The 72089-nt window shown below is 33.3% G+C and overlaps 4 protein-coding genes across 4 annotated transcripts; 3 read left to right on the top strand and 1 right to left on the bottom strand.

The window, feature by feature from the left end:
- Nucleotides 1-8507: 8507 nt before the first annotated feature.
- Nucleotides 8508-9107, bottom strand: LOC119689109. The gene has a single exon (XM_038103855.1). It carries the CDS (start codon nucleotides 9105-9107, stop codon nucleotides 8508-8510), a length of 600 nt encoding a protein of 199 aa, XP_037959783.1.
- A 4800-nt stretch (nucleotides 9108-13907) lies between these two features.
- LOC119689101 (gamma-gliadin-like) lies at nucleotides 13908-14402 on the top strand. Its single transcript, XM_038103843.1, has one exon. It carries the CDS (start codon nucleotides 13908-13910, stop codon nucleotides 14400-14402), a length of 495 nt encoding a protein of 164 aa, XP_037959771.1.
- A 21632-nt stretch (nucleotides 14403-36034) lies between these two features.
- Nucleotides 36035-50432, top strand: LOC119689082. Its single transcript, XM_038103826.1, has 2 exons — nucleotides 36035-36277; nucleotides 48734-50432. The coding sequence occupies exons 1-2, from the start codon at nucleotides 36035-36037 to the stop codon at nucleotides 50306-50308; spliced, it is 1818 nt and encodes a 605-aa protein (XP_037959754.1). The 3' UTR covers nucleotides 50309-50432.
- A 5648-nt stretch (nucleotides 50433-56080) lies between these two features.
- Nucleotides 56081-56662, top strand: LOC119689053 (serum response factor homolog A-like). The gene is made up of 2 exons (XM_038103797.1): nucleotides 56081-56513; nucleotides 56592-56662. The coding sequence occupies exons 1-2, from the start codon at nucleotides 56081-56083 to the stop codon at nucleotides 56660-56662; spliced, it is 504 nt and encodes a 167-aa protein (XP_037959725.1).
- The last annotated feature ends 15427 nt before the right edge of the window (nucleotides 56663-72089 follow it).

The raw sequence follows: 72089 nt of genomic DNA, 5'->3' as shown, positions 1-72089 counted from the left end.
GCATCACTTACATCCGCCACGACACTTGACTTAATCGCTGCCATCACTGTATAGAACGAGTGACCTCCGGTCGCTCCTGCCAAAACGGCGGCACCTTTACTGCCATGCGGTTTACACCACTCTCACAGCCAGCTCTTACACTATCAGAAGACATCACTACACCTTCGGCTGTAACCGACATCACCGCTCTGAAATTTGATTTTTCACTCGGGAATTTATTTTAGATCACGTCGGAGTCACCAATTTAGCAAAGGACTCCACACTTTGCTAATCAACAAAAACACGAATAATTAACAATGATAGCAAACTTTATTCAAATTTTCTAAGAGCAAAAGCGGAAACGAAGCGGAAAAAACTAAAAATATTAAATGACCTAAATATGTGACATCATGTATTAAGAAGTTACACTTTCCGGGATTTAATTTGAGATTGGTACTGCTTAGTCGTTGGAATACTTTTTTCAAGTTAATGTGATGTTTTAGGCTGTTACCAAATATTATGGTAACAACGTCAACGTATAAAAATGCTTCAGTTTCCAATCCTGTTAATGCTAATGTCAGAATTCTCTGGAAACGTTTTTTCAAAATGCTGTTTAGGTCTTGAATTGACATCTATTGGTATCTGGTGAAAAAACTGGTCATATCCAGAGTGGAGAAATATCTAGCTCTACCTAATTTATCTAATACGTCCTCTAAGCGGGTTATGGGAAACTTGTCGTTAACGATTTTCTCGTTAAGTTTTCTGTAGTCTATTACTAAACGCCAATTTTTACTTTCGCTAGTTGATTCTTTAGGTACCAAAAGTATAGGTAAATTGTATGGACTTCTTGATGGTTGTATTATGTCATCTTCAAGTAATCTTTTTACTTGAGATTTGATGTCGTCGTTATAACAATGAGGTAACCTAAGGTTTTTTATATAAGTTGGGATGTTATCCGCGGTTGATATTTTTTCTGTATAGAAATTATTTGTAGAAAGATGTTCTTCATCTAAATGAAAAATATGTTGGTATTTGCGCAATAACGTTCCAGTGTCCTCATCATTACTTAATTGCAATTCATCTAAAATTTCGTGTAGTCTATTATTGTTAATATTACTGTTATTCGTTTGCAAGATGTTATAATATTGCAAGGGTTGCGACTTCAGTAGTAAGTTGTTTATGCTGACATTGTGATCATTAGTATTCACAATTCTTATGTGACAATTGCGTTTTGCAGTGACTATTGTATTGGTCATGAAGACACCTTTACTGATTTCTTCATTGAATAGTAAAGTATCTTTATCAAACTGTACAGCTATGGGTAGCACACGTTCAATTTTTGCTTCAATAGTTATGGGTTTGCACACTATTGGGGTTTCTGCTAGTTTATTGCATGATTGTATGGTTAACATAAAGTGAAAGAATAATAATCTATGACCCCCATAAATGTTGTTAGAAAGTCTCTTCCCAAAATACCGTCTACATCGATTGGAAAATCTTGTTACTGCGAAAGTTTCAGTTATCCATATTCCTTCAAAAAGTAAAGTTAACTTTGATGTTCTTAGGGATAGTACATGTTCACTCGTTATACCTGTAAGTTTATATGTATTGTGAGAGTTATAGTCAATGTTAAGGTTTTTATAATAGACACTTCGGCAGCAGTATCTATTAATAATCTTATATTAGTGTTTAATTCAGAACAGAAAATTGAAATATAGTTAGACAGGGTTTGATTTAAAATTTTTACAGTATTTCATTTCGAACCAGTGGAGGGTTCTCCATTTCCACCTCTGGTTGCTCGTAATTTTTCTGGGCGTCCATCGCACGTGCGTATCTACGATTTGTATTACTATAATAATTATTTTGGTATTGGTTTCTTTGCATGTTATTATGGTTTTCTTGGCCATTATTTCGAATTCTTTGGCGGATTGTTATTATTATTATACTGATATCTTTGAATATTTCTAAAAAGATTATTGTTGTTATTTTAATTGTTATATCTACCCAGAGAATTTGAATTATTTCTTCTCTGATAGTTATTTTGTGACAGTGTGTTGCCACGGTAATTTTGGTCGGAGAACACTAAGTTTTCTGCCATTTTTCAAGCTTCTTGGAAAGATTTCTGTTGCGATGCTTGGATCGTTTGTGAGTATAGGGCATTTAGGACTTTTTTGTACGCTAAGAGAGCGAAAAAAAAAAAAAAAAAAAAAAAAATCTGGCGTTCACTAGATGTTGCGTTTACCTTCCGTTTTAGTAACCGTTTTAGTTTACCTTTCGTTTTAGTTAGTTGCATTGTTTAGATTGGTTAATAGTCGTGCTATCTTGTCGCTGAAATCCGTAATGATCTGGGTGTGACCTTATTTCATCAACTAATCTTTTCTTTAAATATATATGCTTCAGTTAAGGCTTCTATTAATTGTTCTAATGAGCCTGGGAAGCCTACGGGCGAAATCCTAACTCGAACAAAGTGGTGCAGCTTGCAATCTACTATGTATTCAATGAAATTTTGTTTATTTCCAGTCTGTACTTTATTGTTGTAAATCCTGAGTCGTCGGAGGAATCCGCTTAGTAAAAAAACGGAGGAAAAACTCTTTCGACGTCTTCTAATACTTTATCAAAAGAAAGTATATTAGTGGCCATGTTTATGTTTTTCGTCGACAATATTGTATCCTGAGAGTCTGTTCTATTGGTTGTATTTCGTTCCATCCCTTCAGTTTCCTGTGTTTTAATGTTGTTCGTCACAACGGACATTTGAGTTATGTAATTTTTGGTCAAGGAATATTTTTCTAAAAATATATCTTTTAATGCTGGTATTTGTTCGTAGTCTGATTGCGAGTAAATAGCATTTACTGCATTCTTTAGGTAATCTAATCTATCTGACTTCGTCTGCAATGTCTAGGTTGTACATCCCCTAACACTAGCCCTTTTAGCATTCTTCAGAATAATCAAAACTTCACTAATGTATGAACTAATTTTGAAACAAAAACATGTACAAATAATTTTTCGGCACAACATAAAAAAAATTATTCCTTTGTTTATTTAAGTTTTATATATATAATAATTGAAATATGTATGCATGTTATCGCACGCTCTCACTTTGTAGGGTTAAGTATAAAAAATAAAGTTATTTTGTAAGAGAAAATATAGAGAATAAGTTAGAATTTAAATTATGATCTGAGCAAGCTTTGAGTGAAAAGCTTTATTTGTAAGCTCAGATTATTCGAATATAAAAGTAGGAGCATTGCTCACTTAGATTAGATTCATGTACGGTTATGATACGATTAAATGTAAATGCTATTGATTAAATAAAATATTTTTTAAAATATAACCGGACTTATAATCTCATTAATTGGCGCCCGAGCAGGGACCTTGGAAAAAAAGTGTTATACGGAAAGTGATCGGAAGTGATTTGAATAAAACATTTGGTGAACTATAAAAGTGTATTATAAAGTTGGTGAAAATTTAAAAGTAACCAAGATGTATTTAATCATAAAAAGCCAAATTCAATAATAAAGAATAATAAAGAGCTGAAGAAAAGGATTCCTGGACAGCATAGAACCCAACCATCAACAATCAAGTATCCTCATCATCAGGAGAAATGTGAGTTAGGTTTAAAAAAAACATAATAATTTTTGTATGAATAAAATCAAATTAAATTATTGTTATTATTTTTGAATTGCCATCGTGAAGAAAAAACGAACATAAAATTATGTTAAAAAAAAAAATCTTATTAAGAATATTAAATATTATATAATTGAATTTAAAATTAAAAAACGAACATAAAATTATATTAAAAAATTTTTTACTAAAAATATTATATATTATATTATTGAATTATTATTATTTTTTTCAAATATATTGAAATTAAAACTATATTGAAATTATATTGTTAATCACCCTTAAATCTGGAAGAACTAACAGGGAAATTTTCAAACATGACTACAAACGAGAACACTACTTTCACCTCAGACTTAGTAACACGTCTTATAGCTGCTAATACAGCATCTTTAAAACTAGAAATTGACGGTCTCAAGAGACAAATACAGACATAAGTCGATGTCAATACCGTAACGGAATTTAAAACTGAAACAATAGACGAGACTATACGCTGTGACGAAACTTTAGATGTAATCAAAAGTCTCCCTCAATTTAACGGTAAAGACGGCTCTTACGTGAGCTGACGCGAAGCCGCAAATAATTCTCTTAGCCTATACACCCGCGGTAGTAGAAAATACTTCGCCGCTTTAACCATTCTTCGGAATAAAATAACTGATGACGCTAATGACGTATTGACCAACCACGGTACGGTTTTGAATTTTGATGCAATAATCAGTAGATTAGACTTCGCTTACGCAGATAAGCGACCAATACATATAATGATATTTGTGAAAACTTGCGTGTTATGACGTATTGTGGCGGCGCTCTGCTTTTTTTCCTTTTTAAATCTGTATTAAAAGTTTATTATATCAACTGTTGTGCTCAAAATTTTTTACAATTCAAATACTTGCCGACAATGGTGGAAAGTTACACCAACGGGTGTGATTTCTTGTGTTTTTATACATTTAAATTGATTAATTTGAATCAAATACACTAAATCTTTTGTTTTTTTTTTTTGCAAAATAATAATTGCAATTGTTTTGTTTTGATTTAAAATCAGCTGATAGAGACAGCAATAATTACTATAAGGCGCGAACTAAAAAGCGCGCGAACTAGTGTTGATAAACGTTTTCAAAATTTATAAATAACTGTAATAATAAGTAATATTATATTTGATTAAGAATAATAAATACTTTTTGATTTATAATGAAAGAGTGCAATAAGTGCCGTTCTACTATACGTGGAGAGTCTGGTTTAGTTTGTGAAGGTGTATGTGGTAAAGCATATCACATTGCAACTAAATGTTCTGGTGTGGAGCAATCACATATTAATAGCCTTAATAATAAAATGATTCATTTTATTTGTGATGATTGCTTACAATATATACACAATGTTGACTTTTCTCTTAGAGAAATTAATGATAGTGTGACCAAAAATAATAATTGTCTTAATGAATATAAAAATGAATTTAAAAAAGCCTTGTGTGTTTCAGTCACACTCCAGAAGAAAGTGTTTCTTTATTTAACTACTTATATAAAATATTTACATTTTTGGTTTCAACTGTTCATACGTTCAACGAGGTGTTCGTACGCAATGCTCAAGTTGATTATTTACATTTTTGTTTCAATTGTTCATACGTTCGAACGAGGTGTTCGAACGCTATGTTAAAGTTGATTATGCTGTAAGTCCGACACGTAGGCGCCACAGTACTCCGCCTCTAGTAAATTTAAAGTGCGAAGCGAACTCTTTTGCCGGAACGAAGTCGTGTTGCTTCAAAATCGCTGTCATCTAAATTGAGTATGCATGCTGGTTTCAATCTGTCTGTTGATATAAACCTCTCCTTACCGTCGATTAATATTTTAAATATCTTCTTCGCTCTTTCTAGCACTTTATATGGTCCATTGTAGGGGTTCTGTAGTGGCTTTTTAACCGCGTCACATCTAACGAATACAAATGCACACTTGTGTAATTCCGGATGGACGAATTCCGTTTGCTTCGCGTTGTGCGTGGTAACGGCTGGTTGTAAATTGCTCACGTTGTTTCTGAATTTTTGCATCCATTCTGTCGTTGAAGGTGTGTTGTTATCAGTCTGAAATAAATCTCCAGGCAGTTTAATTGTAGTTCCGTAAACCATCTCTGCAATTGAAACGTTCTCCTTTTGAAGTATTTTGCATCTTAGACCCAGCAACACTAATGGTAGTGCTTCAACCCAATTACTTGTTTCATGACATTTTAAAGCGGTTTTAAATGTTCTATGCCATCTTTCAATTAGTCCATTGGATTGTGGATGATACGGAGTCGTATGAATCACTTTAATACCCAAGCGCTTGGTTAATTCTCGGAAAAGTTGCGATTCAAATTGCCTACCTTGGTCTGAAACTATTTGTTTTGGTACTCCAAATCGTGAAATCCATGTCTGCATAAAGGCATTGGCCACTGATTCTGCTGTTATGTCTTCTATGGGCAATGCTTCTGGCCATTTGGTAAATCTGTCAATACAAGTGAAAACATATCTGTATCCTTGAGACTCTGGTAACGGACCCACGATATCTATATGTACATTGCTAAAGCGTTGCGTTGAAAGTTGAAAATTGCTGACTGCTGTTTTGGTATGTCGGTTAATTTTAGCCTTTTGACATGCATTGTCTTGTCCAATCTGCCACATCTTTTTTTAATGACTGCCACACATACCGTTGCTTTATTAAATTGATTGTTGCCTTCACCCCAGGATGCGCTAGTGAGTGGATTGCGTCGAAAATTTTTTTCCTAAATGAAGAAGTGATGTATGGCCTTATTTGTGACGTTGAGGTATCACAATATAATGCACAATCCATATCCGGTAGGGTAATTGCTTTCAATATTAGACCAGAATCTGAAGATTTTCTAAGACGTTGCAATTCTTCATCAGTTTGTTGTTCATCATATAGTTCTTTATAATTGATAGGTGTTGGCAATGATATGGTCGTCACTCTTGATAGTGTATCTGCTATTATATCATTTTTCCCTTGTATATGCTGGATATCAGTGGTATACTGTGAAATAAAATCCAACTGTCTTAACTGTCTGGGTGTCGCCTTCTGTGGTTTTTGTTTAAACGCAAAAATTAAAGGTTTGTGGTCAGTAAAAATTGTAAACTGTTGACCTTCTAAAAAATACAGGAAGTGTTTAATTGCTGCGTAAATAGCTAGCAATTCTCTATCGTATGCACTGTACTTGATTTGTGCGCTTGTTAGTTTTTTAGAAAAAAATCCTAACGGTTTCCACTCGCCTTTAATTTTTTGTTGCAGTACAGCTCCCAGCGCAAAATCTGATGCATCAACTGTCAATGAGGTAATTGCATTATGTTTTGGATAGCACAGGAGTGTTGCATTGGCCAATGATTCTTTACATGCATTAAATGCTTGCTGCCGTTCTTCCGTCCATGCGATGACTGTTTTATCTCTCTTCACATTACCTGTTGGTATGCTGTGCAATATTGCTTGAGGTTCTACCGCTTTTGGAATGAATCGTCTATAGAAATTCAGCATACCCAAAAACCTTTTCAAATCACTTGCTGTTTTTGGTAATTGATAGTCCAATATAGCAGTAACTCTAGCAGGAAGTGGTTGAATGCCATTGGAGGATACCCAGTATCCTAGAAATTCGACTTCACCAACCGCAAACGAACATTTTTCACTATTAATAGTTAATCCAAAGTTGCGTAGACGCTGCAGTACTTCTTTTAAGTGCTGAATATGTTCAGTTACATTTTCTGATGCAATAAGTATATCATCGATGTAGACATAAACGCATTCTAAACCTTGCATTACTTGATTCATAAATCTTTGGAAGGTAGGTGCAGCATTGCATAACCCAAATGTCATTCTTGCGAATTCAAAATTTCCGAATGGTGTTGTAACAGCAGTTTTTTTTATATCTTCCTTAGCTACGGGAATGTGATGATATGCCTTTGTTATATCTAATTTGGTAAATATTGCCATCAAGAAAAGATCCAAAATCATGAATGTGTGGCACTACATATCTGTCGGGAATCGTTCTAGCATTAAGATTGCGATAATCACCACAGACTCTCCATTCACCATTAGCTTTGTTGACCATGTGAATTGGACTGCACCAACTACTATTGGAAGGGCGACATATTCCCAGCTTCATCATTTCATCGAATTCTCCTTTACAAATCTTCAATTTTTCTGGAGACAAACGACGTGGTTTACAAAACACTGATGTCCCAGGAGTTGTTTCAATATGATGTTCGATATCGTGTTTGGTTTTGGCATGAAAGTTTAATTTTGTTAAATCTGCAAACTCTTTTACCACTAATTTTATTTCTGATGTAGTGATAGACGTAACCGAAATGTTATTTTTATTACCTTGTCCACTACACAATGATTTAGTCACGGGATCCATCAATCGATTATTTTTAATATCGATTAGTAAACCAAAATGGGAAATGAAATCTGAACCAATAATGGGCTTTGTAACTTCTGCTACCACAAAATCCCATGCCAGTTGTCTTTTTAACCCAAAGCTGATGACCAATCTTTTGCTGCCATATGTTTTAATTGGTGTCTGATTCGCTGCATATAACGTTAATGCCTTAGGAGTGTCTAGTTTTTCCGCTTTTGACGCCGGGAAAACTGATACGTCCGCTCCTGTGTCGATTAGGAACCTGATTTTTGTTTTTTTATCGCAAATAAACAGGCGACTAATTTCTGGGCAAAGCTCATCCGTCACCAAAGATGAGGAGCCCTTTAATTTTTTGATTGCTCACTGTTTACGAAGGTACACGGTTGTACGCATTTCTTCGCTGCTTTCCCAAATTTGAAGTGATACCAACAAAATGGTTTGCTCCTGCTTGCAGAACGTGACTGTTTGTTGTATCTTCCACCACGTGATTGAGATCTGGATCTTGCCAACGATGACACTTGTTGCTATAATTCTTCTATTCTTTTTTCTAGTGATTGCATATCCAATGTTGGTTGTGTGGTATATGCATTCATTTCAGTCACATCCGTTGTATCACATATTTTATCTGCCATAACTGATAATTTATCTAAGTTATCTTCACTAACAGATAAAATTGCTTTGACTTGTAACGGTAGACGTTGCATCCACAGTTGTTTTAACAACTCTTCTGAAACCTTACCTTGGGATAGTGTTCGCATTTCATTTAATATTTCCGTTGGTTTTTTGTCACCGCCTTCTACGTTACTAAAAAGTCTCCTCAAGCGTTTCTCTTCGGAGTCAGAAAATGAGCTGATTAATCTCTCTTTCAGAATACTGTACACGTTTGATGTTGGAGTGTTGATAATAATGTCACTTATTTTCGATAAAACACTGCTTTCCATGGCTGCTACCACTGTATGAAACTTCGTTGAGTCTTGCGTTACTCCTGCAATCACAAATTGCGATTCAATTTGTTTAAACCATAAGGCAGGATCCGCTCGCCAGAATGGAGGTATCTTCACCGCTACTCTTGCAATTTCTGCATTTTGCTGCGCCTCACTAGCTAACTGTGCGCCGTCTTCCATAGTTTAATTTCAACTAAGTTGCTATTCGATTAAGTAGCGTAGCCGTGAAAACGACTTTTTATTATCTCTTACTATTTGAAACTATCTCTTAGTTAGTTGTTAGAACAACTGTTTGTTCAACCTCGGGGTCACCACTTGTGTGTTTCAGTCACACTCCAGAAGAAAGTGTTTCTTTATTTAACTACTTATATAAAATATTTACATTTTTGGTTTCAACTGTTCATACGTTCAACGAGGTGTTCGTACGCAATGCTCAAGTTGATTATTTACATTTTTGTTTCAATTGTTCATACGTTCGAACGAGGTGTTCGAACGCTATGTTAAAGTTGATTATGCTGTAAGTCCGACACGTAGACGCCACAGCCTTAAACGTTAACGAAAATGAAATTAAATGTTTATTAAAAGCTATAGAGGCAAAATATGCTGATAGGATTAAATCACTTGTTGAGGTCCAAAAATCATATGAAAACAAATTTAATGGGCTTGAGCAAAAAATTACATTGTTATCTGATGTTATTAAAAAACAGAATGATGAACTAGCTATTAATACATCTAAGAATATAAACATGATTGAAAATAAAGATACTTTTGCTGCTAAGCTAAAAATGGGTATCAATGCTAATGTACCAATTACTGTGAAACCCATTAATAAACAACAGAGTGAAGAGACAAAAAAAGACTTAAAGAATAAAATTAACCCAACTCAGCTAAATGTTAAAGTGAACGGATTTCAGACTAGGCATGATGGCAGAGTAACTATTAAGTGCATTAACTCTAAAGAACGTGAAGTCCTTGCTAATGATATTAAGAAAAAACTAAGTGATCAATACGTCATTGAAACTCCTACATTGCGTAATCCCAAAGTGCTTATCTCAGGAATGAGTGAACAGTTAGATGGCGACAGTTTACTTCTCGCAATAAAAAATCAAAATAGTATCTCGCTCCAACACCTAAAAGTTTTAAAAGTATACGAATCTTATAAAAAAAAGAATACATTTAACGCCATAATTGAATTAGACGGTAAAGCTTTCAAACAAGTTATGAAAGATCGTAGAATTAATATCAGGTGGGATAGGTGCATCGTTTATGAGCATTTAAATGTTATGAGATGTTATAAATGCTGGGGCTTTAATCATAAAGCAAGTGTATGCAAAGAAATTGACAATGTATGTGCTAAATGTAGTGAGACTGGGCATACTCATAAGGAGTGCAAAAATGTTTTTATTAAATGTGTTAATTGTGTTAAGGCAAAAAAACTCTTAACCTTCGTGAGCTGAGTACGGATCATGATTGCAGAGATATTATGTGTAAGACGTTACAGCGGAGAGTTAAACTAGAAGCAGAAAATACTAATTATTAATCATGGAAGATAAAACTTTAATTAATATTTTTTGTAAACAACAACGTGGTATTAATATAGTTCATTTTAATGCGAGAAGTCTTTCTGGCTTAAAATTAGATCATGTAAGAGCTGTTTTCGAAGACAGCAAAGTAGATGTTATCTGCATTTCTGAGACTTGGTTTGACTTCCATCTTGATAGTTCATACCTATCTATAAACGACTTTGTTTTATTTAGACATGATAGGAAACATAAATTGGGTGGCGGCGTTGCTATTTATTGTAAATCATATTTAAGAAGTCAATTGATCTGTATATCGGAAGAAAGTGAAATTGAATTTTTATGTGTAGGTATTTATTTAGGTAGTCATAAAATTCTTGTTTCTTGTGCTTATAACCCCAGCAAAAGGTACTGTAGTGGTCCTCTTTTTGAAGCCCTCCTTCCTATTGCTGTCAATTTTGATTTTATTGCCATATTTGGCGATTTTAATATTGATATTCTTTTGAGCAATGCTAAAGTGTCTGCACTGAATGACCTTATAACTATGGTTGGTCTAAGCATTGTGAATAATACCGTGCCTACTAGATATAGTAATAATGTACGCCCAAGTCTCCTCGACTTAGTGATCGTATCTGATCTGACTAAAGTGTTGTTATTTGATCAGATTTCGTTTGTTTCCGATCATGATTTATTATTTACTACCTTAGATTATTGTGTAACGAGAAATGTCAATCCCTCTCAATTTTCTTTCTGGGATTTTAAATCAGCTGATACTCAGTTATTATGTAGTGATCTTAGCACTGTTGACTGGAGTAATTGCTGGTTTGGTGCTTCAGTTGATGACAAATTGACAGTCTTAAACAATATAATTATTAATTATTTGCATCAGTATATTCCGTATCGTACTATACATGTTAAGAATTCTTCATGTCCATGGTTCAGTACTGACATCAAACGTATGATAAACAAGAGAAATAGGAAGTATGCAGTGTGGAAAAGATATCCGAATGTTTTTAACTGGACGCGGTTTAAAGCAGCTCGAAATTTGACTCGAATGGCTATTTATCTTGCTAAATCTAGGTTCATTAAATCTAAACTAGATACCTCATTACCTACAAAATCACTTTGGAGCAACATCAAAGCTCTAGGGGTGGTTAATAGCTCAAGAAATGTATGTAGCATTGATCCTAACATTTTAAATGATTTCTTTGTTCCTATAGGAGATAGATTGAACGTTGCTCCGGTCTTCCCTGAACTTGAGAGTGTTCCCTCCAAACGCAGTTTTGACTTTATATGTGTTAGTGAAGAAACTGTCTTTAATAATGTCATGAAAATTAAGTCAAACGCTATTGGAATAGATGAAATTCCACATAAATTTATTAAACTTATACTGCCGTTTATTATTACTCCTTTGACGCACATTATTAACCACTGTTTCACTACATCATGTTTTCCTACTGTTTGGAAAAAAGCCAAGATTATTCCAATTGAAAAAAAGGCTAATGCATCCTCATGTTCCGATTATCGCCCAATCAGTATTCTCCCTTCACTCTCTAAAGTGTGTGAGAACATTATGGCTGATCAAATACGTACTCATCTTAACTGCTTTAAACTTCTCTCTCCTCTCCAGTCTGGGTTTAAAAAAGGTCATAGTTGCACGACGGCAATGCTTAAGGTCCTCGAAGATATTCGATGTAGCTATGATCAAAACTTAGTAACATTTTTATGTCGCCTTGACTTTACCAAAGCTTTTGACTGTGTTGACCATTCTCTATTATGTAAAAAGCTTTTTCATTCCTTTTATTTTTCTAGGTCGGCCTCAGAATTTATTTATAGCTACTTAACTGGAAGGGAACAGGCTGTATTCGTAGAGAATGCTTTTTCTAATTTCAAACCTTTATTTACTGGGGTACCTCAAGGCTCTGTACTAGGACCTCTTTTATTTTCAATTTATATTGATGATATTTTTTCAATATGTAAGTATGCTAAATTGCATGCGTATGCAGATGATATTCTAATGTATCTATCTTGTCGGATTTCTGATATTAATGACCTCGTGCAAATGACTACTGCAGATTTATCATATATAGTGGTATGGGCTAAGCAAAATAATATGTTCCTTAATATAAACAAGTCTTCAATTCTACCAATTGCTAGGCTAAATATTAATGTTGATTTCTTGCCATCTGAAACACTTGGCAACACAATTATTAAATATACTAATTCGGCAAAATGTCTGGGTTTTCATTTGAACACTAATCTGCATGCTGGCGAACATGTTAACCAAGTTATTAGAAAATCTTTTGCATGTTTAAGAGGTCTGAACCTTTCTGTGAAGTATACACCGGTTGACATGCGTGTTTTGTTGGTAAAACAACTAATTATTCCTATTGTTATGTACTCCACTTTAGTGTACTCAAAACTTGATGTTGAATCCCTCAATAAGTTACGAAGCTTAGTAAACTGCTGCACGCGATATGCTTTTGGTCTTAGACGCTTTGATCACTTAGGTATTTATAGAAATGTGATTCTAGGGTGTGATATTGAACAATATATGCAGTTTCGAGTATGCTTATTTTTGTTCAAACTTTTATCCACTACTACGCCGAAGTATCTTTTTGATTGCTTGCAGCTAACTAGATCTAACAGATCTTGTCTTTTCATCATTCCCAGATTTAGTTTTGCCTCCACTACTAAGTTTTTCTTTATTCAGTCTGTTAGAATATGGAATGCTCTTTCAAGCACAACCAGAAATGCAGTTAACCCGAGTGTTTTTAAGAAACTGTTAAAAAACGAACTGTGTTAACGTCACGTTTATTTGTCTTTATTTATTTTTTTTTGTTTTTTATTCATTGTTTTGGTTGTTTTTTGCTGCTATATAATTAAGTTTATTGTAATTTGTTTGTTATTAACTTAAATTCTGTTATTTAAATATTTCATGCTGTTTTCTTTTTTGTTTCGCTGTTAATCAGTAACTATAATTTTAATACTTTTTACATATGTTATTACTATATTCTCTGAAAACTTTAATTACTTCTTTTATTTTATTTTATTGTATTTTTTATTTTTATTTTAATTCTTTAAATTAGCTTTAAGATACTGCAATAAAAAGGGTTGTTCCTTAATGCATTTAAATAAATAAATAAATAAAATATAATCGAACAAGAAATAAGTGTCCTAAGACAAGGCTCAATGACAATTTTGGACTACTATAACGAAGTAAACAAAAAACTAACAATGCTAATAAACAAAACTATAATGACATACGGTAATAGTAACTCTCTAACCGCAGAATTAAATAAAAAGCATCGTGAGAACGCTACACGAATATTTATAACAGGATTAAATCCTCCCTTATCTAACGTCTTATTTTCACTGTCTCCAGAAGACCTTCCTAATGCTTTAGCAAAAGCCCAAGAGTTGGAATCAAACCAACTACGTACGTACTAGCTTCGCAATTATGTTTAGTAAAAATGCGAACTCAACCCAAGTAAATAGACATCAAAATAATCTGCGTTATCCACAACGCCCTCAAATCCCAACTAATAACAATAAAAGTTATTTCCCGAAACCAGAACCAATGGAAGTAGATCCATCGATGAAAAATAATCAGGGACCAAGACCACAGTATCAACAACCAATACCACGGTATCAACAACCGAGATATCAAAGCAATTTCTATAACCCGAATCCTATACGTACCCCATTTAACCAAAACTCATGGAAGCCAACTTTTAATCATCGCCAGGGATTCCCTAACTTCGTTCCCAATCCACAACCTAATCAAATAAGTCAGCCACAGAAACGCCCATTAGAGAGTGTACAGCAAAGTGCACAACCTGTAGTAAAAAATCAACGTATAAATAACATTCAAGAGAGTGCTTTTTTAGGCCATGGCCCGGCCTCCCCTACATCTTCAGAACTAAACCTGGAGGCCAACGAGTCCGTATACTGATAGATACAGGAGCAACTAACTGCTATTGCCGACCAGGCATATTAGCAAATAAACAAGAATTAGCAATTTATAAACGAGTAAAAACAATAAACGGATACACTATAATAAAATATTACTATGAAGCAGAAATTTTCGGAATTAAGACAAGATTTTATGAAATATCGAATTTAGAATGCGATATATTGATAGGAATTAATGTATTAAGCCGAGCTAACGTAACTATAGATTTTAAAAAACAAGTCCTGAGATATAAGGGACTTATGGAAAAATTTATAATGGATTCGAACGATACAGAGAAAGCTCCACACTCTGTGAATAATACATACATAAAACGTAATAAAAAATTGAGTAATAATAATCAAAAAAATTGCAATGTTAACGATAAAATAAATACTAAAAGCAAAAACGCTGCAAAGCAGCAACCGGAAAAAAAATCATCCAAAAAAAGCAAGCGAAGCTAAATTAAACAATATTGATGACGATGACTCAATCAAAAGCCTGAGACTAAATATCAAACGGCAAATTGAGAAAGGTCATGGCAATATCGATATGAATTTACCCTTTAGAACTGATGTTAAAGCGGAAATTAGAACTACTGTTGAAACTCCCATATGGAGTAAACAGTACCCTTATCCCTTGTCAGTAAATTCTTTTGTTAACAAAGAAATAAATAAAATGCTTCAAGAAGGTATAATCAGGGCTAGTAAGAGCCCATATAATTCACCCATATGGGTTGTACCAAAAAAGGGTACAAATACAGATGGTACCCCTAAACTGCGCATGGTAATCGATTTTAAAAAAATCAACGAAAAAACGATCTCGGATAGATATCCTATCCCAGACACTAATGTAATTTTATCTAATTTGGGAAAGTCGAAGTGCTTTTCAACGATCGATTTAAAATCTGGATTTCATCAGATATTGATGAAAGACGAAGATATCGAAAAAACTGCATTTTCCGTTAACAATGGAAAATACGAATATATACGAATGCCATTTGGTCTGAAGAATGCTCCAAGCATATTCCAGAGAGCTATGGACGATATATTAAGAGAATATATCGGAAAAATCTGTCATTTATATATTGACGATATCATAGTTTACTCACAGAGCATTGAACAACAAAAAGAAGATTTATTGAAAATAATACAACGTTTAAAAGAAGCAAATATGAAAATTTCGTTGCAAAAATCAAAGTTTTTTCAAAAAGAAGTTGAGTTTTTAGGCTATATTGTTGCCCATAATATTATAAAAACAGATCCAAATAAAGTAGTTACTATTAATGAATACCCTTTACCACATACTCTTAGACAGCTTAGAAGTTTCTTAGGTATGACAGGCTTTTATAGAAAGTCCATAAAGGATTATGCTTTTGTTACAAAGCCACTTACGAAATATTTAGCCGGAGAGAATGGCAGAGTATCTACATTTAGCTCGAAAAAAATAGAAATAAAACTAGACGAAGAAGCAATTAAAGCCTTCGAAAAACTAAAAAAATTATTAGTAAATCAAATGGAACTAATACAATCTAATTACGATTCAAAATTCGTGTTAACTACTGACGCGTCGAACGTGGCAATTGGTGGAGTACTTACCCAAAACGGCAAGCCCATCACCTTTATATCTAAAACATTGAATCAAACAGAGCAAAATTATGCTACAAACGAAAAAGAATTATATGCAATAGTGTGGGCACTAAAATCATTACGAAACTACTTATACGGGGTCTCAGATTTAGAAATTCATACTGATCATCAACCCTTAACATTCGCCGTATCTACGCGAAATCCTAACGCCAAGATAAAGAGATGGATTGCATTCGTTGAAGAATTCGCACCAAAAATTATCTACAAACCAGGAACCACAAATGCAGTGGCAGACGCCCTTTCATGGCAGTACTTAAATCATCTTCCAGAAAATTCTTCAATCACCTCTATACAACACTCTGCAGAAAGTAGTGATAACACTACGATAAAAGAAACGACCAAACCACTCAATCAATTTAAGCAGCAGATCCTATCATCAAAACCTAGATACACGATACTTGAACAAATTACAAATTTCGATAAAACACGATATATTATAGAATATGATACAGTCGAAAATCTTTTATTCTGAAGGAATACCTTCAACCCAAAGTTGTGACTGCAATCCATTGCACACCTGAAGATCTTTACGAAATTAAGAACCACTTAATCGATACATTCACTCACATAAAATTCACGTACACTAAAAATTTTCCAATAGATGTACTAAATACAGATAATCAAAAAGCAATAGTAGAACAAACACACATAGGTGCACACAGAAGTTTTAGGGAAAATTTAAAACAAATCTTTACTATATATTATTGACTCAAAATGACCCAACATTTTAAAGAATTAGTAAGACATTGTGGGATTTGTAATAGAAATAAATATGATAGAAAGCCACAATAGGTACCAATTGGTGGAGCACCAATTCCCAAGAAGAAGGGAGAGTTAATCCATCTCGACATCTTCTTCGCGCAAAAACTTAAAAACTTAAATTAAATGTATCGATGCTTATTCAAAATATCTGTTCATTAAACAAATTGAAGACAAAACAAAACTCGATGAAAATGTTTTAAAACTTTTACAGTCATTCTCAGAGGCAAAACAAATTACCTTAGATGACGAACCAGGGTCCTCGACACTTCAGTTTAAGTCATTAATGGAACGAATGGGTATTAAAATTTATTATTGTGACCCACAGCATAGTTCAACGAACTGACAGATAGAAAGAGTTCATTCAACGGCAATCGAAATAACAAGATGCTTAAGACATGAATTTAGTATTGTAAACGATTTAGAAGTTATATTTAGAACCGTTCAACAATATAACAAAACAATTAATACGGTTACTAACTACAGACCGCAAGACATATTATATACTAAAATAGGCCACCTTGATATACCAGAAAAATTAGCTAAAACACAAGAAACTATATTAAAAAGAAATGACAAATTAAAAAGTTTGAAAACGTACAAACCTAACGAAACAATTTATGAAAAGGAAGAAGGTAAAAGAAACAAGTTAGATGTGAAATATAAAAAACAGAAAGTAAAAGAAGATCTAGGGAAGAAAGTTAAAATCCATTACAGAAACAGAATAGTATACAAAGATGATATACGAACTCAACTTTATTTCCTGTTTATAGACAATGGACCGATTAATCATTGCACTTATCACCTTATGCGGAATCGCGAAAACAGAAATAATTGACTACACGAGAGAAGATTACGTACTAGTAGACAACGGCGATGCAGTAATTTACGAAAAGTTTGGTGACATTTTTCATATAACAAATTTAACATACGTTAAGGAAATAGTGGAAGCAACTAGAAATGAAATTAACGAAAACATCGTTGTTAGATTAAAAACTCAAAATAATAAATCTGTGACACAGATTGACAATTTAGACATACAATTAGAGCTACATCTGATAGACACGATATTATCACAATTACAAAAGACTAACCATAGAAGAAAAAGAGAAATTAACGAACTAGGCACACTTTGGAAATGGATAGCAGGGTCCCCAGATCATGATGATCTGGTAACTATTAATAACAAATTAAACGAACTGGCAGAAAACAGCAACAAACAATTAACAATCAACTCAGAAATATTTAAAGCTCTATTCAGTATGGAAAAAATTATTCAAAATTTAGAAAATAGTTCGCGCAAGACAAAAGTAACGAAACAAACAAACAGACTAATACTAATTGAATTACAGAACCTATTACAAACAGTTACGCTAGCCAAAGCAGGTATATTAAACACAGCGATACTAGATTTAAAAGAAATCCAAGACATAATCAAGCATGAGAATACCAGAGTCACCTTAACAGATTTAATGGACGTATCCAAATTCAAAATTTTACAAAACCCAGATTTAATAGTAATACATATTACATATCCTATTATCAAAACAAATTGTAAACTATATGAAAGTAGAGCTATAAGTAAAAAAGATGGCAAATTATTAATTGAAAAAGAAGTCGTAAGATGTAATAATATATTTCCAAATGTTCAAATTTGTAAAATAGAATTAAGTAATAATTTTTGTAAACTATCCTTAAATGAGAGCTGCTTAACAACCCTACTAAATCACCGTAAAGCATCATGCACTAAAATAAAAGAAAAGAATAGAAATTTAGAACTAATAAAAGATGGTGCAATCCTAGTCTCAGGCAATCACGAAGTTGATGAACACACCCTAGAAGGAGTGTACCTAGTTACCTTTGAGACCAATGTAACAATAGACAATATTACATATATAAACCAAAAAACCGTAATTAATAACTATCTGAAGATGAACCATCCAAATAATTTCGAGATAATAAAGTATATAGAAAGTCTTAATGAAGAACTTCAACTTGAAAACATAAACTTAATTACAACATCAAAACAACACTTCAAGGAACATCCTATTACCTCATCAACTCTACTCTTAGCAACAATTTTTATTATCGCATACGGCAGCCATAAACTAAGCAGACGCATAAAACAATCTAGACGTAAACAAAATTCTTCAAAGCCTAGACATAAACAGCCTGACGAAATCATTGCAGAAATGAATCATCAAATAAACGAAATTTGTGAACAACTTCAAAAACAACAGAGTTGTGAGACATCCCCTGTATAAGAGCAGTTATTTCAATTTATTTAAAGAAACGGGACGTTTCTCTTTAAGAAAGAGGGGTGTTATCGCACGCTCTCACTTTGTAGGGTTAAGTATAAAACATAAAGTTATTTTGTAAGAGAAAATATAGAGAATAAGTTAGAATTTAAATTATGATCTGAGCAAGCTTTGAGTGAAAAGCTTTATTTGTAAGCTAGATTATTTGAATATAAAAGTAGGAGCATTGCTCACTTAGATTAGATTCATGTACGGTTTGATACGATTAAATGTAAATGCTATTGATTAAATAAAATATTTTTTAAAATATAACCGGACTTATAATTTCATTAATTTGCATTGTAAATTGTAATTGTTGTTGTTTATTTAAGATTTATATGTAATAATAGACCAACCTTCTCAAGAAACTCTTATAATAATCCTTCCAATTTCACGCGTAACAAAACTTTTTCACAAAATTACTAGCATCCTATGGGAATCTAAAATCCTATACAACCATCCTCAATCCTCAATTAACTATTAAATCATAGCCAATTCAGAACTATTAATAACTCCAGCACTAATAGAGCAAATCGCAATGATTTTAGCGGTAACCCGCAACGAGTCTTCAATACACAGACAGGAATGCACACCAACCAGCCTGAAAACGTGCAATGTGATGAAGATAGTGTGGCCTCTGATTGCTCGAATATGAATAAACCGTCTTTAGATCACTCAGAACAAATACCATAGATAATATTAATTTTTTAGATTAAGTGTTTCCTTCCTACCATATTATAAATTTGAAATGAGAAACGTTAAAAAACTTAAGCTTCTTGTAGACACAAGTTCCAATAAAAATTATGTTATCGGCAGTCTAACATAATATGTAAGCCGCAAAAGAATGAATCATCTTTCTTTGTTAAATCTATAGCAGGTAAATCTGTAATCACTCATCGTGCTCATATTGATATTTTTAATTGTGGAATCGGAAAACAGAAATTTTATATTCTTGCCAATTTGACCCCTTTTGACGGTATAATTGGTAATGATTCATTAAAAAGACTCGAAGCAGTCACCTATACTCAACAAAATTATTTTACCTTACATAAAAAGTTTAGTTTCCCTCTTAAACAATTACATTTTGATTCAGTTAATTACCCAGAGTCTCGATTAAATCATTTGACGGAAGAAGAAAACCAACAGATTAAAAACATTTTGCAACTCCTGGCCAACTTTGTTTTAGGATCCAAATGCAAAGCTCACATTTGCTACTACTGTAAAGGGCGAGATTAATACAAAACATGATAATTCGATTTACTCTAAATAATATTCCTATGCCATGGCTCTAAAATTTGAAGTCGATCAACAGATCAAACAGCTTCTACAAGATGGTGTAAATCGACTCTCAAGATCGCTGTACAATTCTCCAGTTTGGATTGTTCGAAAGAAGTCAAATACGCCGGCACAACTAGAATACCGCATGGTTATTGACTTCAGGAAACTGAACGAAGTGACTATACCTAATAGGTACCTAATTCCAGAGATTACGGATATTCTAGTTAATCTGGGTAGCAATAAATATTTCTCGACGTTAGACCTGAAAAGTGGTTTCCATCAAATACCTTTAAGAGAACGTGACATTGAAAAGACTGCTTTCTCCGTTAATTACGGTGAATATGAGTTCACAAGGCTCCCATTTGGATTAAGGAATACCCCTGCTATTTTTCAAAGAGCCCGTGACGATATTCTTTGGGAACATATAGGCACTAAATGTTTTGTTTATATCGATGACATTCTAATTTTTGGTAGAACGAAGTAAGAGCATTTAGAAAATCTTAAAATGGTATTTAGTATGCTTGAAAAAGGACAACCTTAAGGTTTAGGTAAATAAATGTGAGTTCATGAAAAAGGAGTTAAATTTCTTAGACTTTATTGTCGGAGAAAAGGGGATCTATCCAGCCCTAATCCAGACCTCAACCTAATTCGGTACATGATTTAAGATCATTTTTGGGCGCAACTGGTCATTACAGACATTTTATAAAGAATTATGCACAAATGGCAAAGCCATTGACAACGATTTTGAGAGGATAAATTGGCAGAATACCGAAAAACTTGTTAAAGAAAACAGCTATTCAGCAAAGTGAAGAACAATCAGAGAGTTTCAAGCAATTGAAATCGCGTTTAATTAATCAGATGATGTTGTGTTGAATTTCCCTGATTTTAATAAACCATATGAATTGATAACTGATGCTTCAAACTATGCATTAGGCGATGTTTTGTCACAAAACGATAGGCCTATCGCGTATTTATCAAGAACTCTAGAAAAACCCGAGGAAGGTTATGCTACAAACGAAAAGGAAATGTTAGCAATTATTTGGGCATTAAATTCATTGAGATGTTTTCTGTATGGATCGAAAATGTTTAGAATATTTACCGAACACCAGCCGTTGACTTTTGCCTTAAGCAATAAGAATACTAACGCTAAAATGAAAAGACGGAAAGCACAACTGGAGGAGTATAACTATGAGTTGATCTATAAACCAGGAAGTACGAATGCAGTTGCAGATTTTTTATTTCGTCCGTCGATGGCAAGCTTTCATTCTTTAACGATTGCCGTTCACAATACTAACAGTTCCTCAGATAGTAAAATATCTTCAATTGAAACACCGATAAACGCTTTTAGAACTCAGTTGTTCATTAATGTAGGAGATTCATTTTATCAGTTTAAGAAGACTTTCCCTGGAACCGTAAGCACACTATTTTAGAACCTCATTTTACAAAAAATAATTTCAAGCACATTTTAAAAAGTTTTCTCAGCTCTTTGGGCATAAACTGTATTAAAACAACAGAACCACTTATGTCGCAAATTCGGTTAATTTATTCTAAACATCTTAAAGATTATAATATTAGGTTTTCACAAATTGTAGTATCAGATGTAATAACTAAAGAAGAACAGGAACAAATCATCATAGAGACCTATAATAGAGCTCATAGAAATGGTTGTGAAAATAGAAAGAAAATCCTAGAAAAATATTATTTTCCTTCCATGTCAAGGAAAATAAGAGACTTGATAAAAAAGGTGTGATATGCAGGGAAAATAAACATGATAGGCGTCCTGATAATCAAGTTTTAAGTGCCACTCTAATGCCAACACATCCTGGTCATACCCTCCATATCGATATATTTGCAACTAATAAAAGGAAGATCCTTACCGCAATCGACAAGTTTACAAAGTTCGCCGTTGTTAGGATGTTAGATGGGAAGAGCACTGAAAATATTAGAAAACCGCTGAGAGAAATTCTTTTTTATTTGGGAATCTCGAAATTTGTTGTTTTCGATAACGAAAAGTCTTTTAATTCGCAGTCAATCCGGTTCATGATGGAAAATGACTTAGATATCTTCACCACCCCTCCTTACAGAAGTGAAATAAATGGACAAGTAGAGAGATTCCATTCAACTCTTTCTCAAATCATGAGATGCTTAAAATATGAAAATTCAAATAAAAATTTTACAGATATAGTCGAGACTGCTGTGAATGAATAAAACCACTCTACTCATTTTGTAACATATAAGAGACCTGTGGATTTATTTTTTGGAAGAATAGCTAATTTTGAATATTGGTAATTATTATAATTATATAATTAGTTAACTTTATAAATTAAAATGTAATCTATCAATATTTTATTGAACTTATAATAAAGCGCATAGCGCTGCCAAAAAGTATAATATTGATAGTTATTATAATAATATTGGCATAAAATGCGGTAATTATTCTTTTCCTTTATTCCTTATTCCCTACGTAATTATTTATTATAGAGTGCACGGCGCTCTAAATAAAATTTAATAGTATGTTTTACAAGTTTTTTCTGAGCCGATGATTTATGAGAGAAGAGAAGAAAAAAGAAGAATAACGGTGATAAATAAATTTTATTTAATGGTAAACAATGTTTTACAACTAAATCAAATATTGATTAAATAAATAATTATAAAAGTTATAAATAAAAATAAATCATATTTAATTCTTTACTAAATGAAAAAATGTAGGGAAATATGTTGTAAAAAAAAAATTATAAGTAAAAAGAATTACAAAAAAATTATAAGTTAATTATTTGAAATTAAGTTGAAATTGTAAATAATAAATACTTTGTAATCAATAGATTAACTAATAACTAAATCATATTTAATTCTTTACTAAATGAAAAATTGTAGAGAAATATGTTGTAAAAAAAAAATGATAAGTTAAAAGACCTACAAAAAAAAAAAATTATAAGTTAATTATTTGAAATTAAATTGAAATTGTAAATATTAAGTACATTAGGGGTATTCAGGCAACTGATTAGTTGCTTAGTTGATTCAAAAACTACATATAAAAAAAATTTATCGTTTTGATGTTAATCAGTTGCTTGAACGACCCAAAATGCGTAACATGATTAGTTTGTGTGTGCAAATGCGTTGGCAGCACTCGTATCAATAGCAAAAGCGAAACATATGTTAACAGTGAAATATTCAAATATTATCATATTATCATATAATTTTATATTATTTAAAATGCCAAGATAAAGTGAAAAAAATAAATTAATAAATACTTTAGAAAAAACAACTATTGAGGAATTAAATAAATTCTGTTGAAGAAGGCGGTAATTCCCTATTTAAATTTGTACATATATTTAAATAAAAAGTGTTGGAATTTATCAAATGTAGAAAACACCTTTTCAATAAAACGCGTTGTTTTCTTTTTGAGTGAATAGTCACAACTGTCGTTATTTATTAAATTAAATTATATAAGACTAAATAAAAGCTTATTAAAACTTGACAAAAAATATCTATATATGTGTAATGTTATTAACATTGTGGTAGGATTTAACTTCAACATTCCTCCTCAATGTTTATAACATAAAACAATATACTTCATTTTACTACAATATAAAATACTAACTTTGTAATGAACCTTTTTATCAGCCGAGGTTTTGCTCGCCGGATCCCAGAGTCGTTACAAGAATATTTCTTATAACCCTGAATCTTTCGAAAAATAATTTTAAAGCCGGTTAATTGTTCTTTTAATTTCTTTATTTATTTTTTTTCCCCAAATTAATTTTTACAATATTTATAACTTATTTGCTAACAATATATATTATAATTGCAAATATTAAGAATTATTATAATTCCTGAAATAATAAAAAATTCTAACCAATAGTGGATTTGGAACCAACACTACCGACAAGGCTGCGTTGTTAAAGAGTCAGTGTTACCGACTGGGCTACACTGGTGGACTTGGAACCAACGCTACCGACAAGGCTGCGTTGCTAAGAAACAGTGTTACCGATTGGGCTACACTGATGAACTTGGAACCAACGCTACCGACAAGGCTGCGTTGCTTAGGAACAGTGTTACCGATAGGGCTACACTGGTGGACTTGCAACCCACGCTACCGATAAGGCTGCGTTGCTAAGGAACAGTGTTACCGATTGGGCTACACTGGTGGACTAGGAAAAATGTTAATAAATATTTTTAGTTACCTGATTGTACACTTGCTCTGGTTCTGCCAAGTGTTCTGCTTCGTGGCCTGTCATTGAGTGTCTTTCTGTTGAATAATTCCTCTTTTTATATATATTCCAGAAAACGGGACTTCTAATTTCTGAGTGCACATCGTACAGCTTTCTTCTGAGTTGTTATTGCCGATTCTAAATGTCTGCGGCTGGTATGTTTACTGTTGCTGCATATTTGTTAAAATTTGACAAAATAGTTACACTCAAACAAAAAAAGAAGTGTTATTACTTAATTTATATTTTAAAAGGAATTGCATTCTTCTTTTTTTTAACTTTTATTAAATTAATACTAACTTAATGATACTGATTTTACATGCTAACTTAATAATTTTAATAACTATTATTTTTTAATTATTTTAACTTAATAATTTTAAACTTATTAATACCTTAATTTTTATTACTACCTTATACTAACATTTTATTTTATGTTCATCTTAACTAATAAACAAATTATTTTTAACTAAAAATACCTTAATTCTATTGTTATATATATTTTTTTTGTATTTTTATTGTTATTTTTTCTAGTTTTACCTTAATCATAATAGTTATGCATAGTGCATTATATATTTTGTTTTTGTTTGTGACGAGATGGAAAAACTCGTCACAACTTATAATATGTACACAATTTCATCCATTCAATAATTTTTATTAATATCATTCAGGATTCATTATTTTAATTCAAGAGCCATAGTTAATTTACAGTGATTAGTTTTTTGTAAGTTTTTGGTAAAGATGTCTGCCAACATTATATCAGTTGGACAGTACTGTAAATCAATCTCTTTATTACTATATGCCTCACGAACAAATTGATGTTTTATATCTATGTGCTTACTGCGAGCATGATATACAGGATTTTTGATTAAATTCATAGCACCCATACTGTCACTATTTATTATAATTGTTCCAATATCACTAAGTCCTATTAGTTCTGACCAAAGTTTTCTTAAATATATAGCTTCTTTGGCTGCAGCAGAAATCGCCATATACTCGGCTTCTGTGCTGCTCAGAGCCACTGTAGTCTGTTTTTTGCTTTCCCAACTGAATACACTTCCTGCCAAGATAAACGCATAGCCCGTATACGATTTTCAGTTGCATCGCCTCCCCAATCTGCATCTACATACGCTTTAATTGCTGCACCACTCTTATTGTAATGCAGTTTCATGTCGATGGTTTGCTAAGATATCGTAGAATATGCTTTGCTGCCGTTAAATGCTCAGAGTGGGGGTTACAATTTCTCTGGGCTAGCTTGCATACTGAGTGCAATATATCAGGTCTTGTATTAATAGCAATATACATTAGTGAGCCAATTAATGACTGGTATTCCGTTATATCAACTTTATTACAACTTTCATTTATGCAATATACCTGAAAGTTTGCTTCAAGAGGGGTAGAAACTGGGCGACACACACTCATACGATTTTTCTTTAAGAGCTGCAATACAAGTTGTTTTTGACTAATAGTCAAAGCACCAGTTGGGTTCTTACGCTCCACTACCATACCCAGAAAATGATTTATAGGACCCTTGTTTACTGTCTGAAAAACATTAGAGATTTTCTTTATTGTTCCGTCCAACTCACCTAGGTCTGTACACACAAGTAACAAATCATCCACATACACTGCGATGATATTCAAACATTTATTGTTATTTTTTGTGTATACACATGGTTCGCTTCGGCATAAGACAAATCCTATTTTCTCCAATTATTCATTCAATCTGGAATGCCACATTCGGCCTGACTGTTTAAGTCCATATAAAGATTTTTTGAGCTGAAGCACTTTATTATCGTCTTTCTCGAATAATTTCGGTTGCTCCATAAAAATTGTTTCTGCGAGGTTACCATTCAAATATGCTGATGAAACATCAAGGTGATGGACATGAAGTTCATATTCTACTGCTATAGCTAAAATCATTCTTATGGTTCCGTATCTCACTACCGGTGAAAATATTTCAGTATAATTAACATCGTATTTTTGACTACAGCCCTTAGCGACCAATCGTGCTTTGTACCTCTCGATGTTTCCAGTTACATCGAATTTCACTGCAAAAACCCATTTACAGCCGATAGCTTTTTGCCCTGTTGGTAGCTTCACCGCGTCCCATGTATGATTTTTTACCAATATATCATACTCCTCCTGCATAGCGCGTCTCCAGTAAGCGGAATGTTCGCTCTGTAGAGCTTCGAAGACTGTTTCTGAGACTACTATATCAGTTGGCGTCTTGACTGGAGCTACTAAGTTTACAATATCACATTGTGGCCTTGGTCTTAAATTATAACCAGCTCTTGTACCAGTATAGTCTTCGAATTCTGGAATATCAGGTATATCATCTTCCTGTGGTGTGTGCATTTGACTAGTTTCTTTGTTGGCAGTACCGTTCTCCTCACTGTTTTTGACATTTTCAGTTAAAATTTCAAATTCACTATCTGGAATATAGCGGTCAAGATTACTTGCACTTAATAAAGGTAGGAGATCAATATTGCTATTATCGTTTAAATTTTCAACGAAATACACATCGCGACTTACAACAAGCCTTTTATTTATTTTGTCATATAGTCGATATGCTTTCGATTTTTCTGCATAGCCAACCATAATCATTTCTTTGCCCTTTGGTCGAAGTTTCTTTTTCTCAGTTTTATCAAGAGCTTTTCCCACCAAACTTCATATGGAGTCAAGTTCTTTATTGTTCTTGCTGGTGATCGGTTTCTTATATATGCTGCAGTGTTAATTGCTTCACCCCAGAACTTCTCGTCGACATCTGCGTTTAAGATCATACTTCGTGCCATCTCTACTAAAGTTAACTCATTCAGCAACGCCATTCTGTTGTGGAGTATGAGGCACAGTCAATTGTCTAAGAATACCATTTTCATTCAAATAATTATTAAATTCATTATTTACGTATTCAGTGGCATTATCACTACGTAACATTTTAATTTTTTTACCTGTTTGGCATTCAACCATGCTTTTAAATGATTTGAAAACATTTAAAACCTCTGATTTTTACTTTATAAAGTAAACAAAAATATACCGCGAGTTGTCGTCTACAAAAGTAACAAAGTATCTGGATCCTCCGAATTAACATTTATTGGTCCATAAACATCACTATGGACTAAGTCTAAGATATTTTTTGTTTTACTTTGAGACGATTAAAACGGTTTAATGTTGCATTTGCATTTAAGACACACTGTGCAGTTTATATGTTTTTGATCTGAATCAATTTTAAACCCAGCACTAGTTGTTTATTTTTTAATTCGATTAAACTATTAATGTTTAAGTGTCCGTACCGTCTATGCCACAGAACTAAATCATCATTTTCATTATTATTAAAAAACAATTGCGGATTTAAATCGATTGTTTTGTTTAATATTTCACACAAAAATAATTGTTTTATTTGCTTTGCTTTTAACACAGTTTCACCGTTTTGATCATCAATATACGCGTTATTTTTATCGAATGTCACTTTATAACCATTGTTTGCTGCCTTGCTTACAGAAACAAAATTACATTGCAATACCGGAACATACAACACATTTTTTAATATAAGTACACCCATGTGACTCTTTATTCTCACGTTACCACGTCCTATAGCTTTGAAAAATTTATTACCTGCAAGCATTATTTTATCACTGCACTGCTCAAAATCTTCAAACATTTCACGATGCGCGCACAAATGAGAAGTTGCGCCACTACCCAAGGACCAAGCTTTTTTATCAAGTACCGTGTTTTGACTAACAAAAACAGAAAAAAAAGATTTTGAATACTCTCCGGGATTTTTTAAGTTCTCTTAACAGAAGTTTCTCTTGATCTGCAGCCAAATGGCCTTTCTTCCCACATTTGTAACATTTAAAGTTACTCTTTTTTCTAATTTTTTTATCTCCTTTACCTCCGCTATATCTTTTGGTGTGCTCGTTGTTGGAATATTTATGGCCTGATTTAGCAACTAATGCTTGTACAATACCATCTGGTTCGACTGTTTCGTTATGTTACTGCGCTCACTTTCCTCAAATAATTTTGTTTTTAAAGCACTAAGCTTTGGGAGCTGATCTCTTGTTTCTAACGCAACAACAAAGTTTTCATAACTTTTTGGTAAATTTGCTTAAATTATTATTACAAGCAACTCTTCTTGCAATTCAAGGCCAATTTCTGAAAGTTGTTCAATGACCTTTTCGAAGCTCACAATATACTGCTGCATGGAATCACCCTCACTTATGCGCATATATAGCATTTTCTTAAACAAAGATACCTTTCTTATCGGTCCAGTGGGCTGATGAATTTCTCTTAATGCAGTCGAAGCAGATTTTGCAGTATCACATTTTTTTATATGTCCAATTTCTGAAGCTTTTATTGACAACGTTATTACCGCCAATGCCTTTTCATCGTTCAGATTCCACTTTTCACATATATCCACATCTTTTCCATCCTTGGTCATTTCAGGCATTTTTTCACTTACGACACACCAGAGCCCTTGGTGAATGAGGACACTCCTCATCTGGACACTCCATGAGTCGTAATTATTTTCAAGTTTATCAATATTATATATAGAATTCATATTACTTGAATTAAGCCTGTTAAGCCTGGGCACGTAACCTGTTGGAATTTATCAAATGTAGAACACACCTTTTCAATAAAACGCGTTGTTTTCTTTTTGAGTGTATAATCACAACTGTCGTTATTTATTAAATTAAATTATATAAGGCTAAATAAAAGCTTATTAAAGCTTGACAAAAAATATCTTTATATGTGTAATGTTATTAACATTGTGGTAGGATTTAACTTCAACAAAAAGTTACGTGTTTTCTATGTTAATAGGAATACTGGAAGAGAAAGTTGACGTTATAGAAGGTTTCTTGGTTATGCTGTATGCTGTCCCACTAGGGTGGCTCACGTTATAAAGGGTAAATGAGCGCACCCCCTAGGAATATGCCATTGACTAAAAAAATGATATTCCCAAAGTTTTGGAGCAATAGGATAAAAAATGACGTTGCGCCACTCGAGTAAAGTTGGGTTTTTAGTATAAAAAACAGAAATTTTTCAATTCAAGCTCATTTTTTATCTTTGTTACTTGTTTCAACAGTTATTAATATACACTCATTTGATAGATAGTTAAAATATCTTTATTGATATTTGATGAGCAAAATCGGTTAAAAATTATGCGCAAAACACAATAATTAGTTGAGCGACTGTGCTCTGTTTTCTATTTCATACCTTTTAGCTGGCATGCACAATTACGTAAAAGGCATATGCTACGATTTAGTTAATTATTTACAAAAAATTATAATTTCAAGAAAACCCTTTTTTCAGTAATTAATATATTGTGATTATTATGTTTTATAACATAAATCTGACTATGTGAAGGATAATTTTTATGATAATGTTCGACTACTTGCAAAAAATATTGTTTTTCCTCTTCATATTTTGTCAAAATCGAATTATAGTCCATCATAAGCCTAATTCCTCTTTCTATACGATCATTTATCATATGAAGTCTGGCACAGAATTCAAGTGCATCTCTATAATCTTGCGTTTCCATCAATGGCAAAGGATCGAAACTGATAAAACTATTAGATAGATAAAAACGATCAAAAAAATTTGTTATCTCTTCGGTCACGAAATCAATAAGGTTCTTTGAGGAAAATAACTTCATTAGTGGGTTCCCACTCTTTATCTAACCAGAGATAGCTGGGAGCTTGGATCTGTAACCGGTAACTCTACAGTTACTATCTACGCAGATGGCTCAAAGATGCAAGACGGTACGGGAGCAGGTATCTTCTCGAAAGATATGCACATAATATAGTGCTACCGAATCCCTGCTACTTACAACGTCTTTCACGGTGAGATATATGCTATCGAAAAAGAGGTCAATATTATACATCAAAGTACAATTCGTCCTTTGAATATCACGATTTTTGTAGATAGGCCGCATTGAAAGCAATTGAATCTAAATTCCAACATAATATTAAATTGTCGCGATTCACTGATGAATCAGTTTAGGATAATAGAGGAAATCAATACGGTGACTATCAATTTATAGACTAACCGCGAAGACTGTAAGGTTGCTAAAATCTTATGGCCTAAGTTGGACAAAAATAAAACGAAAAGCCTTTTAGGCTTCAGCAAGCCTGCAGTTCGTGTGCTTTCTGGAGTACTAAAGGGGCACTGTGTCATTGCGCCTATGCTCTAACGATGGCGAGTTCCAACAAATGGATTATGCAGGAGTTGCCAAGATGAAGAGGAGGTAAATCTATCAACCACTTCCTGTGTCTCTGTCCAGGACTTCAAACAAGGCTACTTTAATGTCTTGGGGATCCTTATTTTACTGGCTTGGAAGAGATAACGAAAGCAAACTTATAGGATCTCCTCAACTTCATCTGGAAAACGAAATGGTTTAACAAGGATAACAAAGGTTAGCAGCTCGCATCTCCTCGCAAAATTTTTTAAGGGCATCCAATGGGCAATATAAGTCTCCGAGTAGAAGTGCTGACAACTATCAGCACGTGCCTTCCGAACATAACCTAACCTAGTGTGGGTTAAAATTTTCACACATATGCTCGCCATAAAAATGTATATATCTCGTACAAATCATCCGAGTTATATGTAAATTGATCTCTTAAAATAAACATTTTTAGTAAGTACATGATTTTTGCCATCCATCGAGAATCTAAGATGGCTAGGAGTGACTAGGAGTGATAAATTGAATCGTTCTGTCTGCGTTATCCCAATTTTGTTGAACTGTGACTACAGATTCAACTTTCATTTTGAGACAAATTTCTTCATCGAAATTATTCCAATTAAAATCATTGGAATTTTTAGTCGTTCTTGCTTCGTTTGCTAAAAGGATATTAATTTCAGACATACTTCCTGTACGACCATTTTCTCTTTGCTTACGAAAAATTTCTTGTTTTGACTACATTTTCAATTCTACTTAAATATCTATATAATTTATTAAGTAGAAATGTATTAGTTTTATTTTTTATTTATGTTTCTTCCGTTTCATGTAAACATTTGCGATTGCATTGTGCATGCCAGCTATAAAAGGTATGAAATAGAAAACAGAGCACAGTCGCTCAACTAATTATTGTGTTTTGCGCATAATTTTTAACCGATTTTGCTCATCAATATCTTATTAAAAAAATATTTTAATTATCTATCAAATGAGTATATATTAATAATTGTTGAAATAAGTAACAAAGATAAAAAATGAGCTTGAATTGAAAAATTTCTGTTTTTTATACTAAAAAACCAACTTTGCTCGAGTAGCGCAACGTCATTTTTTATCCTATTGCTCCAAAACTTTGGGAATATCATTTTTTTAGTCAATGGCATATTCCTAGGGGGTGCGCTTATTAAAAATCGCATTTTAGTTTTTCTGAGCCACCCTACTGTCCCACATATAATGCATTCTGTGCCGAAGTGTGATACATTTTTAACAGATGCTTTGTTGCAAATGGATGAGTTTCGGTTTAAGCGCTATATGCGCGTTAATTGGGCAACATTCGGAAAAATACTTAATTCTGTTAAGAATGATGAAGTATTCAATGGTGCTCCCGCAAGTCAACAGTTTCCTGTAAAAATACAACTGATGATAGTATTGTATAGGCTTGGCTCAAGCGGGGAAAGTGCTTCAATTGGAAAAGTGGCTGCACTCTTTGGTGTAGGTGATGGTGGCATAATAGAAAATATTACAAGAACAGTATTTGATATCATTCTTAAAGTGAAAGACTGTTATTTATATTGGCCCAGTAGCGAGGAACGTAACCAAATTGTTTCCGAAACAATGCATGAACTGCCAATTGCATCGGTTACGTGGACTACATAGAGATAAAATTAGCTGAAAAGCCTACTAAAGAAGCGTACTCCAGAAGCGTACATTTCGCGGAAGCAAATTTACAGCTATAAAGTACAAGTAATTTGCGACAAACAAAAAAAAATTCGACGTATGGTGGTAGGCTGGCCAGGATGCGTTCACGACAGCAGAATATTTATTTTTATGTAAATCTTATATATATTTTATATTTCTATATTACATAAATTTAGTATTTAAAACTAATAACTAAAACTATTATTTAAAACTATATATATAACATATATATAACTAAAATTTAAAATGAAATCATATAAAAATATCATTTTCCTAAATATTGAATATTTGTTGTTGTTATTTTCATCAATATCCAACGTTACTTTTACAATTTCTGATTTTTGTATTTCAAATCAATTTCGTATTTTTTGAGTTCAAGCTTAAGTTTTAATTTTTCCAGCTCCAATTCTTTTTGAGCTTCTAATTCCATTTTTTTTCATTTGAAGAGCTTGTGCTCTGTCTAATTCGGCGTTTTCCTTCATAATATTAAGTTTCTGTTCCTCCATTTCGATTCTGCGTTGTTGTAACGCAATAATGAAGGATGTATAATCGCGTTGTGCGTAACTAGATCTTTTTCGATTCATTCCACGCATTCTAGATGATGTTGGTGAAGTTGGAGAATCTTTCACTGCACTGGACGAATCGGTTTCATTTCGGACATTTGTGGGCATAGCAATAGCTTCTACTTCTGGTGGGTTTATAAGACACTCCACAAAAGCATCAGATTCAACAATGTTGACGTTCACATTGCTACTGTTACTTTTGGCCATTATTTTTAAGTAAAATAATTGTGCAGTTGCTTTCTACCACATCTCCCCACTTAAACGCTTCAGAGTAACGGATGCGTTTGGATACTGATGCTTTATCCTAAAAAAACAATTATTGCATTTAATATTTGAATCATTATATTATAATATACTTTGAACTACTTATTTGACTTTCCATTTTATTTATTTTTATATTTATTATTACTTTATAAGAAATTTTTTAAATTTAATATGATATTATAAAACACATGTGTTTGCAAAATTGTTTACACACAATTCAAACAGCTGAGAGAGACAGCTAACAAATTTCTATACAAAAGTCCATTTTAATTTATTATTACATGTTCAAATTTACTCAATTCTTTTGTTACATATTGAATGGAATATTCAATTTTATACTTTATATTTTATGTTTTATATATATGTTATATTTTATCCCTTTAAAAATTATAGTTTTACTAAATTTTATTTATTAATTTATGTTATTATTTTTGAATTTTCTTTTTGAGACACCCTATACTCCTAGCGACGACTCTTGGTACTGGCAGCACTATTAATCAAATTTGTACTAATCTGAGAATCTCCGAAATAGTTAATTCTCTGTTTAGTTTCATTTTTGTATGCAAATTTTTGTTGTAATCATCTAATAAGCAACTAATCAGTTGCCTGAATACCCCTATTGTAATCAATAGATTATTTACAATGAAATCATATTTAATACATTATTAAATGGAAATTGAAGATTACTTGTAATCAATTAATTAATTATTAGCTATATCATATTTGCATTCATATCATATTTAAATCATATTTTAAATTCTACATCATATTTACTTAAAATTATACCTATAAAGAATATACAAATAAAATTATAAAAAAATTGATTATTTAAGATTAAAATTTAAATTTACGAATGAATTTTTATCCAAACAATTTCGTAACTTAATTTTGTAATTATATAATTTAGTCACTTAATTATTGAAAATTAAAATTTAAATTTATGAATGAATTTTTGTACTTAAGTAACTTTATATTTTATAATAATAATTATAACTGAATATCTAAAATCTTGTAGTTAATAAATTAATTATTTAAAATTATAATTAAATTTTATGAATGAATTGTAATCAAATTTTATATTTAAGTCTAAGTATATTACGAATTTATGTAATTTATTTAATTCAGTAAAAGATGGTAGCTGTAGGTGGGAGTGTTGGGTTCTTTTTTGTGGAGTGGAGCACGGATGCGGTGAGTGGAACTAAGTACAGGGGCCCAAACGAGGACGTTTGAAATTAGTAAGGGAGGAGTTAACACACGCGTCTTCCAAATCCGGCCCTGTGCTTAGTTTCATTAACGAAGCAATCATGCGATATTATTCAAACGCATGATTCCTACCAAACAGGACATCAACTTGTTTGTCTGGAATAGTCCCGTTTAGCTTCGGTAGCTCTCAACTTCGCAAAAGTACATTTTTATAAATTATAAAAATGTAATGGTTAGCTTATTTAAATTGGAACATATGTGTCTTAAGGAATACTATTGATATCCCATTACACTGTGTTTAATTTTTTTTTAAAGAATAATTGTTAAGTTTTTATATTAGAACTTTATTGATGTTTTTTTTGGTTAAAATTAATTAGAAAACAAAAATTAATTTCAGCAAAAGTGAAATAAGTTATGCGAAATTTAAGAAAAATTTTGTGGATATCCGTAGACTTTTTCTGCTAGGTTTACGTTCATTTACATTTTGTAACAAACAAAAATTTTGTTTTGTAATTATATAGAATTTTAAACTAACAATACAGCTATTTCGAGTATCTTCAAATGTTCATTATTAATGATTTTAGTAATATTCGTTGTTTTGAACAATCCGTATATAATAAACATTTAGAATTCTGTATGGGTATTTTGTAAAAACAAAATTGACTTGGTACGTTTTGTACCAAATATGCGTACATGTTTTATCGTCTACATTAAGCTGTAGGTATTACATTATAGTTGAAGCCACTCTATTGATACGAATGGTCGTAAGAAATTGCAACCTTTACACGAATTAAATCTCGAAAATCTAACGTTTAGCTGAATATAAATTATCTGCTTTTTCTATACATTTTTATAGTTCGCTATATTAGTCCGGTGGTTTATTTATTTTGAATGTCTCTGTACAGATGCCGATAATGCTGAACATCCGAATTCAGTGTTTGTCGCAAAAAATTCACAGAAGATATCAGAACGGAACCATTAAAAAATTGAAATTGAAGAGTATATTTATTGTAAGTCTGTTTACTGAGTTGCTTATATACAACAAGAAATATTGGGTAATATAAAATGAATCCGTGGTTTTTTGTCATTAGTGTTGGTACGCATATATCTGGCATCATGAATCCGATTATGTCATTTCAGGCCAAATTTTTTGTTATGGCAGTCATCAGTGAAGTATCTGCAAGAACATGCCTAAAAATTTGTAAGGTTTACGGTAAGGATGCTGTAAGTTAACATCAGACCTAATAGTTGTGTACTCGTTTCCGTTCCGCAAATTTCGATATCAAAAATCATGTTTTGGTCAGCTAATTACTAAAATAGCGGATAAAATATTGCAACTGGAGAAGCTATGAAACATCAATCATAAACAGCTTGGAATTATTTAAAAAGAACAAGTTGCACAATGACTTTTCGGTACTATATGAATTAATGCAAAAAAATTTGATTTGCATCATTGAAACACTATTGTCACGAAAGAAAATTGAGCCAATTTTAAGGCGAATCAGTACGGGAGATGAAATATAGATTACAAACATAGTTTAGAAAATATCATTGTAATGTTTCGATCATGCTCTACAAATAACTTTAAACATTGGATTGATAGCACACTAGGTTATGCTGAGTGCTTAGTAAGATTGGAAGAGAATTGTATTTACGTGCAGTTCCAGCTTGCTGTAAAAGGTAATTCTGTAAAAGGTGCTGTATTCCCAGCACCACAACAACAAAACCTTAAAACTTTCCCTGTGGAAACCAGACACCCAACACAGTATAATGAACAACGGCAATCTGAAGAAGGCCTAGTAACTAAAATCACCAACATATTCCATGAAGCAAAGATTACATATGAAAATACTAGCCCAAATCACAGAAAGTATATACAAAAACTAAAACCAAATAAGTTAATATACCAAATAACAACTATTCTCAATACAATATTACTCCCAAGAGAATTCTCAAAAAATCCCAACTACAACAAAATCCTAGATCTTCTCTATTGTAGTGCATACACAATCGAAAGAACTAGTACACTGCTAATTAATAAAAGAAACGTGCAAAATCAGACTCAAACCGCAAACAGAAGTTACCACAATAGCTCTGATAATAGAACATCAATAAATTAGATAATATCAACAAATATAAACAGCGTTCAGTCAGAAAATGCAAGATTACAAAACTCTAACAATAGTGAGAATGACAACCAGAACCAACTAACTAATAGAAGAACAAGAAATCGCAGTAACAACAATGAACCGCGAAATAGAAGGGTACAAAATATAATAAATCATATGCAACTTAATGATCCCGAAGTCAGCAACATGACACCACCACGTAATCTAAGACGGAAGCAAAACAGCAATACAAATAACCGAAACCCTCCGTGGATTAGAAGACTTGAGAGGAAAATAGAAGAATTGAGAAAGGACATAGACATACTCAATGAAGAACGAAATAACCATTTAAATAGAAGAAAACAAAATAAAATCAATAGGATAAAACGAAAATATCTAATACGTACGCCACATGAAGCTCTTAATGCCACAACTGAAAAAATACTAGACACTGCTAAACAAAAATTAGCCAAAGTCGTTGACAAACTACGACGGTTCCGTAAAAGCTTTGAAAGAGCAACACATAACCAAATTTTTAATAGTAATGAGAGAAGATTTTATAATTCCATCAAACAAACAACAAATAACGTCACTAACAATAATCAAGTGGAAATTAACGCCATAGAAACATTCTGGGGCAAAGAAGTCATGCACAACACCAACGCAATTAGGAAGCAAGAACTACACCAAGCAGCAAATAACATCGCCTCAATGACTGAAAATACAATTACCACCGAAATATTTCAGATAGCCATAAAAAAGCTACAAAGCACATAATACATGATAAAGCACATAATTTCTACTTTAAATACCTAACTACACTACATGCACCACTAATACAAATTTTTAACAATTTTGTAATTAGCCCAAATGAAATACCAGCTACGTTTCCTATGGGAATAACATATCTGATACCTAAAACTGAGAAACCAGACAATCCATCCCAGTTCAGGCCAATTACGTGCCTAAATACAGGATATAAAATGTTCACATCCTGCATCTTAATAACCATTAACAACCACTGTAAACATAACAGCATTCTCGCTGAAGAACAAAAAGAAAGTAGGGAAAGAACGAAAGGATGCAAAGACCAGTTGGTAATCGATAGTATTATAACCAAACAGGCTATAAAAAACAAGAAATCTTTACGCTCCTTTTATTGACTATCAGAAAGCATTCGATTTAGTCCCGCATTCCTGGCTTTTAGAAATACTGGGCGTATACAAAATACACCTCAAATGCAAAAACTGCGTTGAAAGAGTTATGAAGTTATGGAAAACTACGCTCAATTTAAAAACAGACATTGACTGTAGCAGTAATTCAAATCCAATAGTAATTAAACGAGGAATCTATCAAGGAGAGTCCGCTTTTATTTTGTTTGTCTCGTAGCCCGCTATCATTACTCCTTAAGAATAGTCGATATGGATATAAATTGATTCTTTCTATATGGATGATTTGAAAGTATATACAAATACGAAATAAAATCTATATAAACTACTCAAAATCGTAGAAACCTTTCCGAAGATATAAAAATGAAATTTGGGATTGATAAATGTAAGATCCAAAATATTGTTAAGAGGAAATACTCAAAGATGGAATCATATACAACAATGAACAGCGAACAGATAATAACACTTAATAAAATTGAACATTACAAATTTTTGGGATTTAATCAACACATAACAATTGATCATGCAGTTCAAAAAGATGGAATAACCAAAGAATTCCAAGGAATTTACAAAATAGCCCAAACATCAAACCTGTTTAGATCTTTAATAGAAGCAGATGACAAACTTACACCCCTTAATCTGAAAAATAACATTCAACCAAATCTGATTAATATAAACAGCTTAGTTACAACCTGGAAGTCAAATTTTATTCATGGCCAGCACCCAAACGAAATAGAAAAACAACATATAGACATGGAATATACAAATAAATGGCTCACAATAGGAATAATGTTCCGAGAAACTGAAGGCTTTATCCTGGCTATTCAAGACGGAATAATAAAAACAAGAAATTACGCAAAATACATATTAAAAACACCAAATCTAATGGACGACAGCGGTGTGCTCAAGCACCAGAGACGATTTCGCACATAATAAATAGTTGCTCAATGATAATAAATACAAAAGACAAACAACGCCATGACAATATGGGAAAAATAGTGCACATTAATATACTGCAAACTCTAAAAATAGCTAATGTAGAGACACCATATTACAAATATAAGTAAAAATACTACCAATAATAATAAGCTCCACAGGGCTAGGGCCGAAAACAACAATAATTTCACTTACACATTTAAATTTAAAACCGTTAATCATATCCCAAATGCAAAAAACGTTGTTGAGCGCGGGGAACATAATGAGGGAAATAATCGTCTAAGGGTGTAAAACTTGGATTACACTCCAACAGAGCGTATATCCTTTGGTCAATGACCCGGTATACGTTAATACCAGTCAATTGTATTAATACCTGACTGTGTGTAATTCAAATAATATTAATAAGAAGCCTTGCTCGACATCTATGATTTCGTGCAGCCTCTTATACTGGGGGGCCGCAACGCTACGTCCTTTATATCTGTAATGTTGTTTAATCTTTTTCCTATAGGCTGCAAAGTGGTGTTTGTTTTATTCAACGTTGATCTTCTCCATGTTGTTTTTGAACGACCTCTCCCTCTATTACCTTGCGGGTTGTATAACAGCGCCTGTTGACAAATTTCGGTGGGAGCCTTTCGAAGTGTATGGTCGATCCATTCAATTTTTCTTTTACGAATTTCAAGGTTGACATCTCTAACATTTGTTCTGGTCCAAAGGTCTTGATTTGATATTTTGTTTGGCCAGAAAATACGTAAAATTCTGCGGAGACAGCGGTTAACAAATACTCTCAGCTTGCTTTGTATGTTTTCTGTTACAAACCAAATTTCGCAACCATATAAGAGAACTGAAAGAACGCATGCTTTAAAGATTTTTATCTTTGTATTTAAGCACCAAGGGCTTTCTTTATTCTACTTATCACATCTTGCGCTGTACCTCCATTTTCAGACACAATACTCGCTAGATACTGGAATTCATTACGCGCTCAATGGTCTCCGTTTCCAACTTCAAAGGTTCGTCAATTCGGTTGTTTATTCGAATTTCTTTTGTTTTCTGTGCATTGAACTCTAAAGATAGGTCATTAAGTTTCTGTTGCATGTCATCAAGCCAATGTGACAACTCGCATTTGTCGTCAGCATAGTCCAAACACTCTAGCCTAGTGTTCGGTGACACTGGGTTCCATACAATACCTCGTACCTTTCCTTTATTTGCTCTCTTGACCACTGCGTCAAGCAGTACTACAATGGGGAAAGGACGCATCCTTGACGTACGCCAGAAATTGTACAAAAGGGCTCAGACAGTTTGTTGTCGTGTAAAACTGAGCACTTAAATTAATCGTAGCTTTTTGCAATTACGTAGACTACTTTAGCCGGGACTATTTTTCAACTCTGCCCATATGCAATTTCGATTTAACGAATCAAAGGCCTTTTCAAAATCGATGAAAAGCAGATAAAGGGGGGGAGGGGGGTGGGGTCTCGCATCTCTATAGATTGTTTTATGATAATTCTAAGATTTAATATGGTCAACACAGGATTTTCCGCTTCTGAAATCTGCTTGCTGTAGTCGTAGTAGTACAGTTGTTGTAAAAGTTGTTGTTTTACCATTCTTTCCAGAATAATTTCTAGAATCATTTTCATCATTTTCATATTTTAGAATCATAATGCCGCGCCAGTTGTTACAGTCACTTCGGTCTCCTTTCTTGGGTAATTTAATTACAATGCCATGCAGCCAGTCAGGTGGACAAGTTTCTATTTCTCAAATGGTTTTGAAGAGTGGATATACGATATCCGTTGTTAGTTGCAAAACCAACTTTCACCGCTTTGGCCGGAATATTGTCGAAACCTGCAGCTTTTCCGTTTTTCAGCAATTGTATTGCATTGGTTATTTCTTTTTTTGAGGGATGCTCAACCCTAATCGGTAACTCACGTTGTCATTTTGCGTTATCACGATACCTTCACGTTCTAGGTTCACTATTTGAATAAAATGTTGACGTCATCGGTTTAGCTGATCATTTACGTTTGTCAGTAGCTCACCAAAGAGATTCTTGACATGGAGGGTTCTTTTGACGCTCTCGTCTGTTAGTTTTTTTTTTATATCAAAGAGATTCTTCATATTATTTGATGCCGCTGCATTTTCCGCTTCCTTTGGCATTTTGTTAGAGAATTCTTTCTTATCGTCCCAAATTGCCCTTTTGACACGTTTGTTCAGATGTGTGTATTCCGTTTGCGCTCTCTTTCGATCATTAGGCTTCTTTATGGCCTTTATCTCATTTTTGAACTTTGCTCGTTGTTCTATCATTATCCAAGTTTACGCTGAGATGAAGTCTTCTTTGGTATTATTTGACGCTCTACCTAAGGTTTCCATACAAAACGGTGTAATTAAAAAACGAAATATAAATGTTCGTAATAATATCTACATTCAGCAGAAAAACTCTGCCTACAGAAAGTCAATTTTGTTTCTACATATAAAAAATTAGTAATTAAATAAATTGTTTAATTCAGTTTTAATTTTTATTACTATTTTTATAATAGAAAAATATAACAATTAAAAATGTAAAAAATTAACGCTGTCGATGGCAGAAAAGTCTAAAAATGGTGAATTCCCGATAATTTGACAGTAGAACTTTGACTTGCTTTGTATTTTACTGAACCAGTTTATCATAATACACAATCTCACGCATTCATTTCATAATTAAACGGTAAAAGTTGTAAGGATGGAAATTTGTACTAATTTCCAACCTACATAAATTTAGTAACACCATATACACCGCTTTAAATAAATTACGAAGAAATCTGAAATTAAAATGGATGAATTAACACTTAACTTAATTATTAGAAACTATTTCACAAAAGCCACCCAGCCTGTACGCAACTGCAACACGTAAAATGATCTGGACCTGCGAGAAAATAAAACTATAATAAATATATATCAATAAAATAATAAATACACACCTTGTTTATTTATCCACTGTAAATTTATTTAATGAAATAAATAATAATTTATTTATAAATTATTTATTATTACATTTATAAATGCTTTAAAATACAAGAAAACACCAGCATCGGCCCTTTTAATTAAATCAAAACAAAACAAATGAACTAGAAACGTCAGAATGCAAACCGCTAAAAAAAGATACACAAGGAAGTTTTTGTACAAAAATGTTCAATTGCATTAAGTTCAACTAAAATCAATTCAAAGCTTTATGTACTTTATACAAAAAGAGCAAGAGGATGTGTATAAAAGAGGGCGTTCTTGTAGAAAATCAGTGTGCCTTATATGATCACTCGGTGACATTGTATGTCATAATAAAAAATAAATAAATATAAATTATAAATATACACGCATAATTACGTGTAAACAATTATAAATATATACACTTCGACTTAAAACCACTGTTGTATTCATCAATAAAAGAATAAAATATATTTTTGCAAACCCTTTTTATTCAAACAGGTAGAATCGCGGAGTAAGCAACGAAAGTCCAAGTCAACGTCAATTTCAAAGGATCAACATACGTCGTCAACGTTTCCCCAAAAGCCATTTAAGAGAATTACATGACTAACACCGTCAATTTCAAAGAATCAACCGGCATCATCAGTGGTTTCACCTAAGCTATCTATGAAATCTCACGTCCATATTTATTCACGTTTAATTAATTTCTTTTATTTTTAAAATACTATTTTAATGAAATAATAATATTTTAAATAAGACTTTCTTTAAAATTGAACATATTATCTTTATTTTGAGAAGTCCTGTCCTCGCGAATACAAATTTATTGTGGCGACCCCAGGAAAGAGGTTGAGAATGCCCCAGCAAAAGAATAATAACGAAACGTGAAAGTCCGTGTCGTTACAAAGTAATAAATTTTATAATGACATTTAAAGAATTATATTGAGCAAAAATTCCAAAAGCAAATTTATCTGGATACTTTACGTAAAATATTAAAAAAATACAATTACCATGACCGGATTGCACGAAAGTAGCCGCATGTCTCCAAGGCTAATGGAATTAATTGTTTAGCATTTGCAAAGTAGTATTTATATAAGTCTACAGAATTTTGGATTACCATAATTTTTTTTTGACGACAGCAAATTTTGTCTTTTTGGCATCAAATGTCGAAAGCTTATTCGGAACCAGGTATTCACTTTTATAATGAAAATTTGTGTCCCACAATAAAACACGGTGGTGGAGGACTAATGGTGTGAGGATGTATGACCAGTAATGGATTTGGAAAAATGGAATTCATTGAGTCGATATATAAATAAAATTGATTATTTGAATGTTTTAAAACGCAACTTAAAGAGCAGGTCCGAAAAGTTGGAGTTACAGGATAATTACTTATTTCAACAAGATAGCGACCCAAAGCACACGGCCAAAGCTTTGATTGCGTTATAATGCGCCCAAGCAACTGAACACACCACCAAAATTGCCAGATTTAAATCCTATAGAACATTTATGGAATTTTCTGGAGCATAGGATACGTGAACATAATATAACCTCCAAAGAAATGCTGAAGAACTTGATAGTCGAGGAATGGGGGAAGAAAATAAGCACCGATGAGGAAACTGCAAAGCTGACCGCCCATTCGATGCCAAAGTGATTTATGGAGGTCATAAAATGGAAAGGTTATCCGACAAGTTACTGAAAACATAACATCTTTTAAAAAAATAACATGTTTTACACCTTTTATACTCTTGTACGCTGACTTTTTCTGCCATCGACAGTGTTGATTTTTTACATTTTCAATAATTTAATTATTATACTAAACTGCTAGGAATAAGTCGTAGCTGAAAAATGAACATAAGGCATAAAAGTACTAATAAAAATGAAAATGGAATTGAAAAATTTATTTAATTACTAATTTTTTATACATAGAAACAAAATTTGCTTTCTGTAGGCAGAGTCTTTCTGCAGAGTGAATATATATGTACATTTACTTTACTCCTCCATCACCTATGTAGTAATAATCCTGTATAACTTTATAAATTTATAATTTAATGAAATACAACTAATGTTAATATAAATTGTAGTATAACACAATATAAAATAAAAAAGTAACTATATTTAGATGTATTTACATGTACTTAGATGTACTTATACTTACAATTATAGATAAAAGTTAAAATTCTAATTAATATTAAAATAATTCTTTTCCTGATTATATTTTTATCAGGCTTACTTTTATGAACATCAATGAACTTCTGTTTATTAGTAGAAGGAAAATACATTTCCATTCGAATAAATTTAATTATTTTTTTTTTTTTGACCATTAATCAATGTCTTTTTCATGACAAAATTGTTTGATGTTAGGTTAGGTTATTCTGGCAGACTAAAAAGGCCACGCGTAGATCATTAAGGTCCATTGCGATGCCAGATCAGAGTTTTTATTTTTAACGATAATGTGCATCACTTAGGATGCGCGTGTTATTAGCGGATTTTATTAGAATATCAACAGAAACCTCAGGTATGTGCTCTAGTCCTGTAAAACTGACTAAGTATTTCAGTCGAGTTCTCGTGAGAACCGGGCAGTTACACAGCAGATGCTCTAGAGTTTCCTTTGCATCCGACTCGTTCCATCTCCTACAAGCATTGCTACGAATTGGGTTAAATTTGTGCGCATGTATAAGACCAGACAGTGACCTCCCAATACACCAATTAATATTCTACAGTTCCGTCGGCTAGACGATATAATATCCTTGGTGTACTTTTCCTCGTATATGTGTCTACACATGATCCTAGCTATTCTACAGGTAGTTAAGTTTCGCCACATCTCCTTTGCTCTCCTTGTTATGTGCTCGTTCAGAAGTTTATGTATTAATTTCAGAGGTCTAAGTACTTCGGTCGTTTGGTCCTCTGAAAGTCTTATGCCAGTTTTAACAATAGCACGAACTGTCTCATTTCCCTCTATGCCTTTATGATCAGGAATCCAGTACATGCAAAGTCTACGGTGCAGGCTAGTCTGGCTAAAGCTTTCTTGCATTCTAAAACATTTTTGGATGATGACCACTTTGATGTGATTGCCTTAATGGCTGTTTTTCATCCACAAAGAAATATATGCAAAAGTTTCTCGTTTCAGTCACACACACTCAGCTCAACTGCTTTTTTAACAGCAAAAACTTCTGCTTGAAATACGCTGCAGTTGTCGGAAAGTTTAAACAGCATTGTTATGTGAAAACATTTATTGTGTTGTATTTTGCTACCATGCCTTTTTTCCATCCTTCATTTTCAAACCCAGTTCTTATCATTTCTCCGCGATATATGATCGGGATCATATAATTCGAGTCAAGAGTGGTGTTCTGATTTACAACGTTATTCCGAGAGATCTTCCGGTAAGTTGCCCAGTGATGCGTAGCCGTTCGGCCGTTTTTCTGCAAAAACGTAAAGCGGGGGTAAGTTGAGTATTGCTTCAAGAGCTGCCGTCGGAGTTGTTCTTATTGTGCTGGTGATGCAAATCGCCGCGTGTCTTTGAACCTTTTCCATAAGTTTTGCGTATGTTTATTTGAACACTGTCCACCAAAACAATATACCGTAAAGTAATATAGGTCTAACCATGATCGTGTAACTCCAATACATAATTCCAAGCCTCCTTTTACATGAGTATGAAGCATTTGTTGCCTTTTTTACTCGCTCCTCTACTTCAGCTGCCACGTCAGTTTGCTATCCACAACCACTCAAAGGTATTTCATTTAAGTCTTCAGTATCAGTGACAGACTTCTTGATAGTATTTACGGGCATCATTTTTGTTTCTAAGCATCTAGATTTCCTTTCGCTCGCGCCTTTCTTGATCTCATTTCTTTCGTCTGAATAGGCGATTTTCTACTTTCTTCATCTCCCGATATTGTTCACGGACGGTTATTATTGGAAACGTTAAAAACCAAAGACATCTTCCGCAGTTGTGCGTAAGAAGTGAGAGATGTTCGCATTGTCCATCGGCATTGTCGGGTCGGGAGTGTTGGTTGTTTTATCGGCTAGAGAGTTGAGTGGTGAACAATTCGGCTGTCTCTCGTGATAGCTGCTTAACGACGTCTAGTTTTTTCTCCACACGGGAACGTACGTTGTTGTAGGTACTAAACTTCATGCGTTCCTTGGCTGCGGCAAAGTAGTTGTCTGAGTCAAAATTTTGACCACGGAATGAACGTGAAATGCGCCACACTTGAAGCGTGACTTGCGGCCATCATGAAGTAAGCAATCTGATTTTGTGTTGATTGATCAGGAGATGGCCAGGCTGTATTATGAATATTGAGGTATGGGAATCTGGTGCTACATATTACCATATTGCGGGCTACAGAAAAATCAATTAGCCTCAAATCGTTGTTAAAAGTTGAATCATGGAGGCAAAATTTCCCATCGGTTGAACAAAAGATTTCTTCTCGTCCGGCCTTTGCATTAAAATCGCTGAAAACAATTTTAACATCGTGGGTGCGACTGTGGTCATAAATTTCCTTTAGTCTTACGTAGAAGGTACTTTTAGCCAAGTCGTCCTTTTCTTCTGTAAGTGTGTGAACACAAATTAGGGTGATGTTGAAAGAATTAGCCTTGATACGATTGTAACAAGCCTTTCGTTCACTGGTGTGAACCGCTGCAAACTCATGTGTATTCGCATAGTAGCTGTAGTAGATATCACAGATTGCACTTTTACAGAAGCATGTACTGTCCATCGCATTTCTTGGATGGCGATGGTGTCAGCCTTACATTTACTGAGGGCTTCCGCCAGTTAGATAGAGGCTCCTTCCTTATAGAGAGTCTGAACATTCCAGGTGCATATCTGTAAAGCATTGTTCTTTAACCGTTTACATTGGTCAACGTTAATTGGTTTCGAGTTTCGAGGTATGTTTGCATTCTTTGGCGACTGATTTTACGTGATGGGTGCTAAACCCTGTGCACAACCAAAATTCAAAGTCCTGGGGTTAGGACTCAATTTACGCACTATTAGTTCATTACCCAGCGGATGCCGGGTAACTAGGGGTGCCCCGTGAAGGCTCCGACAACTTGGATTGAGGACGAAAAAGATTGCGCAGGCATTTTCCATGCTGAATATAATCAGACACGTTGCCTTGTGTGCTCGCTCTCAGGGGCACGCGGGCACAGGGTGTTGATAGGTGTTTTGACTACTTTACCGTTATTCAACGTTTTATAAGTATAATCAATTATTTATTTTGATATTACAGTGATTGTGAAAGAATTGACAGTCGTAATAATAGAAAAATTAAATTATTTCAAGTTCACGTCCAATAACAAGAAGTCGCCCGATTTCACGCCCACTTTTCATGTAGATCCCATGCAAAAAATTTTTTAAACAAATTTTTTTTCTTGATGCATTGTATCAAATAATCTTTTTCTAAAGTTAGCACACTGTATCACGAAATAGTTTGAATATACGACTAAGGCAGAAAAAAGTAAACAAAAAGAATATTTTATTAATATTTGATTAATACCCCAAAACAGTCGTTATTATTTAATATTTAAAAAAAATATAAATTATGAAAGTAATTTGCTTAAAATTTTTTAATAAATTAGAATAGATTTTCCATAAATTCGGGAATAAAGTACACCCGGGTCTTTTATGCGGAATATGCGTTCCCAAAAAAAGCGCATTAACAAAATCGCATAAAAAGAACTTGAATTTCATTCAAAAAGTAGCATACAATGGTGGACATAAGTATTTTGACAAAGCGCGAAGTGTGTGTCTCTTGTCTCTTTTTAATCGTAGAAGTAACGGTATTTATTAAACTTTCAATAGAAAACTGCTATTTATATCTATAAGAGAACAAAAGATCGCACTGATAAGCTAATTATTTGCTATGACATGTTATATGAGAGATTATGCATTTTTGGCTGGACAAAAGTATTTTGACATTGCATTGTTTTGGTTCTTATTTGTGTCGGGTGCGATAAATACAGCTTTTTGCCACACCAAATAATCAAAAATGTAAGGGATAGTTGGAAATTAGAAACGGAAGAGAGTATCGAAATACATAATCAATAGGCCACAACTTTACTCAACGACGATAAGGGCAACGTATCATCATGGCTTTTTAGATACATCCCAAAAAACCAACAACCTGTCGACCTAACTCGACCTACCTGTATGTAACAATAAAACAAAACCAGACCAACCCCGCCACCATTTCTTACCTGTCGCCCCCAAGGATAATAACCCAACCAAAATTAGTATTAAGAAATAACATGTAAATAGTATAAATAATTTGTAAGATTGCTAGATGTTTTTAATATTAGGAATTCTGCTGATGAAGGCAAAAGCAAATTTGCCGAAACACGTGTAGAGATACACAACATAAAACTTTCGAAATAAAAGTTAATATATTCTTAATAAAAAAGACAAAAATAGCCGCATTTAAATATTTTCGAAGTAACGACTCAAAAATTAAAACAAACATAAATCTAAGCTCTACTTCAGGTTTATCATTGTTTTGGTTGCTTTCTAAATTTTCAACGGGTTCTAAACTTATTGAAATAACATCGTCATTGTTTAAGGGTTCATTAATTAGCAACTCATTTTCAATAAAAGTGTCAAAACCTTCTCCACCAATATTCTCAGATAACGTTATAATTTGATTTAATACTTATGATGTCTTATAGCTTCGACATTTTTAAGAAATTCTGGCCTAGCTTTTTTCTTCCAACAGACATTCAAAGTGGATGGTTTTATTTGAGTGACAGACAGCGCTATATAATATATGCATTCAAAAATCGACTCGAATCGTTTACCAATAATTTATCTGATATTTGATTCAAAAAATCGCGCAAAAAAAACCACATATGAAATAACCCGCATAAAAAAGTATAGTTTTTTTGTGTGTTCTGTGTTAAATTAAGGCCATCCGTACAATTATAAGGTTTTATAAAGAACAGTGAACCTAAAACTTTTTTACTCTATGAATTAGAAATATTGTTTCTCAAAACTTTAAGTATTAATTAATTGGCATTACAGAGATTGTACTATATTATGATATATGTTACTGCATTTAAAATTTTATTTTTTATTATATATAAATATTGTTTTTATTTTTATTTTGTACTTTAATAGAAACCATACAGATATTGTGTACTTTTCAATTCAAGTCAATTTGGAGTCGAGCGTCTTGAAATTTATGAAACAAAAGAAGATAAAAATCCAAAAATTGTTACAATGGAAAATTGTGTAAAAATTACATTAGAAAGTTCGTTATCTAATACAATTCTGGTTGTAAAAAAAGCAGAGACATTAACCTTAAACGCATTGTCTAAAGAAGATCAAAAGAATTGGGTCAGAGCTTTACAAACAGTAGCATTTCGTGATAAAAATGGATCATTTAACTCACTTTTTGGTATTGAAGAAGATAATGATTTATATTGTTCGTCCTATAGTGATGCATTGTATGCAGTTACGCTTATCCCATCTGTAACTTCTGAGAAATGTAATATAGAACCTAAGAATTATATGTTACATTTAACTACAACAGAACTGCAATTAAAATCAAAAGAAAATATAAGTATTATAGCAACATGGCCTTATAGATTTATACGTAAATATGGATATCGGGATGGAAAATTTACTTTTGAAGCAGGTCGGAAATGTTCCACAGGCGAAGGAATTTTTATCCTAGATCACACTAATCCAAAAGATATATTTAGATGTATGTCATCGAAAATGAAATCTATGAAAAGACTTATTTCTACAGACAAAAAAATCAATGATGAAAATCCTTTAAGTGCAGCAGTCTGCATGGAAGCGAGATCTCGCAGTCCTTTAATACCTTCACCAACCAGTCAGTTATCCAATTCAATTCACGGAAATTTCTCATTAAAAGGTTTATTTTCTTCAGATGACTTCATCAGTAATGTTGTAATTAATGAAAAAATTTCTAATATGGAATCTAATTTTGAACAAAAATCGGTTCAGTTAATTCCAAAAAAACCAAATCGAAAAATATTTTCTCTGAATAAACCAATTTCGGAAACGTTATTGTTAACACAAATGAAATCTCTTCCGCATCTTACCTCTCAAAATAATACACAATTAAAAGATGCAAACCCAAATGTGTTAGAAAATTCTGACTCGATTGTAATTGACTCATCAATTGAATGTGCTAATATTTGTGCAACTGATGAAGTTTATATTAATTCAAAATCTAATGCTAAAAAGTTACTGATAAATAAAATTGTATCGGATAGTAATTATGAATGCATAGAATGCATAACGAATGCATGGAAAACCCTTGGTATTGGAGAAGTAAACCATACAGAGCGACTTATGAATGATACTGATGATAATTATGTAATTGATGCAGAGAAGAAATCAAAATATAATAAAGAACCATCAATAAAAAATCCACAAATTCTAGACATAGATATTGGTGAGATTGGTAATAATAACTTAACACCTGATGCATGTTATGATCATTTAGACTTTTTATTACCTAATAATGTGTCTTCAAGTGGATACAAAACTATAGTTAATGTAACTGGACATGATAAATCTATGGTTGTAAACACCACAGTTTTCAATGAGTATGAGTCAATTGAATCTCCTGAGTTTTTGCCGTTGCGAAAAGCTGAAGATAGTCATATAGGATATGGTGTTCTTCGCAAAAAAAAAACAATTAATCAAATAAATTGTTAAATATTTAATATCTTGTGAAATATTATATGAGCAAATGGTACTGCCTGTTATAAATTCAAAATAACAAAAATTTAACCTGAAGGACTGTATCTCAAATATATATAACTAATACAATAATACTTACATATAGAAGCAATATAGAAAAAAATGTAATATAAATCTAGAATTAGAAATGTTTTCAATATTATTATTCTAAATGTTATTGCTCACAAACAAAACCGTAATTTTTCAATTAATATTTTGACTTAGCAAAACTTAATACGTTAAATATTCTACTTTAATAGTAATATTAATACAGCCTCGAAATCATTTAAACTAGACAAGTATACAAAACTTATCTCGTTTATGACAATATGCATATATGGCAACTACTTGAAAGAAAATATATGTGGTATATAAGACAAGTGGTTGTTTCATTTATTGTCGAAGTTTACATTTGTAAAAAAACGTATGTTTAGAAACGACGGATTAATAGGAAAGTTTTGTTTTTTTAGATAACAAAATATCTTTTATTTTTAGTTGGAGTGCGGCTCCTTGATTGAAAATTATTATTCTGTGATTTGAAGTAATCTTAAGTCGAAATTTTGTTTTATTTTAATCAGAATGTAAGGTTTTCTATTAAAAAGCTAAAATGTTTAATATACAAAAAAAAAAAAATAAATATTTAGTTGTCATATTTGTGTATTTTTGTAATTATTTTTTAAAGCACTTCATACATATTTCAGAAAAATACTTATGAAATTGAAATATATTTTTATATGTATTGAAAAAAAATCATTGGCAGCAAACAGGTAAGTCTTGAATTGTGTACTTTAATTGTTGTTAAAATTCGTGCTCTTATGACAAAATGCAATATAACGGTAATCTACCACATTTACTGCCATACAAGACCTTAATTCGTTCATTAATGACTCATATTGCTCGGAATGATTGAGATAAATAGCACGATTTGTGTTCTTCACCGAAGGCCCACCAATACTATATTTTCACGCTACAAATTTACATTAGTCTGAATATATAAACACTTTCGAGCGACTAATAGGTTTAGAACCACTTCGGTACTATTTAAAGATTACTTGTCAAAACTAGCTTGGGCTTAACAGAGAAGAGAATTTCTTGTAATAACTAATAAGAATTCCGAAATAAATGTGAACATTCATTAAAGGAGTCAGTTTAAAGATTAGAAGTTAAAAGTTTAAATCGTAATCTCACTAAAAACGAGACCCTAAGTAAAATGCTCAAGCAATAAATAATTAGAATGGACATTAAAAAGCGTGATTCGGAAGATACTATTACTCCTTAAATTTGGCATTACATATATATGTGGCGAATCCTTCACATTATGGCTGTTATGCCATAATGTTAAGTTTATACAAATTAAATTAAAACACACTTATTGATTGCTGATTAACTATTTTTATTTTTACCTCGCGTCTACTTGAAGTTGGTTGCTTATCCATACAAAAAAAGATCATTTTTGGTTTTACTTTGCCGATAGATGCCAAAGTGAACGCCACAGTTACTCCCTCCTCAGTGCGATAGTCACGATGGACGATGTTGATGCTGTATCTGCAAACGTCACTTGCTTTTTGGTTCCTAACCTTTTAACTGGATTGCTATATGTTTTCAGTGGAGGCTTCGTTTGCTGTGGATCTGCAACCGTGAATGCAGGTTTTAATCGCTCTGCAGCGACATTAACGTTTGTTCCATTTATTTCGATTGTGAAAAGACGGTCGTTAATGAGTTTGATAACTTTGAAGGGACCTGACTATGGAGGTTCGAGTGGTTTTTTGTTGTGATCAATGCGTAAAAATACATGCGTGCATGTGTAAAGATCCTTGTGAACAAATATGTTTCTCTTGATGTGATGCGCTGCTGGAGTTGTTTAACGTTTTGAATAAACTCTTTAAACTTGCATAAAAATGACTGATGATCATCTGTGTCAGATTCATCTCTAAAAAATTCACCCGGCAATCTTAATGTCGTTCCATACAACATTTCAGCTGCAGAGGCATTTATGTCTTCTTTCCAGACTGTTCTTAGGCCCAGGAGAACCTTAGGTGGAGTATCAAAGCAGTTAAACTTCTTGCTGCACAGTAACGCGGTTTTTAACGATCTGTGCCATCTCTCTATCATCCCGTTTGATGCTGGGTGATACGGTGTCGTTCGGATGCGTTTTGCACCTATCAGTTTGCCAAGGGACTCAAAAAGTGCTGATTCAAATTGCGTGCCTTGGTCGGTCGTTATAGTTTTAGGATAACCAAATCTCGTAATCCATGTTGAATAAAATTGCGTTGCTACAGTTTCTGCAGACATGTCCTTTAAGGGCACGATTTCTGGCCACCGAGTGAACCTGTATAGTTTTAGGATAACCAAATCTCGTAATCCATGTTGAATAAAATTGCGTTGCTACAGTTTCTGCAGACATGTCCTTTAAGGGCACGATTTCTGGCCACCGAGTGAACCTGTCGATCATCGTGAGGCAATACCTATACCCTTTATGTTCAGGCACTATGATAATGTCTACATGTACGTGGTCAAATCGTTGACTTGTGTGTTGAAATTCTTTAGGAGGAAGTTGATTATGCCGACTAATTTTTGATTTTTGACATGCAATGCAGGTTCGAGTCCACTGCGTGATGTCTAGTAGCTCTCTATCATAAGTGCTATATTTGATTTGTGATGGTTTCAGTTTGCATGAGAAGTATGCTATCGGGAGCCATGTCTCGCCGTTCAGTTGTTGTAGGTGAGCGCCCCATGGTACATCTGATGCATCTGTGGTTACACACATGGGTGCGTCAGGTGCTAAAAATGTGAGCTTAGTCGCGTTGATTATACCATCTTTGCATTGTTGGAAAGCTTGTTTAAGTTGATCGGTCCAAACAATTTTTCGTTTATCACTCTTTATTGAATTTTTGAAGAGACTATTTAGTGGCGCTTGTATTTGTGCTGCCTTAGGAATACACTTTCTGTAGAAATTGATAATGCCCAGGAAACGTCGAAGTTCCATGATGTTACTTGGCATTGTAAAATTTTTAATCACTTCAACTCGTTCTTGTGGGGGACTTAATCCTGTCGCTGATATTTCGTATCCAAGAAATGTGAGTTTTTCTACGCCAAATTCGCATTTCCAACTGTTGATTACCAATCGAGCAGCTTTTAGTTTTTGTAGGACACATTCAATATGTTCTCTACGTTTAGTGTTATTTTCCTAAAATATTAGAATGTCATCTAAGTAACAGAACACGAAGTCTAATTCACGAAATATTGAATCCATGTATCGCTGAAAAGTCTGTGTGGCATTATTTAGACCAAATGGCATCACGATAAATTCAAACAGACATATTGGTGTGCTTGCCGCTGTTTTAACAATATCATCTGGATTCATTGGTATGTTATAATATGCTTTCGTGATATCGATCTTAGAGAAAATATTACTGCTGTGCAGTCTTTCGGCTATGTCATCAATGTGCGCAATTGGGTAGCTATCAGGTTGGGTGTGGGCGTTTAATTTTCGGTAGTCACCGCAAGCTCTCCATCCACCCGTTTTTTTCTTTACTAAATGTATGGGACTTGCCCAGGGGCTGCTGGATGGCCTCACTATGCCATGATGTAGTAATACACGAAACTCATCTTTGATTGCTTTTAATTTTTCACCTGAAAAACAACGTGGGCGTTCTGATATGGGCTGGCAATTTGTTATGATTCTGTGTTGAACGTTGTCTGTTGTCTGTAGTTGGTACCTGTTTAAATTTGTTATGTCAACATATTTTGCGATGACATCATGGAACTTGATGGATGAATTGATTGTCGAAACATTTTCGTGGGCTACTTCTTTCAGTAGACCTTTTGACTGTAACGTGGTTTGCGTATCAATGAGCGATTTTACCCTCAGATCGATTTGTAAGCCGTAGTGCGTGAGAAAGTCTGCCCCAATTATGGCTGTTTTAATAACAGCGATGATGAAGTACCAGTTGAAGTCTTTTCTAAGGCTTAAATCTTGCTAGTTGCTTGTTGCCAAATGTTTTAATTGCAGTGTTGTTCGCTACATATAGAACTAGATCGTCTGGTTGCATTTTATTTTTTGGATTGATTCCTGGTAGTGGAAGTAGTGAAATAGCTGACCCAGAATCAATTAAAAAGTTAATGTTGTTTTTTCGGTCATAAATATGTAATCGTAGCTCTTGATTTTTTATGCTGTCGCCAACCGTGTTTGATGACGACAGCCTCGTTAGTTTTCCTGTTGATTATTGCTCTTAAATTTGCCAAATTCGCACGGTTGGCTACATTTGGTCGCTGCTGCCCCAAATTTTATGTGATAGTAACAGGCCTTCTCACGTTTGCACGAACTGCTGCGGCTGCGGCTGTTATTTCTACCACGACTGTCGTTTTTCCAATCTGTCTAAAGTTGCTGATATCTTGACTAGCTGCTGTCTTAGTTGTTGAATCGACCTTTCCAAGGTTGTTACGCGGGATTCCAATGCGTCATTCAATTTGTTGGCGTTTGCAGTCATTACGTAAGACGGTACTGGACTGTTGTCTAATATTCTATCAGCTATTTCTGCTAACTCATCTATACTTGTGGTTTTGCATGCTGATAGAATGCATCTTATATTGTTTGGCATCCGTTGCAGCCACAGTGTTGTTAGTGCCTCCTCTGAGGCATTTGCGCCTGCTAACGTGCGCATTTCACGTACCAGTTGGCTTGGTTTTTTGTTCGAAAGTTCCAGACCAGTGAGCAGCTTTATGAGCTGCATTTCTGACGACTCGGAAAAACGAGAATTTAGTTCTTTTTTTAATTTGTCGTATTTGCCTGTTTCAGGAGGATTTTTTGAAATATCTGCAACTTGTTGCAGCGTTTCTGCATCCAGCGCAGTAATTACTGTGTAAAACTTTGATAAATCTACCGTGGCTCGGCTCATATGAAGTAGACTTTCAATTTGTGCAAACCATAAAGTTGGATCCTTGGTTAAAAAGTTTGGCAACTTCATTTGCCCAATCGCTTGCACTGCCGATGCTTCCGCTTCCATAGGCTGGAATTTATTTGTTTCTGCGGGAGTCTCTGCACTGTCAATTTCGCCTGTTTTCTGTATTTTTTTTTTCTTTTTAAAGTTTGCGTGATTGTTTTTGTAGGGATCACCAATTTATTGCTGTTATGCCATAAGTTTATACAAATTAAATTAAAATGGGTAGTCAAAGTTTCGTAGTGAGCGGACGTGTTTTTTTAACCGGTCTCAAAGAAATTTAAATTACAGTGTAAAAACAAGTAAATAAGAGGTATTCTTATAAATATCACTTTTGTTATTGATACAAGTTCACAAAAATAGATCATTTTTGGGCAAAAAACAATTAGTAAAAGTTAAAGTGCATAAAATATTAATTTGAAAATAGCGCGCGCTTTTTTCGATTTTTGTTGACTTTTTTCTTTTTGCACAACTTTATTAAAAAATTCAAACAGCTGACAGAGACAGCAGATTAATTTCTAAAGCTTATAATCAGAAGTGAATAATCATTCAAACATTCAAACAAAAAGTGCTGATAGAGACAGCTATTATTATTATATTTTATTTTATTACTGAAAAAGCTGTTTATAGTAATTAAACAAAATTAAAATATTCAGCTGAGACAGCATATACAACCTATTCGTTAATTAGTGTGTACACAAACCTTTATTTTAAAAGTGTTATAACACAAGATCAGTTCTTCTCAAACTGTTCATAATAGTAAACTATATTTTCATATCCTATTTTGAAAATCGCTTAATTTATCGTAATGCCGGTCAATCGAACTCCACCAAAAGGTGGAGGCGAGTCAAATCACGAGCAACAATCACAACAAGAACAACAACAACAGCATACAACACACCAACAAGCTGTCCTATATTCAAAAGCATCCAATAATAATAATCAAACAACACTTCTACAATCAAATCAACAGCTACAACTGCAAGAAAAATCATTGCAAACCCAACAAAAACAACCACAACAGAACCAGCAAATAGAGAAACAACAAATGCAGCAGGAGTTCAACATAAAACTCCAACAATCAAACCATCATCAACACAATTCACCATCAAAACTCATTCACAATTTGGAAAACTCTGATATTAACACCAGAACTGCAAACACAACGGAAGATGCAAACACAAATAAAAACAATGGCTTCAACACGCCAGTAGTGAATAAGAGAATTCGTAGCTCCCCTGGTAAGCAAATCAATGAAATAAGCGCCAAAAAGCACAAACAAAACAAAAAACAATACACATTAAACGAGTATTTCTTAGCTACAAATAGGTTTGCTGTTCTAGCAACTGATAATGATAAAGAACCCACTAAAGATAGCAAAACAACGTAAAATCAAACGGCTAAAAATAAAAAACCACCACCCATTTACGTGCAAAAAGTACAGCTGCTAGACAACCTAATTAAAACGTTAGATGCACTACAAATATCTAAATATGAAATTCGTGTATTACAAAACAATGAAATAAAAATCCAGCCATACGAATCAGCAGATTACACTAGCATAGTAAAATTTCTTAAAGAAAAGAGCGTAGAGTATTACACGTATAAGCCAAAAGAAGAAAGGAGGTTTAAGATCTTCCTACGCGGTATGCACCACTCCGCTAACAAAAATGAAATTATATTAGAGCTAGCTGAACGATGACATGAAGTATGCAATATACAAAACGTATTACATCCGCGCACAAAATCTCCACTAAACCTATTTACAATCGAAATTAAACAAGATGTAAATAACAAGGAAATTTACAATATCAAAGACCTACTGCACTACAAAATAAATTTTGAACCTCCCCATCCAAAAAGAACAATACCACAATGTACCAACTGTCAAAAGTATGGACACACAAAAAATTTTTGTACAAGAAGTCCAATCTGTGTTAAATGCTCCGAAGGACATAAAACAATTGACTGTCCCATGAAAGATAAGAACAACGTCTTTAAATGCGCACTCTGTAAAGAGAATCACACTGCAAACTACAAAGGTTGTACAGTCTATAAAACTTTTCAAATCAAACGATTCCCAGCTCTTCGCGCAAAACAGCAAAAAACCACATCTCAAAATAACGAAATATCTCTGCCAACTAAAGCTGTTACGAACCTAATAACTACCACCCAACAAACCCAACAAATCCAACCAGCTAAAACATACGCCGAAATAATAAAATCGCATCCAACTCAACCCATTCCAATAAACAATGAACCAAACAACTCCGAATTTGCCGAACTCCAGCAAATGATGAAACAGCTTATGACGCAAGTTGCCAACGTTATACATATTTTAACCATCCTAATCACCAAACTCGATGGACAGAAATAAATTAAAAATTTTAGCTTGGAATGCAAACGGTCTCAGCAAACAACTACTAGAACTGAGAACATACTTAAATATCAATTCCATTGATATACTACTGGTATCAGAGACCCACTTCACAGATAAAAGTTTCATCAAAATCCCTAACTATTCGATATATTATACAAATCATCCCGACAACAAAGCCCATGGTGGAACAGCAGTAATTATTAAGCAAAATATGCAATGCTCAATAGCCAGTATATACCAAACAGAACAAATACAAGCTACAAGTGTCCACATTCAAGATACAAAAGGCGAGTTAACAGTTTCAGCTATTTACTGCCCTCCGAAGCACAATAACTCTAAGGATGTATACCTGAGCTACCTTAACACTCTCGGCAATCGGTACATTGTTGGTGGAGACTTTAATACAAAAAATACTTTGTAGGGTTCAAGAATTACAAACTGCAAAGGGAAAAATTTACATAATGCTATCATTGACAAAAAAGCAGACATTCTAAGCACAGGTGAACCTACGTACTGGCCTACCGATATGAACAAAATACCAGACGTGATTGACTTCTTCGTGACCAAAAATATAAATAAACGATTTCTTACAGTAAGTACACTTCCTGACTTATCATCTGATCACTCACAAATTATGCCATCATATGAAAGCGACACAAAACTAAACATCACAAGGACAAAATTAATCTATAATTACTAAACATGTTGGGACACGTTTAGAGATATTCTTAATACCGACCTGACAATAAATATTTCCTTAAAATCTGAAGACGAAATTGAAAGCGCGATTGTATACTAAAACGAAATGATCGCTATTGCCGTGACAAATTCTACCCCAGTTCTTAAACATAACGACACTCAAAATAAAATCTCGATGGCAGTTAAAAGCAAGATAATGGCCAGAAGAAAACTGAGAAAACAATGGCAAATAAATCGGTCCCCTGAACTAAAAAAGGACTTAAACAAACTAACCAAAGAACTTAAAATTATGCTACTTAATGAGAAAAATAAAAACCTGCAAAAACGCATAATGAACTTGACAGCTGACAAAACCACTAACTATTCCTTATGGAAAGTTACTAAAAATATCAACAACTCAGTAATGCATCAACCACCACTGAGGAAAGCGAATGGAACTTGGGCTAGAACTAACACCGAAAAAGCTGAACTATTTGCCACGTACTTCGAAACTACGTTTAGTAACCCAAAACAGCATAATAGCAACGTTACACAGAGCAGCTCTACTCAAAATGTCTCAATAAAGAAAGTTTCAATAACAGAGATTAAGAATACTATTAAAAATAAAATTAAAGCAAAAAAATCACCGGGATATGATAGTATCACAGGAAAGATTCTGACTGAGCTGCCTCTTCAAGCACTTGTATATATGAGAAATCTGTTTAATTGCGCTTTTCGCCTTAAGTATTTTCCAAAAGTTTGGAAAGTAGCAGAAGTAATCACTATACCTAAACCAAATAAGGACATATCTGTAACAAAATCATACAGACCAATTAGCCTATTACCAGTTATGTCAAAATTGTTTGAAAAAATAATTTTATCAAGACTAGAACCGATTCTTCATAAAGAAAAACTTATACCTGACCATCAATTCGGCTTTCGGAAAAAGTATTCAACTATACAACAAGTTCACAGAGTTGTTAATAAAATAACTAGTGATATTGACACAAAACAATTTTCCTCGGCGGTATATCTAGATGTCGCAAAGGCTTTTGACAGCGTTTGGCATGGAGGTCTGCTAACTAAACTATCAGAGCTTCTTCCAACAAACTTTTACCTCCTACTTAAGAACTATCTACAAAATAGATACTTTTATGTGAAGTATAAAGACTCAATCTCCGAACTTAAACAAATGAAAGCTGGTGTGTCCCAAGGAAGCGTACTAGGTCCATTACTCTACTTGCTATACACGGCTGATGTCCCAATACCTTCTGATCCTCAAAGTTTGATAGCAACTTTTGCAGACGATACAGCCCTAATTGCAGCTAATAAAAATTTTAACATATCCACAGACAACTTGCAGAATTACCTAAACGCAACGCTCGAATGGTTCGGCAAATGGGGAGTTCAAATAAATACAAGCAAAACAGTTCATGTTATCTACACGAATAAAAAATATGACCTAAAACGTATAAAAATTAACAATGACGAAGTCTTCACACACACAAAGGCAAATTACCTTGGCATTACTATAGATAGCAGATTAACTTGGAAAGACCATATTAAAGTGGGGTGCAGACTATCATACTGGTGTGTCATACGAGTTGCGCTCTCTCTTGCTCAAATTTCTTCTAGCGACCGAATTTGAACAGGTATGACACACAAGAGTAGGCAAAATTTTTGAAGAGTGCTTTTGCGGGTAGTGCTGTGAAAATTTGTGTGTTTAAAATAAAATTTTAAAATTGAAAAAATTGATAGTTAACGTATAGGTTGCGCTTTGCTTATAATTGATTATAATTTTGTATATTTTATATATGCCGCGTTTTTTTTTTGCGTTCTTTATATTCACAACTTTGGATATCCCACAAACAGAAATTACTTTTGTTAACATTCGATGAAAGCATCTAAAAATGCTTTATCTGCATCCATATTCATATTTTTTTTAGGTTTATTGGTCATTAAGCACAGTAGTTAAAATGAAAAGATCAGTAAAGGACCGTAGTTAATTTCATTCACTACCTGTAAAGTTTCTTAAGAAATTTTTCATAAATAGATCATACAAATAATGTATATATATATATACATAAGAATGTATATATCTTCATTGTTTTTGAAGAAATTTGATCATTTCCATATATTTGTTAGTTAAAGGTTATTAACATTTAAAATTATTTTATTTTAATAACAAGTTTTAACAAAGAAAAGCATATTTAGAATACAAAGTATTATGTCTTAAATTTAGGTTATTAATTATTTGTTATTACGACCAATTTTCAATATGTTTTTTTATTACTGGGCTTAGATCATAAATTTAACGATGTTTATATTTAGATGTTTTTTTAAAAAAAATTTTACTTATAATCATCGTTTATAAATTAAAATAAAATAAAATAAAATATTTAATAAACTAAATAAAATATTTAATATATTACATAAAATATTTAATTGTATTTTAATTTTTTATAAGAATTTTATGTAAAAATTTATATTTTTTTTTAACTAAGATACAATTAAATATTTAACACAAATTTATAAGTGTAATTTTAATAATAATAAATAATAATAATAATATATACATTAATAATGAAATAATAAAAAAACATATTAAATTTATATTAAAATTTTACATATATCGCCTGCTTACAATAAATTTGCAAGGCAAAAATGCTCTTGTATGACGTATGAATCGTTAGGGGTGACAGACTATCATACACAACACGTATGCGAGAGCTGCTCACCAAAATTTTGGTGAGCACTCCAACATGTTGGTAAGAGGTGCAGACTATCATACCAGTGTGTCATACGACGTTTTTCTCTCTCGTATGACATACCAGTATGATAGTCTGCACCGCCACTTAAAGCTAAAAGCAATGAAATTAAACGCCGCTTTGGACAATTGTACTGGCTACTCTGCTCGAAATCAAAACTAACAGTGGAAAATAAACTTCTAGTATATAAAACAGTAATCGCTCCAATATGGAAATATGGAGCCGAAATATGGGGCACAGCATGTAAATCCAACATTCAAATACTGCAAAGACTGCAATCAAAAATACTTAGGACTATCATCAACGCTGAATGGTATATCTCAAACTATGACATTCATCGCGATTTAAAGATACCCTTCGTTGCAGACGTTATCCGAAAAAATAGTAAAAAGCACACAGACAGATTACTTTTCCATCCTAACCCAACAATGAGGCAGCTACCTAATGACGAAGCCACACATAACAGAAGATTGAAACGCTTATTTCCATCAGAACTAGCAAACTAACTAATATATTCATAGTAAATTCATAGCAGTCTATTTAATTGACTCATTTATTATATCATCTATCCATTAATTTTAATTATTTTATAATACTTAGTTTATATAATTTAAAGAAAAGTTTTCTTTTTATCCACTATTAATAGTTCACTCATGTAATTCTTAATCTTGTTTTTGAATTATTACTTGAAGTTCCATTATGTAAAAATGTATACTAAATGCTAAATCTTGGCAGCTGTATAATAAAGGGAAGCAAAAAAAAAAAAAAAAAAAAAAATTAAAACACACTTATTGATTGCTGATTAACTATTTTTATTTTTACCTCGCGTCTACTTGAAGTTGGTTGCTTATCCATACAAAAAAAGATCATTTCTGGTTTTACTTTGCCGACAGATGGCAAAGTGAACGCCACAACATACAGACTCTAGCGCCATCTAGTGCCAAAAACATTCCATTTGGAATGACAACCAACTTCAGCATCAAGAAGAGAAGAAAAAGATATCATTGTGCCTTTTTTAATCAAGCAGTTTGTTCTAGCGACGCGCCACGTGTTAACAACCACCGTTTGTAAAGAACCAAAAACACATTTTATTTGAATTCATTTTTCATTATTGTGTAATTAATTTACATTAAGTTTGTAAATAATTCATTAGCTGTAAGAAATAAACATTGTGTGGGAAACTAGCGACATATATATTTATACAGAAGTTATATGTATATCCAATTGTGGAATGGGTAAAACCATGTACAAGTTCAAGTAAATCGATGGAAAATTGAGGGAAATAGTGAATTATGTTGGTATGACAGCGGATGTTGGTATTTACCAAAATTTCGAGAAGGGTAAATTGGATAAAAATTAGGTAAATTAGATATTACCATTATAAACATTTTATAGGACATAAAACTTTTATAGGATTTGAATAAATAAGTGCAATAAATAAATAAATATTTACATAAGTAAATAAGTAAATAACAAGTACTTTTTTAAGAATGACGTTTGTTATTAATACAAAAACACAAAAAAAGAAAATCTTTGGACAAAAATTAATTACTAAAAGCGAAAACTGGATAAAATATTAATTTGAAAACAGCGCGCGAGTTACATTCTCTTATCTTATTCCTATGCTAAATATTTTATTATCGTTGTTTGACCTAATCAAACAACGAAATATCTAAATTGCATTCTACTAAACATTTTATTATCGTTGTTCGACCTAATGAAACAACGAAAGATCTACATTATATTTTATTATATTCTATTATCTTTAACTAAACATTGTAACTAAAAATATTGTTATCGCTATTCAGTCTAACCAAACAATGAAATGTTCTCATTGTATTATATTATAATTACATACTTTACAATCTCTAAATAAATATTGTAACTAAAAATATTATTATCGTTGTTCGGCCTAACCAAACAATGAATTGTCTTATCAGGATTCGATACTTCGAATCCTCACTATAAATATAAGCAAAGTTGTTAGTTATAAGTTAGTCTTAAGATTCACTCTGTAAAACCATGTCTTAAAAAATATTAAATATTTTAAATAAAAAGACAAACATGTGTTTTAATTAAACATATAATTCGCGCTTTTTAGAATTCGTGTTTATTTTCGGTTTGTACTATTCAAACCGCTAACAGACACAGCAGATCAACATTAAAACCTCAAAATAAAAAGTGACAAACCAAAAGATCAGTACGCTTTTGTGCATACATATACAAAACAAAAAAGTGCTGACAGAGACAGTTATTATTCTATTAAAAACGTGTTCCACAAATGCTAACACAAAGTGAAGCCTATATATTTATATTTAATTAAACTTAATTTCATTTTATTTTAATAGTATTTATAATAAGTAAATCTTACAGCAAACTTGCTATTTGCATACATAACCACGAGTGCAAATGAGTAAGTAAAATCTTCACCTAGAGAGAACACATATGAAGAGCATACCAAATAAACTAAATGCTCATTTGATAATAGACGCATTAAACACGTTGCTCCTAAAAATAGGACCATCCAATAAAAGCTTACCAAAGTTGCATCTTTAGCAGCAACGCTTGCAATATCGAATACAATCGGTCCAAAAAATAAAATAATAACGTTATGTGAATATAAACGTAAACTAAGTCCTCAAAAAGGCAATTTTAGAAGTGAAAAATAAACAAATAAAGATAGGGAATCCACAAACATATTTTCTGAGAAAAGATTTGCTGAACTAGCTGAATTTGTAGAGGAAGCTGATTAGCATACAACTAAAAAATTTGAATCTCCCTCGTAAATGCCCTCCCAACACTCCTTGTACATCTGATTGGTAACAATACTTTTATTTTATTCCTTTAACCAAGGGCAATATTCACGAAACCAAAATACAAATTAACACCAAAAATAAATTAAGGGTCATAACAAAACATTTCGACGTTACCAAGACAAATTATTACACATACCAACTGAAGAGTATGAAAGGCCTTGTTATCGTCATTAAAGGTATTGAGTCAGATGTAGAAACCTTTGAGATCACAAATGCCACAAGACTTTGTTTTTTTTTTTTTGTTTTTTTTTAATTTTATTTTCTTTTATTGCGATCTGTCATTCAGAGTAGACAATAAACAATATTTAAAAGTGACTAAATACTTAAAAGACCATTTTGAGCTTGAATGGACTGAGCTCAGTAGCACATCCGTCTGTTGACACATTAAAGTCGGACACATTAAAGTTCCAATGGCGTTTGTTTGCGGAGGCGTGTGAACGTTCTTCCTTCTGCTATAATTCTGCCCATAAAGAGGTTGGGATGATGTAACATACGTTTTTTGTGTTTACTGGCTTGGCTTTTTATGACATCCTTAACTACCGGAACGTTGAGATCGCGATGTATACATTCATTTGTTATATATCTAGGATCATCTAAGATTAATCTAAGGGTTTTTGATTGAAAACGTTGAATAATCTCAAGATTTGAAGATGCAGCAGTTCCCCAGAGTTCAATGCCATATGTCCAGATTGGTTTGAGTATCGCTTTGTAGATAAGAAGTTTATTTTCCACGGAATGCTTTGAACTTTTGTTCAGTATCCAGTAGAGCTCCCGCAGTCTGATGCCAAGTGCTTTTCTTTTGGTAAAAATATGGTGCTTCCAAGTTAGTTTTGTGTCAAAGTGTATTCCTAAATATTTCACTTGGGTAGATTGAGGGATTAAAATATCGTTAAGCCGTATCGGTGGGCAATTTTTCCTTCTCATTGTAAAGGTTATTTGTGAAGACTTAGTCTCATTTGCTTTTATTCTCCAGGTTTTAAGCCACTGGGAAATGTTATCTAGCGCTCGCTGGAGTTTGTTGGATGCTAACTGGTGATTTTCGTTTGTAGCAATTACCACAGTATCATCGGCAAAAGTTCCAATCTCAGTACCAACGGTGGTAGGCAAGTCGTTAGTGAAGAGTAAGTATAACACTGGTCCCAAGACACTGCCTTGTGGCATTCCAGCCTGAATTGGCTGCAAAGTTGACATTTCATCCCCCTGTTTTACAAAGAAATATCGTGATTCGATGTAAGATTTTAAGAAAATATAGTAATTAATTGGGAGCATCTTTTTAAGCTTAAACAATAGGCCGTTATGCCAAACTTTATCAAATGCCTGGGATATGTCCAGAAATGCTGCTGTGCAGTACTTCTTTTTGTCAAATGCTGTATGTATAACATTAACCACTCTGTGTACTTGCTCTATTGTACTGTGTTTTTTTCTAAAACCAAATTGGTATTCCGGAATTAGTCTCCTTCTATTGACAATGGGCATTAATCTGGTAAGAAATAAATTTTCCAACAACTTTGACATAACCGGTAGAGGACTAATTGGTTTATATGACTTAACATCTTTTGCCGTTTTCCCAGGTTTGAGTATCATGGTGATTTGAGCCACCTTGAATTGGGGAGGGATAAAGCCTTTTGTGACAATAGAATTAAAAATGTTTCGCAGCAGTACTATTGCTTCATCCGGTAACTCCTTTAATATTTTTGAAGTAATTAGGTCATAGCCGGGTGCTTTATTTATTTTTAGTTTTTTGATTTCAAATTTTATGTCGAAAATGGAGAATTTTTGTATTGGAAGGTCCAGTTGGTGCGTTTGCAGTAATACCTCTCTAATCTCTTCAGATATACTATTTGGAGCTTCATTAATGTTTGGAACAAAAACTAAAGATAGATGGTCCGTAAATACTTTACATTTTTCTGTATCTGTTCGGGCCCATTGCCCAAGTTCGTTTTTTACTGGTGCATTGTGCGTTGTTGTCTGTTTCTTGATTGCTCGCCAGAGAGAGTAGTTGGTGGAAGTAGTGGTGAATCGAACTCCACCAAAAGGTGGAGGCAAATCAAATCATTGAGCAATAATCACAACAAGAAAAAGAACAACAGCACAAAACACACCAACAAACTTTCCTATGCTCAAAAGCATCTAATAATAAAAATCAAACAACACTTCTACAATCAAATCAACAGTTACAACTGTAAGAAAAACCAAAGAAACCCCAACACAAACAACTACAACAGAACCAGCAAGTAGAGAAACAACAAATGCAGCAGGAGTACCATATAAATCTATAACAACAAAACCATCAACAACATAATACACCATCTAAACTCATTCAGAATTCGGAAATCTCTGATATTAACTTCATAACTGCCAACACAACTGAAGATACAACCACAAACAAAAACAATGGCTACAACACGCCAATAGTGAATAAGAGAATCCGAAACTCTCCTGGTAAGCAAATCAATGAAATAAGCGCCAAAAAGCACAAACAAAACAAAAAAGTACACATTAAATGAGTATTTCTTAGCTACAAATAGGTTTGCTGTCCTAGCAACTGATAATGATAAAGAACCCACTAAAGATAGCAAAACAACACAAAATCAAACGGCTAAAAATAAAAAACCACCACCCATTTACGTGCAAAAAGTACAACTTCTAGACAACCTAATTAAAACATTAGATGCACTACAAATATCTAAATATGAAATTCGTGTATTACAAAACAATGAAATAAAAATCCAGCCATACGAATCAACAGATTACACTAGCATATTAAAATTTGTTAAAGAAAAAAGCGTAGAGTACTACACGTATAAGCCAAAAGAAGAAAGGGAGTTTAAGATCTTCCTACGCTGTACAAAAATGAAATTATATTAGAGCTAGCTGAACTAGGACATGAAGTATGCAATATACAAAACGTATTACATCCGCGTACAAAATCTCCATTAAACCTATTTACAATCGAAATTAAACAAGATGTAAACAACAAGGAAATTTACAATAGGCCTTTTCGGTGGCTCGCAAGTACGGCAAAAAATGCATGTTGGCCTATGTTGGCCTATGTTGGCCACGCGAGGCATTGGCATCACTGTTGCAATCTGTCAAATGTTTTGTTTTGACAAACAGCAAATCTTGTATATGTGCATATAAATCAAATATATTTTTATAAAAATATTATAAAATTAAAATGAACACGGAATTAAAGGGAATGGTAAGAATATTGGAAATTTAAAAATAAAACACTAAGATAAGTAAATTTTTGTAGGTACTGTCGATGTTGGGAGAAGAAAGCAACGTTTTGCAGCGGCCGAGGGATGCAAGTTATTTCACGGATTTTTTAAATGTTATGAATGTTCGTGTCAAGCAGCACTCTAGAAAACACTTCGTTTCCTTTGTGGTCCATAGTTTGCGTGTATTTCTATAAAAAAATTTTTTAGAAAAACTTCAAAAATTATGTTTGTTTATTAATTTTACGTATGTAAACTACAAATTAAATGAAATAAAATAAATGTTACTTGGTAATAACTAACATAATAAAAAATTCAATGTGCTTAATACTTACGATTTCTCCATTCTTATTATTTCTTCGTTACTTTTCAAGATTTTTCAAATTTTTGAATTCTGTTTGAATTTTTATTTCCTCAATTTTTGACATTTGATTGCACTATTCGTTGGAATTTTCAATGAAGGTTCACAATAGTTCGCTTATTGCGTTGGTAACATTTTTATTTTTACTGGCCGATGTGGTTGGCCAGCATAGCTATGCTGGCCGAGGTAGAGAAAATAGTGTTGTTGTTTTGCGTACATTGCGGCCAGTATAGGCCTGCATAGGCCAACAACTTGCTGTTTTTTGCCGTACTTGCGAGCCACCGAATACGCCTAATATCAAAGACCTACTGCACTGCAAAATAAATTTTGAACCTCATCATTCAAAAAAAAAACAATACCACAATGTACTGACTGTCAAAAGTAAGGACACACAATTTTTGTACAAGATGTGCAATTTGTGTTAAATGCTCCGAAGGACATAAATCAATTGACTATCCCATGATAGATAAAACAATGACGTTAAATGTGTACACTGTAAACAGTATTGGCATATTAACCATGACCATACACAATACGTTGTGTGCGATATTTAATGTGTCACATCCGAAACACTCAATATCAAGCATGACCGAAAAACCCAAAATGCTAAATATGAAATAATTTAGGAGTCAGAAATTTGACTCGTCTGTTTTGTCATTTCTTTATGACAAATAAATTGTACGCATATTTAATTGTTCCAATATGCATTTGGCAATTTGGATTGCGGTATGCTCAACACATGAATTTGTGTTAAGCGTTTCACGGGATCATATTGCAAGCGATCGTGCATGCAATATGATTTGCCCTCAATACAGTTGCTAACCAGATGTGTGCCACTGTAAAATATATAACTATAATGACCAGTAAATATGTAAGCTATTTTTGTAAGATATTATATACGTCTAATTTGAGCTAACTAATTAGACGTAAGTAATTTGCGTATAAATCAATAGAATCGATACATAAGGTTATATTGGAAATTAGTTGTAAGAAACTATGTTAGATTTAAGGATGAGTAAATAATAAAAATCAGTCTTGAACAGAGTCTTGACATGACGTGCAAAAGAATGAGTCGTTTTAATTGTGAATAAAAATAAAGTAATATTCCTACAGCTTAATAATAATTAGTTGGTAGAACAATATAACAGAATCACACTGCAAATCAGAAAGGTTGTACAGTTTAAAAACTCTTCAAATCAAACGATACAAAGTTCTTCGCGCAAAGCAATAAAAAACCAGAACTCTAAATAACGAAATGTCTTTGCCAGCTATAACTGTTACGAACCTTATAACTACCACCCAACAAAAACAAAAAATAAACCAGCTAAAACATACGCCAAAATATTAACATCGCATCCAACTCAACCCATTCCAATAAACAATGAATCAAATAACTCCGAATTTGCCGAACTCCAGCAAATGATGAAACAGCTTATGACGCAAGTTGCCAACGTTATACATATTTTAACCATCCTAATCACTAAACTCGATGGACAGAAATAAATTGAAAATTTTATTTTTGTTTTAATTTTTGAGTCGTTACTTCGAAAATGTTTAAATGCGGTTATTTTTGTTTTTTAAAATGTACTAACTTTTATTTCGAAAGTTTTTTTATGTATCTCTACACGTGTTTCGGCAAATTCACTTTTGCCTTCATCAGGAGAATTCCTAATATTAAAACATCTAGCAATCTTACAAACTATTTATACCATAAACATGTTATTTTTAATACTAAGCTTAATATTAATAAATCCTAAGGTTATTGTCCTTGGGGGTGACAGGTAAGAAATAGTGGCGGGATTGGTCTGGTGTAGTTTTTTTTATTTTTACATACAGGTAGTTAGGTTGACTGGTTGTCGGTTTTTTGGGATGTATCTAAAAAGGCACGATGACACGTTGCCTTTGTCGCCGTTGAGTAAAGTTGTGATATGATGTTTGTGTATTTCGATGCTTTCTGCCGTTTCTAATTTCCAGCTATCCCTTACATTTTTGATTATTTGGGCGTTATCCCTGTTGATGTGGTGATTTTCCTTTACTATATGTCTGGCAACATTTGGTTTTATGTGGGGGTTCATTTTCTTCGGTGCTTCTCTTGCTTCCTTCAGGTGTTCTTCAAGTCTTACTGATAAGGGTCTTTTGGTTTGTCCGATGTATACTTTGTTGCAGGAGCCACACTCTGTTTTGTATACTCCGCATTTTTCGAATGGGTCAATTGGGTCTTTTGCGGATGGTAAAAGGCATTCAAGTTGGTGTGGTCTACTAGTTCACTCTAGTTGGTGTGGTCTACTAGTTCACTCTAGTAGACCACACCAACTTGAATGCCTTTTACCATCCGCAAAAGACCCAATTGACCCATTCGAAAAATGCGGAGTATACAAAACAGAGTGTGGCTCCTGCAACAAAGTATACATCGGACAAACCAAAAGACCCTTATCAGTAAGACTTGAAGAACACCTGAAGGAAGCAAGAGAAGCACCGAAGAAAATGAACCCCCACATAAAATCAAATGTCGCCAGACATATAGTAAAGGAAAATCACCACATCAACAGGGATAACGCCCAAATAATCAAAAATGTAAGGGATAGCTGGAAATTAGAAACGGCAGAAAGCATCGAAATACACAAACATCATATCACAACTTTACTCAACGGCGACAAAGGCAACGTGTCATCGTGCCTTTTTAGATACATCCCAAAAAACCGACAACCAGTCAACCTAACTACCTGTATGTAAAAATAAAAAAAACTACACCAGACCAATCCCGCCACTATTTCTTACCTGTCACCCCCAAGGACAATAACCTTAGGATTTATTAATATTAAGCTTAGTATTAAAAATAACATGTTTATGGTATAAATAGTTTGTAAGATTGCTAGATGTTTTAATATTAGGAATTCTCCTGATGAAGGCAAAAGTGAATTTGCCGAAACACGTGTAGAGATACATAAAAAAACTTTCGAAATAAAAGTTAGTATATTTTGAAAATTTTAGCTTGGAATGCAAACGGTCTCAGCAAACAACTGTGGTTTATTTGTTCCACTATAACTCCTTGTGTCCTTGTTCGCTGACGGCTCGAATGCAAAAGAGAGTGATGCTTACTTGTGTTCTGCTTTTATATGATTTTTGCTTGTGAAGTTACAACGTTGCCATCGTGCTTTCCGTGTCTTAATAATTATCTGTGGTTGCCACATCCGCCACAGTACTCCCCTCTTAGAAGATAGCCGAAGGACTGTGATGAAGACTACGTGTGAGTGTGACCTTCTTTTTGTCTATGGCGTCTGACTGCAATGGACTGTTGTTTAATTGAAGCGGGTCTTCGGCGAACGTAACTTTTTTCTTCGTGCTTCTTACTGGTGCTGTGTCATGCTTTGGCCTAGGATTGTCTACCAAGATTTCTAAGAACTTCGGTTCTGCTGGAACATCTGTATTTTCCAGGAACGCTGGCTTCAATCTTTTGATTGAAACGTTCAACTTTTTGTCACCTACTTCAATTGTGAACAGTCGTTCACTTATTTTGTTCAATACTTTATACGGTCCTGTATATGGTGGTTCTAGTGGTTTTCTGATGTGATCTGAACGCAGAAAAACGTGTGAGCAATTGTTGAGTTCTTTATTTATGAAAATTGGCCTGTTGCTATGATGTGCTGCTGGCGTTGGTAGCACTTCACGCAAATATTCACGAAATTTGTTTAGAAAATTTGATTGATTAGGAGGCGTTGACGAAGTTGATTGGGTATTATGTTCAAAGAATTCTCCAGGCAGACGGAGGTTGATACCATAAATCATTTCTGCAGCAGATGCTCCTATGTCTTCCTTCACTGATACTCGTAAACCTAAAAGAACTGATGGGAATAATTGGAGCCATGTATGTTTCGGTCTTGCCATTAGTGCTGCTTTTAGCGTACAGTGGAACCTCTCTACCATGCCATTCGCTGCTGGATGATAAGGCTTAGTGCGGATTCGTTTGGTTCCTAGCAGGTCAGTCAAAGCTCGGAACAGATCTGCATCGAATTGTGTTCCCTGGTCTGTTGTTATTTTTTTCGGCGCACCAAACCGGGATACCCAGGTTGCATAGAAATTTACGGCTACTGTATCTGCGGTCATGTCTTTTAAGGGTGTCACTTCTGTCCATCGACTAAACTTGTCAATCATGGTTAATGCGTATCTATAAACCTGACATTCTGGTAATGTAATTAAATCCAGATGGACATGGTCGAATCGCTGATCGGTTTTTGCAAATTCGTTTGGCTTCATTCTGTTGTGCCTATTCATTTTGGGCTGCTGACAACCCTTACACTGTCGAACCCAAGTGTTTATGTCTTTGCGCATTGATGGCCACACGTATTTTGATGCGAGCTGTCGCGCTGTGGATCTGGAACCAGTATGTGCTAAAGAATGCACTAAGTTGAATACATCTTTGCGTAAAGATTTGGGTATAAATGGTCTTAACTGGCCCGTGGTGACATCACAGTATGTCCCCAAGTTCGATTGCAACTGCAATTTCTTCAGTTGCAATTTCGTGCCTGTGGACAACAACTGTTTTAGTCCTTCATCATCTTCCTGGTGCTTGCTTATCCGCTCTAGGCTGCAAGTTTC

This window comes from Teleopsis dalmanni, chromosome 1 (genome assembly GCF_002237135.1).
Source record: "Teleopsis dalmanni isolate 2A chromosome 1, ASM223713v2, whole genome shotgun sequence".
Taxonomy (NCBI): Eukaryota; Metazoa; Arthropoda; class Insecta; order Diptera; family Diopsidae; genus Teleopsis; species Teleopsis dalmanni.
Note: the sequence above shows the minus strand (reverse complement) of the source record. Positions and strands in the feature narration are given on the sequence as shown.

Coding starts and splice junctions, on each gene's coding strand:
- LOC119689109 (XM_038103855.1), bottom strand. CDS start 9,107: ATGGAAGACGGCGCACAGTTAGCTAGTGAGGCGCAGCAAAATGCAGAA.
- LOC119689101 (XM_038103843.1), top strand. CDS start 13,908: ATGTTTAGTAAAAATGCGAACTCAACCCAAGTAAATAGACATCAAAAT.
- LOC119689082 (XM_038103826.1), top strand. CDS start 36,035: ATGTTTCGATCATGCTCTACAAATAACTTTAAACATTGGATTGATAGC. Junction 36,278..48,733: donor GGCAATCTGAAGAAGGCCTA/GTAACTAAAATC, acceptor GTACTTTAATAG/AAACCATACAGATATTGTGT.
- LOC119689053 (XM_038103797.1), top strand. CDS start 56,081: ATGCCGGTCAATCGAACTCCACCAAAAGGTGGAGGCGAGTCAAATCAC. Junction 56,514..56,591: donor GAGAATTCGTAGCTCCCCTG/GTAAGCAAATCA, acceptor AGTATTTCTTAG/CTACAAATAGGTTTGCTGTT.